The sequence below is a fragment of the Vidua macroura genome, chromosome 10 (assembly GCF_024509145.1).
Source record: "Vidua macroura isolate BioBank_ID:100142 chromosome 10, ASM2450914v1, whole genome shotgun sequence".
In the NCBI taxonomy this organism is placed as follows: domain Eukaryota; kingdom Metazoa; phylum Chordata; class Aves; order Passeriformes; family Viduidae; genus Vidua; species Vidua macroura.
The window spans coordinates 1,106,279-1,157,247 of NC_071580.1; the positions used below are offsets into that span (position 1 = coordinate 1,106,279).

Sequence of the window (50,969 nt, forward strand, 5' to 3'; positions counted from 1 at the left end):
CACAGTTAACAGCTTTATTAATTTAATATAATTATCCTCCCAGTAACGGACTAATTCCTTTTCCTCCCCCTGGAGGTACAATGTAATGTTCTCTCTTCCCCTTCTTGTACTTGAGAATCCAGTAATGTATTAAAACTAGATCAATTCCCAACTTTAATTGAGGAGGTGGCATTGTCCCTTACAGGCTCTGAGGGCAATGTGGGGCAGAGCAGCAGCCCTGCTTCAGGTTAACCCTCAGCATTAGACTAGAGAAATACAATTTCAGTGTTTTATATTGATTTTTTAATTTATCATTGCAGCTTGTAGTGGGGATTGCAAGGGAAAAACCAAACACCACCTCTAAAAAAAAAAAAAACAACAAAAAAACACCTGCAAAAGTGAACAAAAATCCAAATGCCAACACAAAAAAAAGCCCAAACTTTTCAGTGAAGGCTCAAGATTAGGTTTTTTGCAGAACACATCCCACCCCACCCACCCACCTGCTTTTGTTTCAGGCTGTCAGTGCTCAATGTTCCCTCTCCAGGAAAATTCTGACACGCTAAGCTCCAGGCCTCAGCAACTGTCAATACCAAAAAAGCCCTAAGAGAAGATGAAAAGCTGATAATAAAAGACTCAGTGAGCCGACAGTAATGGCAGAAGAAAGTGCTGCTTCCAAGCACTTTGCAGACAGCAGATTTTCTGGGGAATACACCTGCTAAAGCCCTGCCAGGAAAGTGAGTATAACATTGTCTGTTCAAGGGCTTGAGTTCAGCACTGGGGGCTCTGAGAGCAACAGAGCAAAAACATCAAAAAAAAAAACAACAGAGCAACATCAAATCCTGCTGCTCCCAGAGGAGCCAGCCTGGCTTTGTGCTGGGCTCTGGCTGTTTACAGAGGGCTGTTAAAAATCTGCTTTATGTGAGCTAAATACTCAGCTAAAACCCATCAATTATATCCCTTCTGAGAAGTGAGGCCAAGGAAAGGGAAATTGTCCAAGGCAGGCAGCAGCTTTATGGAATGTGTCCTTCCAGTGCTGAATAGTCAGGCAGAAGGGATAAAGAAAAATCCGTGTATTTTGAGAAAAACCAGTTAACTAAAGAGTATTAAACGACCAAAAGTACTTGAATTTGTCAGAAATAGAACCATTACTGTCTCCTGCTTGTCACATTCTCCATTTTACTCTATTTTCCATTTAATCTTATTGAAGCCAAGATTAGCAGAGTAATTGTTACATTAAATCTGATTAAAAACTTTCTTCTCTCTTTAGGATCCCAAGTCTGTAATGGCAGGATCTGTAACTGGAATTCCATTAATATCAGTAGAGTTTAAGTGAACAGAAGAATTTAAGTGAACAGCTGCTCCAGTGATAGCCAGAAAAGAAGGCACAGGATTGTCTGATAAACCCATTATAAAAAGCCAGCTAAAGCATTTTTCTTAAGCTGTGCAGAGAGACTGGCAGGGTTTTTTTATTTATTTACAACTTTGAAGATTAATGAAAAAAAAAAGTACATTCAAACCACTTCAAAAGTGTTTTCCTAGGAGATTTAGGTTTTGTCCTGACTCCACATTACTCAAAAATGAGGAATGCTTCTAAGGAATATGTTAGCTTGTAGAAGTCTCCTCTCTTCTGGAAGCAGAAAGAGTTGACAAACCTAGATATGAAAATCCCTGTTTATTTAAAAAATGAAGAATGAAAATACAAGTAATCAAATGGCAAAAAAAAAAAAATCTCCTTTTAATTACAGCTTTTCAAGTTACAATGATAAATGGATTGTCCCCAGGGTGGAGCTGCAGCAAGGTGATGTCTGCTCACAGCTCACACCTCACTCTCTCTCCTTGCTAAGTAAAAAAAAAAATCTGAGTAACTCCAATATCAAATACCATGTAAAGATACCAAAAGTAAATACAATTCAACCATTTTGGATTCAAACCCTCCCCACGTTTTCCTCATGCTAAAAAAAAAAAAAAAATTATTCCTATTCCACCCTTAGGCATTTCCATGGCAGTTGAAGCCTCTCACAGGAACTGCTGAGGGTTTTGTGTCTACTTGGATCCTGTGGAGAGCAGAGCAATCAGTCCTGAGGAAGCACTGATAGAAAGGATGTAGTTTCTGCAGGGAAAAGGTTAAGGAATTGTCAAGCTCCTTCTCTGGTACACAACATTTGGTAGGAGTTTTATGAAAAGGAAGGAATTTAAATGGTCTTTCTCTGGAGTTTTAAAACTGGAATACTGCACCCTGAAACACAGCTTCAGAACTCACCTTCAGAATTAAGACACCCATAAAGTTCAGCCTGTTCTCTTACAAGTTTTATAAATACAGATCTTGAATTAACTGTTGGCAAAACTAATATCCTACAGGAGCAAAACATTTTCCTTGTGAGTTACTGGAGCAAAGCATCCTGTCAGGGAAGATCTCCAGGCAGCCAACACTCCAAAACTACAATGGAAATGGCAAAACCAGGAGGATTCCTGGTTTTATAAATACAGATCTTGAATTAACTGTTGGCAAAACTAATATCCTACAGGAGCAAAACATTTTCCTTGTGAGTCACTGGAGCAAAGCATCCTGTCAGGGAAGATCTCCAGGCAGCCAACACTGACACAGGACACTGAGCTGTGTCCTCACTCCAAAACTACAATGGAAATGGCAAAGCCAGGAGGATTCCTCTATACTGTACAAGCAATATCCTTAAAACATCTCATGTTTTAAGGGACTTTAATTGGGAGACTTTTTTTTTTTTGGTAAGCTCTTATTTTTGTTTCAACATTCTAAGCTGCTGTACTACAGTGAGCTGCACATACCAACAGAGGAATGCCACAGCCCACAGGACAGCTACAGCTAGTGGTGACAGCTAATAGGAGTGGGGCTGTGGGGGTTTTAGGGTGGGGATAAAGGATACACAGTGGGGTTGAAGTTCTTCAGCACGAAAAAGGAAGCAATGATAACCAGGACCAGGAAGAGGGTGTTGTTGTAGAAGATGGAGAAAGTTGTCGCTTCGTAGTCTGCAACTTCATTTTTCTTCCACAGAATCCTAGGAGCAAGTGGAGATAAAATTTCAAATATATTTAAATCAATGGCTATCACTGAAGCCTGGAATGGGTTGGGTGGGGAGGGGCCTTAAAGCTCATCCCACTCCACCCCTGCCATGGCAGGGACACTTTCCACTGTCCCAGGCTGCTCCCAGTCCTGTCCAGCCTGGCCCTGGGCCCTGCCAGGGATCCAGGGGATATCCAGGCACCCCCACACGATGAATTGTGCAGAAGTTTCTCCACAAGACAGAGAGTTTGGCTCCCAAGCTCCCATCCTGCAGTCCCACTGGGGATCCCCTCTAACACCAAGTGCATCTGAGACCTGCCCTTGACAACTCACCCCAAAAGGGCTTGAAGCTGAACCACGAGCTACCCTGCAGCTGCTGCTAAGCAGAATACAGAAAAACAGTGCCAAGCACAGTCCCTACTGCCCCACCCAGAGCCTCAAAGACACTGAAGCACTCCTACAGCAAGGGAGAGAAGGAAGGGGACAGAGAGATCACCTTTCATCCTTCTCCTTGCGGGACATCTTCCTGTTGTCCGCCTCGGACAGCTTGCGAGTCACCTCCTTGGAAACAGCATCTTCTCTCTTCTGGGCTACTCTGTAAGTACCACCACTCATTCACACTTCAGAAACAAAAAAACCCCACAGGCCCAACCCTGGGATTACAGGAAGTTTTCTGTACAGTGAAGAATACAACTTAGCCAAGATACCCGACAGTTTTGTCAAGGTGAAGGGATAAGAAATAGTAACAGCAATTTCTAAAGGTAATATAATTCACATCCAATAAGGAATATAATTTATAATTTAAATATAATTTGTGGTGATACCCACGAAGCATGATGGTGGATTTACTATTTCCCCATACTCTTAGCTGACAAGATTTGACTATAATTACAAGAGAACAACCGAAACCAATCAGGAGATACTTCTGTGCAAAAGTAACGTTTCAGGCATTCTTATTAATAAAAAACTACAGTAGTAAATTGCGGTTTTGTTAAATTTTTAAATGATAAATTCAAAGAGGCACTGAACTTACTTGTGTTTGAGCACAAACTTGACGTTTTTATATGCAAAAGCCACGAGATAGGTACTGATGAGGGTCATGACGCTGTACAGGACTGCAGACTGAACAAGATCCATATGCCATATTCTCCAGTAAAGCCCTTAAAAAAAAAAAAAAAAAGTAAGAATGGTATTTGAAGCAGTTTCTCTCCAAGAAAAACGCCCCATACTGGAGACCCATACAGGATCTGAGCTCTATCATTCCACAGTCTCTGCCTAAGCCAAAGCCAACTCCTCCAAAAATCACTCCGGGGGTCTTTCAACGGCATTAAAAGTACCGTGGAAGGGGGAAAGGAGCTCTGCGCGTGGCTGGAAGGGGCTCTGTGAGAGCACGGCACAGCCTGCGGGGCAGCGCTGCCGCGGTGACACGTCAGTGATGCTGCCCTGCCGGCCGGGCTCCGGCACCGCGGCCGGGCTCCGGCACCGCGGCAGGGCCGGACCCACACGGCCGGTACCGGGACCCGACACAGTTGGAACCAGGATTTGATAGGTCCGAACCGGGGCCCAACACGGCTGGAACCGGGACCCGACACGGCTGAAACCAGGATCCAATAGGGCCGGAACCGGGACCCGACTCGGCTCGGAGCAAGGACCCGATGGGGCTGGAAACGGGACCCGACACGGCTGAAACCAGGATCCGACACGGCTGAAACCAGGATCCAATAGGGCCGGAAACGGGACCCGACACGGCTCGGAGCCAGGACCCGATGGGGCTGGAACCGGGAGCCGACACAGTTGGAACCAGGATCTGACAGACCCGGAACCGGGACCCGACTCGGCTCGGAACCGGGCCCCGACACTGCCCAGAGCCAGGATCCGACACGGCTGGAACCGAGACCCGACACAGTTGGAACCAGGATTTGATAGGCCCGAACCGGGGCCCGACACGGCTCGGAGCCAGGACCCGATAGGGCCGGAACCAGGACCCGACAGGGCCGGAACCGGGACCCGACACGGCTGAAACCATGATCCGATAGGGCCAGAACCGGGGCCCGACACGGCTCGGAGCCAGGACCCGATGGGGCTGGAAACGGGACCCGACACGGCTGGAAACGGGATCCAATAGGGCCGGAACCGGGACCCGACTCGGCTCGGAGCAAGGACCCGATAGGGCCGGAACCGGGACCCGACACGGCTGAAACCAGGATTCAATAGGGCCAGAACCGGGACCGGACTCGGCTCGGAGCCAGGACCCGATGGGGCTGGAAGCGGTACCCGACACGGCTGGAACCGGGACCCGACACAGTTGGAACCAGGATCTGACAGACCCGGAACCGGGACCGGACACGGCTCGGAGCCAGGACCCGATGGGGCTGGAACCGGGACCCGACAAGGCCCGGAGCCAGGATCCCACACGCTCAGAACCAGGACCCGGCACTGCCCGGAGCCAGGATCCGCCGGGGCTCGGAGCAGCAGCCCCGGGATCCGCAGCGGGACAGAGCCCGCGGCGGGCGGTGGGAGCCCTGATCCCCCTTCCCAGCTCCTGATCCCCTCAGGGGCTGCTGATCCCCCTCTTCCAGGGTATCTTGCTCCCCCCAGGGATGCTGATCCCCCTCTTCCAGGGTATCTTGCTCCCCCCAGGGATGCTGATCCCCCTCTCCCCTCAGAACCCGTCGCTCCCCTCACGGCTGCCGCCCGCCCTCGCCCGCTCACAGATAGGGATGGCGGAGACGATGAAGGCGTTGCCGAAGAAGAGCGCGGAGGACTTGGCCGAGAGGTTGCGGCTGAAGTCCTGCAGCAGCAGATCCTCCTCGGACTGCTGCCGGCCGCCGGGGCCGCCCTTGGGAGCCATGGCGGGACAAGGCAGCGTCAGCGCGGCCGAGCGGCTCCGGGTCAGGCGCCACGGGGCGGGGCGGGCCCGGCGGGCCGGGAGCGCTTCCGGAGCGCGGCCCGATCCCCTCCCTCAGCCCGGCCCCGATCCCCTGCCTCAGCCCGGCCCCGAGCCCGGCCCCAATCCTATCCCGATCCCCTCCCTCAGCCCGGCCCCGATCCCCTGCCTCAGCCCGGCCCCGAGCCCGGCCCCAATCCTATCCCGATCCCCTCCCTCAGCCCGGCCCCGATCCCCTGCCTCAGCCCGGCCCCGAGCCCGGCCCCAATCCTATCCCGATCCCCTCCCTCAGCCCGGCCCCCATCCCCTGCCTCAGCCTGGCCCCGAGCCCGGCCCCAATCCTATCCCGATCCCCTCCCTCAGCCTGGCCCCGAGCCCGGCCCGGTCCTATCCCGATCCCCTCCCTCAGCCCGGCCCCCATCCCCTGCCTCAGCCTGGCCCCGAGCCCGGCCCCAATCCTATCCCGATCCCCTCCCTCAGCCTGGCCCCGAGCCCGGCCCGGTCCTATCCCGATCCCCTCCCTCAGCCCGGCCCCGATCCCCTCCCTCAGCCTGGCCCCGAGCCCGGCCCGGTCCTATCCCGATCCCCTCCCTCAGCCCGGCCCCGAGACCGGTCCTGAGACCGGCCCCGATCCCAGTCCCGATCCCGGGGCCGATCCCAGTCCCCATCCCGATCCCAGTCCCAATCCCATCCCCATCCCGATCCCAGTCCCGATCCCAGTGCCGATCCCATCCCCATCCCGATCCCAGTCGCAATCCCATCCCCATTCCATCCCCATCCCAGTGCCGATCCCATCCCGATCCCAGTCCCATCCCCATCCCGATCCCATCCCCATCCCGATCCCAGTCCCTATCCCAGTCCCATCCCATTCCCATCCTGATCCCAGTCCCATCCCCATCCCGATCCCATCCCCATCCCGATCCCAGTCCCATCCCCATCCCATTCCCATCCTGATCCCAGTCCCATCCCCATCCCGATCCCAGTCCCTATCCCAGTCCCATCCCCATCCCATTTCCATCCCGATCCCAGTCCCAATCCCATCCCCATCCCGATCCCAGTCCCGATCCCATCCCCATCCCAGTCCCAATCCCATCCCCATCCCGATCCCATCCCGATGTAGCCCCGCTGCCCCCGTGGCTGAGGCAGGTGAGTCCCCGGCGGGCCGGGATCCCTCCGGGGTGTCTCAGTTCAGCTGGGAAGGAATGGAAATGGGCCGTGTTTTCTCTGGTGGTTTCCCCCGCTGTGAAAAATCCCACCCTGCAGCTCCCACAGCAGAGTGTTTCTGTCTTCTTGTAGGCTTTTAGAACCATTGCTGCTCTCCCAGCTCCAGCCCAGCTTGGGGGGCAGTGCAGAGTGCCCTTTTCACTGTTTCTGGCGTTCCCTCTGCAGTTTGTGGTGACAGATTCCCCGCAGAGATTTTGGGGATGAACATCAGTGTCCAGCATCAGTGAGGGGCACTTGCCAGTGGGGTACAGGCGTTGTCCCGATGGCCTGGGCTGCCTGCAGCACTCCTTGTCCCCTGGACTGCCCATTCTCTTCATATCTTTAACATGTTGGTGTCAGCTTCATTTAGCAAAGCATGTATTTCTCTAAAATTTAATTCAAGTCATTTCCCCATTTATTTCCTTCCAGTACTAGTGTTCTCTGCTTCCAAGAAAACACTTCACGTGCATGCCATGAGGAAATGCTATGTGGAAATGAGATTAAATTTAAGTGAGATTAAATATGATCAAAATAAATGCATTATGATAGAGCTTTATACAACACTTGAGTGCAGTAGGACTCTGCTTTTTCAGCTCATAATAAATTCCCAGGACCAAACAGAGCAGATTTTCAGATTCAGAGTGTGTTGATGCAGTGTGCTAACAGGGTCTGTTGATGTCATGTTATCTGCAGGCAGCTATGGGAGTTACACCTCTGCTAGCCAGACCTTCCTTCAGGCTTGGAAATGTGTCTCCTGCAGGGATTGCCAGGCTGGGTTTGAGGAGGCAGCATCCCGTCAGATGAAGCACAGGAGCTCTGAGGAGCAGCAGGAACACCCGTGAGTACCATTGTGGCCATACCTGCACACCTGCAGCTCCCCAGCTGCCACAGCAGGGACCCAGCCCTCCCCTCAGCACGGAATCATGGAATGGCTCGGGCTGGAAGGGGCTTTAAAGCTTCCACTGTCCCTGCCCAGCCTGGCCTTGGACACTGCAGGGATGAGCCTCTCCTGAAGTGCTTTCAGCAGTCCCTGGATCCACAGGTGGGAAAGGCACTTTGCCTCTTAGGTGCCATCCCCAAAAATGTGTTCTTCAGCAAGAGTGGAGATCAGGGTTGGTTTCTTTGTAAAACAGATTAAACCCACATTGTTCCTGCCCGTGGCTGTGGGGTGGAACTGGATGGGCTTTAAGGTCCCTCCCAGCCCAAACCACTCTGCGGTTCTAGTAGAAAACATCAGTAATTCATCAATGCTGCCAAGCATGCTTAGAGTTGTATAAAGTAGTTGGAAACTGTGGGGGAAATTGAGATGGTTTCAAGATTTAGATTAGTCATTATCTCTGCCCTTGCCCAGATTTCTTCCTTCCTCTCATCTGGGTAAGTTTGTTTTGTGTGGTGGTGGGATGTAATTAAGTCTTTTTGTCCTTGGTTTGGCTTACATGGGAAGGATGCTGTCATTTTGGAATGAAATCTGCCCAGTGACCATCTGTCTCCCCATTAGGATGAAACAGGACATTGATTTAGGCAGTGGAATGATGAAAGATTTTCTTGAAAAAACAAATGAGCACTTTGCTTTTTTAAAGCCCCTGCCACTGGCAAACTGTGGCTCCAGGCAGAACTCTGTGTACAGTGAGAGCTTCATACCCTGAGTGTCACAGATGCTTCCCCAAAAATAAACAGGGCCACCACTTTGTTTATTTGACAGTAAATAAAACAATTCCAAGTTTTGTTTAAGTGCCTAAATTTGCATCTTGGCTAAATCCCCATTCAGAAGCTGTTGGAAATGTGAGGCATCAAGGTCAGAGGAGCAATGGCTCTGTGACCCAAAAGCAAAAGTTCTCTAGCTAATAGGAAAATGAATGCTGTTATCTTTGTAACTTAGCAATTAGGTTTCTTACCAAATTTCTTCTGAAGCACAGCAGCAGTGATAAGTATTTTGAAAATACATGGATTGTCTTCACTGCTCTCACTTTTTCTCCAAACTTATAAAGTGGACTAAGCTGAAAATTTTAAATGAGGGCAGTGACATTTCCTGGCAGGATTTGCTTTGTTTGTTTTATTGTTGCCACTTACATGTGTATAGACTCAAAGCACCTTTGTGCCAGATTACTGCAATTTATGATGCAGGAAAGGATTAATGTGCTGAGTTTGGGGTCAGCTGATGGAGAATCGTTTAACTACAAAGGAAAACCTCCTTTGGATGAGCGTGACACTCATGAGCTGAGCAGCTTCTCCCTGTGTGTGAGAACTGGGTGAGTGAGAGGCTTTCCAGTTCTCCTGTGCGCTGTGCTTTCCCTGAAACATTCTGTGGTGTCTGAGGTTTAAAAGTGGAGCCATAATCTGGCTGTGTTATTCTCCAGACAAATCAGTCCCTCCATGTGGTTTAGAATCCCAGAATGATTCGTGTTGGAGGGGACCTTAAAGCTCATCTTGTTCCAAGCCCTGCCATGGGCAGGGACACTTCCCACTGGAATGTAGCCCCCAAAAGAGGTGCCAATCACTTCTAAAAGCTGGGAATTGCTGGATTTCTGTGGCATTTGCTGTCGGTGAAGGCAGCTCAGCGTGTAGCATATGTGACCCATTTTTGATGTCTTGAAATGGTCTCATGTGCTCCAGTTTCCTTCTTTAGCATTTTTAAGGTTCTTGTGCCTGTGGACCACATGAATGAAATCATGTCTAGGAATAGATTCAGCCTTGCTCAGCATTTATTCTGGGAACAGTTTGGAACTGGTTACTTTTGAAGAGCAGTATCAGAGGCACTGTTTGGAAAATAACCACAGCATAAAGGCAATAATCAAGCAGTCGTTTCCACGTGGGACAGTGAGCTTGTGTCTCTGGAGCAGCAGCCCCACAGCGGCTCTGCGTGGTCCCACACTGGGGATGTGTGAGGTGAGGTGCAGTGGGATGATCCCAGTGCAGTTCAGCAGGCTGGATCCCGTCAGTGGGAGGGAGCAGGCAGATGGGATTTCTGAGCCTGGCATGTGTCATCCTGGCACCCACCCACGGCTGTGCTCCATCCCTCAGCAGTGTGGGATGGAGGGCTCGGGGTGCTGCTGCCACTTCCCACCTGTGTCTCCTCCCTCCAGAATTCCCCGCTCCTGCAGCCTCCAGCTTGGCAAGCACCTGGGCCTGGACCACAGGAACAGTTCAGCCTGTGGTGTGTTGTCAGAAGAGCTGGCCATCCCTGTGCTGACTGCTCCTACAGTGCTAATACCTAAAGCAAGAAGGATGAGCTAAAACTGAAGTGCCACGTGAGGCATGTTTGGCTGAGGGAATAGAAGGGGGTGTTACTGACTGCTTCATCTCCTGGAACAGTTGGGAGATTCATGCATCCACAGAAAATTTGTGTTATCCAGCTGACCAATCATGGATGAACCTGAGCCTGGTTAGAAAAAAAATTCTACCAAGTTTTTATTTTTTTTTTTTCTTAATTTTAAAAACCTTAGGAAATGGGAAAGACAAAAAGTCATGACCAGAATGAACGCAGCAAGGCAAGTATCCTGTAGCCTTCAGGAATGCTGGATCCAGCAACACACAGATGGATGAATCCCAGGAATAAAGCATTTCTAGTGTGCTCCCACACAGAATTCTTGTGGAAAGAAATCTCCAAATCCAGATTCTCATTTGCAGAGCAGAGCATCTCCTACTCACAGCGCTTCAGGCTGTTTCCAAGAACAGCTGCTGAGCAGAGCAGGCATTTGGCTGTTTCTACATCATCCTAGGGCTGGTTTTCTTTAGGTGCTCTGCAGCCTGGGCCCACCCAGCTGCTCCTTGACCCTCAGATTTTGGTTCTTCAGTTCTTGCATCTTACAAGAAAAATGTGCTGTTGAATTTAGCATTGATTTTGTCCATTTGGTTACGTTATTATCAGTTTAAGGTGTTTACCCTCCTGTTTCCCTCCTTGCTGTTTGAGTCTGCAGAGCCTGGGAGGAATTCAAATTTACAAGGCCTCTCCCTTTTCTCTTGTAAAGATTGACCTTTTCCAGGGTTATCTACAGACATCTTCATTCACACCTTCCACGTCTCCAGGAGCAGCTCTTAGCTGGTCTTCAGATGTAAATCAGGCCAGTGCTGCTACCTTCCAGGCATCCTTTTGTTAATGTGATTGAATTTTTGGTTGAAGAATTGACTTTATTTGCATGTAGATAGTAAATTACCGTTAGTAAAACGGAGTGTTAATTACATTATTTGAATGTAGACAGTGACCTATCTGTGTGCTAGGCAGAACTAGCTGGTGATTTGAGAAAATATTTTGCTTTCAGTTGCTCAACACTGCATTGTAAAGGAACATTCCCATTTTGTTTAGTTCAAAAAGGAGTTGGCCTAAAGGAGAAGGACTAAAACACTGCCATCCACACATTGGTGTGGATCCACCTGGGAAGTGTTCCAGAATCATCATTATCCTTTAAAAGTCTCAAAAGTTCAGTGCTGTTTTATGAACAGTTTGTGTTTGTTGAGGATTGGTAAGCGTTGCTTTGGCCTTGAATAAATTTCCAGGGTTTACATGGATTTAGGAGACTTCCACGAGAGGGTGCAGCAGTTCAACAAAATCCCATCTAAACCAGATGAGCCTGTCCCCACTGTGGGCATATTTTGAGTCATTTCATGTATTAATTTGTGTATTTACATCAACTTCCAAATCGGCTGGGTGCTTCAGCAAATCGGTTCAATGTCCCAGAGTGTCCCTCCAGTCTGGTACTTTTTGGTGTCCAGTGTTACCTGGTCTCAGTCTATCCCTGATTCCCTGCAAATGCTCACTACATGCATTTTAAAAACAAAGTGTAGGGATTTTAAAAAATATTATTGTTTTAGTTTGGAAGCATCATTAATTTCCCCCTCAGCTCCAGCTGCAGAAGGAAATTCCACCTAGAAGGCTGAGTTCTGGGGAAACTGCTGACCTGAGTGTGAGTGATAGAACAGAAAGAGAAAAAAGTTCTGTGCCAAATGATTTCTTGTTCCATGAGCTGGACAGGAGCTCAGGAGTGACCCAGCTCTGGCTGGATGCTGTGCTGACGTCCTGAAAGCACAGAGCTGGTGTCTGCTCAGCAGGCCAAGGGTCAGGGTCCATTCCTCTGCCTGCAGCACTAAAATACCTCTGCAGAAATGATTAACTCCTGACAAATTTCCAGGAAAAGGGCCCACCTTGGAAGCTCATGTCCAAATTCATCTATCCTAAATCACTTCCTGAGATAAGATTATTTGATAGTGAAATAACCAGAGGTGTGGTTATACTCATGTATAATACATGGTACTTTTCCCTGATAAGTGCTGTTTTCACCAGACTTGATATCCAGTAGGAGAAACAGCATGCTGTGCTCTCAAAACTTTTAATTACTAGTACAAGATGTTAAAAGAGGGAGAATTTGAGACCAAGGAAATTATTTTGTTACTGCCAGCTGCAAATGTAACAGTTGGGTCTGAATTCAAAAGGTTTAATTGATGAATTGGAACTACTCTAGTTTTGGGACTTTCCTTTTGAGCAGTGAAAAAAAAAAGAAAAATATGAGGTTTACTAAAAAATCCCCAACACATGGTGAATATGTAACCAGCAAGAAAATTTTAATTTTAAAGGCTAGCACCACCTTCTTCCATTGACCTGCTCTAGATTATCATGTATAAACAGATAAGGTCTGGAGATTAATAGAATGAATGAACAGAATGAAATGAATGAGTAGAAATTCATTAACAAATGAATTTAACGAATAGAGAATTTCATCTTGACATGTTTAGACCGTGACCTTTCTGCCCTCCTTGTCTCGAGGACCGAGCACAGCAGGTGGAGCCCAGTAGGTGTCAGTCCAGCCAAGGCTTCCTGAGCGCAGCTCTGACTGAACCTCTGCTGCCCTCCTGCCCCTTCCTCCCCGTCAGTGAAACGTGCCTGGCATCGTTTCCCCAGATGTCACAGAGGCACAGCCAGCACATCACAGGTTCCCTTGTCCCTCCTGTTAATTTTTAATTAATGTCTGCATCGCTGACCTTTCCTTTCCCTGGCTGCTCACCTACCCTGGCTGGCAAAGGGTAGAGCTTGGGGTGGTGTTTGCAGGGGATTAGCATTTGCCATCAAGCGTTGGGATGGAAAAGCACAAGTCCAGGCACTGGGAGCTGCCCTGAGGAGAAGAATTTGGGAGCTCCACGTGATCCCACCTGGCCCAGAACCTCCCCTGCCCCGTGCCCTGGACTGAGCCCCAGTGTGGGCAGCAGAGGAGGGGAAATTCTGCCCCACTCAGGTGAGACCCCACCTGCAGAGCTGCCCCCAGATCCGGGGAACAACATCAGGAGGATGTGGAGCTGCTGGAGAGAGTCCAGAGGAGGCCGAGGCCATGCCCCGGGGGCTGGAGCCCCTCTGGAGCCAGGCTGGGAGAGCTGGGAATGTTCCCCTGGAGAAGGGAAGGCTCCAGGGAGAGCTCAAAGCCCTGCCAGGGCCTGAAGGGGCTCCAGGAGAGCTGGAGAGGGACTGGGGACAGGGATGGACACAGGACACAGGGAATGGCTCCCACTGCCAGAGGGCAGGAGGGGCTGGGATGGAATTCCCAGAGCAGCTGTGGCTGCCCCTGGATCCCTGGCAGTGCCCAAGGCCAGGCTGGACTTTGGGACTTGGAGCAGCCTGGGACAGTGGGAGGTCCCTGCCCAAGGCAGGGGTGAGAATGAGGTGAGATTGAAGGTGTTTGTCACCCAAACCATTCTATGATCCCTTTGTTAGTTGTCAGCACGGTGCTGTTTGTTGCTTTGTGTGAAACACTAGAAAGGACAATGAACTTTCCTGTACTGGGATGTGTTTTAGGAAGTGAAGAATGTTCATTGTGCAAGAGTTGAGGTGGAAAAGGAGTTCTGTCATTAGAAAAAAATGTGTTGGAGCCTGAGAGCTTTGTTGTTTTATCACAAACATTTAAGTCAGATGTTTCCCCTCTTTTCATCAGCGAATCCAAGTGTGCATACTGATTATCCTGTATTTGCAAGTCAGAGTTGTAAATTGCTGTATTCAGCTGGGGCCGTTTACCATCTGAAAGAAATAATTAAAGCTTTCTTTCTCTTGCTTAAGATTTAAACATGTATTTAAAGATGAGATCATGTTTTCATGGTGGTCAGAGTTTCTTTCTATATTTGTGTGAGGTGGCTTCAGAAATGGGTATCCGAGGGTCTGGTGTGCTCTGGTTCTTTTAATTATATATTTGTTTGGGGAAAGATGGTTATTCCAGCCTCTGTCTTTGCCTGGTTCCATCCTCCCAGCCCCAGTGCAGCAGGAGCTGTGCCCACCCCAGTGTGCAGATCAACCATATGTGCCTCTTATTTATAGCTCATGCGTGAAGGGAGCTATTCCAAAGTGGTAATTTCTCTTCTGGTGGTGGCACATAAATACAAGTGTGTGTGAGCAGCTCCTCCTCCCTGAACGAGGATGTGACACATCCCAGTCACCCTGCTCGGGAACTCTCCAGTCCAGACAGACTGGGAGGCTCTGTCTGATGCTTCAGATACTCAAGAGCTCAATTAATTTATAGATGATAATTTGTTTTCAGCTCCCGCAGATACAGATGCCACCTTTACTCAGCCTCTCTTGAGTCATTCTCTCTCCAATTGCGTTGGAGAGGGACTATTTACAAGGACATGGAGGGACAGGACAAGGGGGAATGGCTTCAAACTGACAAAGAGTAGGTTTAGATTGGATAAAATTCTCCCCTGTGAGGGTGGGGAGGCCGTGGCACAGAGAAACTGTGGCTGCCCCATCCCTGGAAGTCCAAGGCCAGGCTGGATGGGGCTTGGAGCAGCCTGGGATAGTGGAAGGTGGGACTGGATGGGCTTTAAGGTCCTTCCCAGCCCCAAAAGGTCTGTGATTCCATGGAGCTCCATTTCTGTAATTTGCTGGGAAAATGGCATATCCTACCTGCACTATAAATGCAACTGTGCAATATTTTCCATCCATGCTGTACAGTTTGTGCCACCTTAAAACCGGTTTCCTTCCAGCTGCCTTTGTTTTCTGTGTGCGTAATTTCATAAAGTCACTGAGCGCAAGGAATGAAAGACTGGCTTTACAAAGAAAACAAGAACACGAGTTGTGGAAGCCCAGAGTGTTTTGGGATGGGAGGACCTTAAAGCTCATCTTGATCCAGCCCCTGCCATGGGCAGGGACACCTCCCAAAGGTCAGGTTGCTCCAAGCCCCATCCAACCTGGCCTTGGACGTTTCCAGGGATGGGGAGTCACAGCCTCTCTGGGCAGATGATACAATAGGTGTTCCATCAACGCGAATGTTACACTCTGCAGTTATTGCCTCCTTTGTAATTTATCTTATCTGGCCGTTCTTAGCGCTGTGGGTGCCTCGGTTGTGGTTGGTGTCCGTGTGAAGTGCTGGCCGTGCCCTGCTGGGCTTTCTCCGGGGGCAGGCAGTGATTCAGCAGGGAAGCATGCCAGGCCGGCACGGACAGCCGAACCGGCCGTGCTCCCGCACACGTACAGCCAGACGGCGAGAGCACGGGCACGGCTGGGACAAAGGGAGGCTAACTGCTCTTCACCAATCCCACCTATAAAATACTCTGTAAACAAGCAATAGCTGCCTCTAGTGCGTTATCACAGCACGGCTCGGGCTGGGAAGGGACCTTAAAACTCATCTCATTCCACCACCCTGCCATGCCCAGGGACACCAGGTTGCTCCAAGCCCCATCCAACCCGGCCTTGAGCACTTTCCGGGCTGGGGCAGGCACAGCCTCTCTGGGAAACCTGTTCCACTCCACGCTCGCTTTTCCGGAGTGTGTCACCGGCAGCAGCACAGCCCCGATCGGGGCAGCGCCGTGCCAGGGGCTGCGTGTGGGTGCACCAAGTGAGTCAGGGTGACTTTGTTCCGGGACGGGCTCCCTGTTTGTCTCTTACTCATTAATTAGCGCGGCTGGAGCCGCTCGCAACCGAGAGCTCGGCGGCGCGGGGAGGCTCAGGGTGCCGTGCTTGCCTTTCCGTGAGGACGGTGTGTTCCTCCGTGCTGCGTGACTGGAGCGCCGGGGCTGACACGGCTCATTCCCGGCGTGTTCCCGGCGTGTTCCCGGCCCGTCCCCACGCACGCAGCGCCGTGCTCGGGGACATCGCTCCCTCCCTGCCCGCCCGAAACGAAACGCTCGGTGCGTGATAAATGCAACGCGAAGGGGCCCCTCGTCCTATCGCTCCTGGGAACGGCCTCGGGCGGCGCTTTCGGTTCTGGCCGCTGACACCGGTGTGGGGCGAGCCGGGGGGGGGGCACGGGGCGTGCTGCAGCCCGGCCGGCGCCGCGGGGAGACCGGCCCCGGGGCGGGGAACGGGCCCCGGGGCGGGGAACCGGCACTACCCGCCCGCGCTCCGCCCCGGCCGGCGCTGCCCTGGCGGCTGCCTCGGCAGCGCTATTTAAACGGGCGGCAGAGCGAGCAGGAGGAGCCGGGCGAGGCAGGGCGGGATGCGCGGGCAGGCGCGGCCCTCGGTGCGGACACGGCGGTGCTGACCCCGCACCGGCCGCGGTCACCGTGTCCCGGCGCCGCCCGCCCTGTTTATTACATCTCCCTCCACACACACACACACCAGAAAAGTGATTTCGCTCTGGAGTTACCGTGGATTTGGGTCAGAACGCGGGAGCAGCGCCGAGGGAGCCCGCGCCGGTAGGTCCCAGCTGCGCTGGGCTGGCTGCCCGGCAGCTCCGCCGTGCTCAGGGTCTGTCCCTGGGCTGCCGCTTCCATTGTTCGTTGTCGAAGCGTGTCTTAAGGCCAGCGGAGCGGCTCTCTTTGCAGAGGAGGTGCGGCTCGCGTGCGATGGCGAGCGCTCGGGGAGCGAACCCCCCCGGCGAGACAGCGGCGGCTGCGGGAGCATCGCGGCGGGACCGCTCCTGCCTGCTGCGGCACGGCAGCGCCGGCAAAGCCCGAGCCTCGTCCTTCCTGCTGCTTTATTTTTAGAGCCGTTGGGGGATCCGGCTCTGCTCACTGAGGCGCTTCTGTAAAAATAGCAGCCAAACTTAAACGCTGGTCGAGTGAGGAATATGAATGTTGAAATGGCAGCAAAGGTGCGGCTGGAGGAGATCAGAAGTCACTTGTTCAGCACCTTGGCGCTGGAGGGGTCCTTGAGCCCTGGCGGATCCTCTCCGCTCCTCGCCAGGGCAGTGAGACCTGGGCTGCAACAACGGCAACATCTCATTCTCTTCGGAGTCGAGGATTTTTAAACCTCTGGAGTTACCTGAAGGTGCCTTTGGTGGTTTGGAGGAATTGCCTGGTGTCTGTGGAAGAATAACAGATACACCGACGACTTTGGGTTAATTGCCAAACAGATATACCAGTTGCTTTAAATTTAATCTAAAAATGGGAAAACTGGAGAGGCACAACTTTTTTTTTTTTTTTTTTTTTTTTTTTTTTTTTTTTTTTTTTTTTTTTTTTCCTGGCAATTCTGATGTGCTGTTTCCCAGGGAAATGGAAAAGCCTTATAAATGAATATTCCAAAATACGGAAGGCTCAATGAGAAATTTTCCAGAGCAAGTAATCAGTAGTAAGAAATGATTGCCAAATTTTCTCTGGTTTTTTGGGACTTTGTTTTGAAGTGAGGAGTAACTCTGCTCGGAATGCATTTATCCAGGAAGTAATCCTTAATGTGCTCCACTCTGAGCAATGAGCCTGCATGTGAGATTGAAGAGGGTTTAATTAAATGTAATCAAATATTACAGGATTCCTGATTAAAAGGCATAGCACTTGCTTTTCGTGACGTACGAGACACACTGCTTATTTGTGCTTTAAAATAACACAATTCTGCAGCTTGCGAGTAATGCCTTTCTCGCTTCCTGAGTAACCATCACCCTTCCGCTTGCTTCCCTGCCCAGTTTTAATTCCTGGTGCCCAGCGTGGCGAGAGGAGCGCGGTGTGTCACCGCCGGGTGCCACGGGGCGAGGGTGGGGACAGGGCGGGGACGAGCCCCGGCAGGATGGCACGGTGGCAAGTTGGCCGTGGGTCTCCGCAGCCAGCGGCTCCCCGGCGCTGCTGCCGGGCCGTGGGAGGTGACGCGAGGGAGGACACATGCCACTGCAATGGGAATGTGTAGGTTTGCTCCTCCGGTGGGAGAGGAAATGCTGCAGGAATGTCTGAAATGCGGGGGGGGGGGGTGGGGGGGTGGACGTGTCTCATGCTCCTCAGGTCTGTGTGTGAGGGAGGCGCAGAAATCAGCGCTGTCATGTTCTCTTTTGTGGGATAGAAGGAACCCAAGTGCTCTTGTTTGTTGAACATCCTGACAGGGAGGAGGCGGCGGACCATCCCCCTTTCCTGCCCACCCTCGGGGGACTGCGTGTGCGTGCCGGAGTGTCTCAGAGCCTGCATGTGCGGGGAGAGGAGGAGTGTGGGTTTGGGATTAATTAGCCCGAGTTTAGCTGTTTTCATGCTTTACGTGCCTAAGGGCTACCCGCAGTCACAGCGAGGGGAGGAGTTTGCTGTTGCTGGCTCGAAATCCTCTCCAGGGGTGATCTTGTTCGTGTCAACCGTGAGCAATTAGAGAGATTAACTGTCTCGTTTTCCTTGCTGCCCTAGGTTGATTCCTGGGAGGCTCTGGGACATTTGAAAGTGATTTGGAGAGAGCAAAGTCTGTGTCCGATGGACACCGAGCCCCAGCCGGCGTGCGTGGTGCCCCAGGCTCCCTGCCCAGCAATGAAGTGCTCTCCTTCGGAGGACTTTTCTCCCCAGGTGAGGCTGGCTGAAAAGATCCCCCCAGTGAAGCCTTGCTTCAAGAAGAAGCAGCAAGTGCAGAAGAGGCTGGACACACAAACTCTGCGGGCTTTGCGGCCCATCTTTACCAGCCTGCTGGGAGCTGGGGCCTTGGATAGGGTCTTTGTGCCCCGAGGCCAGCGTGCTGGCCATGGTGATTTATGTGAACCTGCTGTGAAAAAGACTCTGGACCTCGGTACCTCTTGCCCCCAGACAGAAAACAACGTGACTGTGCTGATGCCAACAGCTCCAGACGTGCAGGGTCAACTGCCAGGAGCTCGTCCTTCCCCCGGGCATCCTGAGCAGGACGTGCAGCCAGGAGAGCAAAGTTTCTCCCCAGAAACTCCTGGAACTGCTGCTGATAATGGTAATGAATCATTCCAGGATCATCCTTTGCACCCAAGTGCTGGTGATGGTGCAGCTTGTCCTTTGTTCCCTGACAAGGTTCTGGAAAGCTACACATCTGGCTTACTCCAGGAGAACGGCTGTCCAATGCAATACAACTTGACCCCAAGCAATAAATTCAGTGCTGGGATATTCCAGGATAAAAGTGAAGAAGCTTCCCTTGACCTGGTGTTTGAGCTCTTGAACCAGCTGCAGTATCACACCCACCAGGAGGACGGGATTGAAATCTGTGTGGATTTCCTCCAGGGCACTTGTGTTTATGGCAGTGACTGTCCCAGGCATCACACAGTGTTACCCTACCACTGGCAGGTGAGGAGGACAGCAACCCAGAGGTGGCAAAGTGTGGCCAACGATTCCCAGGAGCACCTGGAAAGGCTTTACTGCAACCCTGACAATGACAAGATCAAAGTCAAGTATCGGTAGGTAACTGAATTTACTCCTTGCTGGGAAGGGTGCAGAAATAGAACGGGATGTACCTTTTTTTTCCCCTGATACTTGTATCCAAGTGTGTTATAAACCTTAGGATGGTGTTTCCTGATTTATATCCAACAAGTTTAACTCGACAAAAAAAAAAAAAATTTGTACACCTGTAGAACTGTTATTTAGCATCTGGAATGTGTTCTTTGAAGCTGGAGGACTTGGAGTGTGTGAAATAAGGAAACTTCAGCTCTGTAGGAATTCAGAGGCTGTTGTGGAATGCTGTGCTTGTTCTTGGCGTTCCTAATTAGTCTTTCCTCTGTGTTGGACAAAGTGGCAGCATGGAAGGCTTGGCAGCGCTGGGGGCAGGGATGACAGAGCAGTTGCTGTGTGTCACCGTGAGCACAGCCTGGCTGTGCACTCCCGGCACAGTCTGCATCGCTCCATCCCAAACAGCTGGACCAAAGGGCAGCTCTGCAGAGTCCGGGGAAGTGTCAGTGTTAGTAAATGGGGATGTTCCAGCTAATTCCCTGGGAGCAACCTGAGCCACACGGTCAGAAATGCTGATCACTCTTAAAGCAGTTACTGAAGTTATTGTTTTCTCTGTACAGAGCTGTGTTTATTGACTCATTTTCTAAAATTAGCCGACAGCTGTTAGGTTGATGTGGTTGTGTGACCTGTGTGGGCTCCTGCACCCTGGGAGCTAAAACTTCTTCAGCTTCTCCCCTGCAGGTTCCAGTCTGAGGAGCAGTGGGGAAGAGTGATGCTTGCAGGGTCCAGTTCGTGCAGGGTGCAGACTGGTGTGGTGTGTTTGTTGGTGTTTTTTGTTTTTTTTTTTTTTTGGAGGAAGTGTGTGGTGCACGTTGTGGCGGGGCAGATAAGAAAGGAGAAGTTTGCCAGGCTGGCACAACTCCAGTTCAAAGTGACATTTCTGGAGTGAAAACTTCACACTGCCTTTGCCACCCGAATCCTTGGGGGTTCTGCTCACTGCCTCTTCTTCCTTTCAGTTCCTGAAGGAAGTATATCCCTGCTTTTTCAAGATTTTATTTTCATTTACTAAGCTGAGATTTCTCATTTGGCACCAGAGACCAAATCTAGTGCTTAAAGTCAGTGTTAGTCTTTACTAACTTCACTTAATTGGATGTTGGATTAGACACTGAATTCAACCTTTGTCATAGACTCAAACTGGTTTGGGTTGGAAGGGACCTTAAATCTCACCCAGTGCCACCCCTGCCGTGGCAGGGACACCTCCCACTGTCCCAGGCTGCTCCAAGCCCTGTCCAACCTGACCTTGGGCACTTCCAGGGATCCAGGGGTAGCCCCAGCTGCTCTGGGCACCTGTGCCAGGGCCTTGTTAGTGATGGCAAAATCAGAATATGGATGGCCCACACTGAAAATGGAGTAGGATCTGTAGCAGGGAACAACTGTATTTTATAGAATTGTCTTGAAGAAATATGCCAGTCTAATAAAAATTGAAAATTCTTCTAAGTGCATAGCAGATAAAATTTGCTGTATTTTACAACAGAGGAACTTCTATTTCCCGAGTGTTAGAAATGATTTCTGAAAACCAAACAGCACAGCCAGAGACAAGCCCATTAAATGATTTAACTTTGAGCTCTGTGCAAATGAGCAAATGGTTTCCTTTCAGAAGTTGTGTCACCGAATCCATCGGTGCACACGAGCTCCGTGTCCTAAAGGATGGACTTGGGGACGATTAAAGGTAAAGGACTCGGTGCTTGGTCTTGGCTTAGTCACGCCCAGGCTGGGGAGCTGCTGTGCAGTGACATCTCCCTTGCACCGGGTGTGCAGGTGCCAGCCTGGTGGGGCTGGTGGCACATGGAGTGCTGCCAGCTGGGGACGGGGTGGCACACAGGACGTGCCCTGAGCGTGAGGGAAGGGACAGCAGCAGCGTGGGCTGGGGTGGGACACTGCCCTCAGAGCCTGGGGATACAGACCTGGCCTTGCTGGCCTGAGTGGCTTCTGCCAAGCTGCAGATTTACACTGGCTGCTGGGGAGAAATTCCTCCCTGGAGGGTGGGCAGGCCCTGGCACAGGTGCCCAGGGAAGATGTGGCTGCCCCTGGATCCCTGGCAGTGCCCAAGGCCAGGCTGGACAGGGCTTGGAGCACCTGGGACAGTTGGAGGTGTCCCTGCCATGGCAGGGCTGGAATCAGCTGATCTTTAAGATCCAACCTTGGAAAAGCTTCACGGCTGGATAAGTGTCAGTGAGACCTTTGAAGTGAAGCTCCATTTAAGAGCAGAGCTTCTGATTCCAAACTTTGAGTCTGATCCTTGGAACTTTGACTTGCCAAGGTTTTAAGCCAGGTTTTGAGGCGGGACGTCAATGTTTTGGTGTGCACCATCACCAGCTGCTTCTTTTGCAACTTCACCTTGTCTGAGGAGAACCTGCCAAGGTGTGGGGTGCCCCAGCTCCCGGGGTGGTCACTCAGGCTGGTGCCAGTGTCCCCGTGCTGTGTCCCCTGGCAGCCGGGAGCTGTGAACGTGCCCCGCCAGCGCCGCGTCCCCTGGTTACAGCATTATTTGTTAAAGCCATTAATCTCCCGTGGTCAGACGAGCTTTGCAGGCCTGTCTGCTCCCTGGCAGCCCCAGGAAACGCCAGCTCAGCACTCTGCCTGGCTGCTGTTTGTCCTGCTCCGTGTCCCACACGCTCTGGGGGTGAGTGGGGATTGGGATTGGAATGATCCTGGCACCGGCGCTACCCCCAGGCAGCTGGGCCCTTCCAGAAAGTGTTGGCCATCAGCTCAATTAGGGAATGAGCTCTAAATTAGGGTGTTCTTCAAGGAGCTACTTATATAAACCTTCCTTCCTCCTAATTATTGGGATGAGTAATGATGGAGATAAGTTATTGAGATGAGTAATGTGAAATACACATTAAGTTGTTGCCTCTCACCTAAGGGAATGTGATCTCAGAGGAGTGGTAAACCTTGTTTAGTTACTTTGTAATGCAATTCCTTCAGCTACTTCTTGCAGTTTGGACTCAAACTAGTATCATAAATTACTTTTTTTTTTTTTTTTTTTGTATTCTTGAGTCTGCCAAGTATGTAGAGCCACATACCAAGCTATCTAAACAAATGGGGGAACATCAACTTAAACAGGTTAAAGTACTTAGAAGCACTCAGTTTTCTTCATAGATGTGAGGAGAGGCCCTGGAGAAGTTCCAGCTTTCAGCAAAGAGAGAGCAGTGCCAAGTGCTGCTTTCCAGCAGGAGATGCCCACGTTGGGATATTTTAAGATGCTCTTTGCTAAGGGGAAATACTTGGCTGAGGAGCTGAGCAGGTTTCCCCACACACACACACACACACACACCTGTCCTGTCATGCACACATTGCTTTTCAAAACAAGCAGCAGCATTAGAGATTACAGGAGGATTTGTTTAAAACAACTCTGCAGTTCCTGACCCATCAGTTCCCCCTGCTTTGGCTGAAAATTCCACTCCTCCTCTTGGCAAAAAGGGCTCCCAGGTCACCTGACACAGCAGCTTCTTGCCTTTGATTTGATTTCTTTCTCTTTTCTTTCTCTTTTCCCGTAATTTCTGTAAGTTTTATGGAATGGCTCCTTGTAGCTAGGAGAGAGGCCAGGATGGAATGGCTGCAGTGAGGGAAAAGCAGGTGGCTCTGCAGTGGGACGTGTCCTGCTGGGAGCTCTTCTCCCCGTGCTCACTCCTGGCCCTTGGGTGAGGTCAGTCCATGACAGCACAGGAGGAAACTCAAGCTGTCCTGGGGAGGTTCAGCTCGGATATCAGCAGGAATTTCTCCATGGAAAGGGTGGTCAGGCACAGGAAGGGGCTGCCCAGGGAGGTTTGGAGTGCCCATCCCTGGAGGTGTCCAAGGAATGTGGCACTGGCTGCTCTGGGCTGGGGATGAGGTTGGACTCGGTGTCCTTGGAGGGCTTTTCCAACCTCAGTGATTCTGTGACTCTGGAAATACAGAGTGTTCCACTGGAGTTATCAGGGGGCATGTGAAGGGACTGTGAAGGAGAGGCATGGACACAACAAAATGTGCAGGAAACTGGTTTTCCTTCATTCCTCTGTGTGTGTGTGGGATGGCTGCTTCTCTGCTGCTGACAGAATGTGCTTGACGTGTTAAAATCATACAGAGCACGGTGCAGGCATTTCAGGATGGAATCATGGAATCACAGAGTGCTTTTGGCTTGGAAAAGGCCTTAAAGCCCAGCCAGTGCCACCCCTGCCCTGGCAGGGACACCTTGCACTGTCCCAGGCTGCTCCCAGCCCTGTCCAGGGACACTTCCAGGGCTGGGGCAGAGCCACAGCCTCTCGGGGCAGCAGTTGTCTGGGGAGTTCTGCAGGTCCCTGGCCCATCAAACAGTTAAATTTCAGAAGTTTTCTGTGTGATCCACACAGTGCCACAGTGTGTGAGATAAGGCATGTGTTAGTGATAACAGGGAGATGGGAAACCAGCTGAGAGTCCCTGTGCCTGCGTTTGGGGGAGGTTCTTGGCTATACCCTCTGAGTGGCTGGGAGCTGCTTTTCATTCCTTTCCAGCAGGAATGCAAGGCAGAGCCTCGAAACTCCTGTGAAGTGATTTTGGAAGTGTTTGCCTTGTGCTGTGTGGGTTCCTTCTTGCTGCACTTTGCAGCAGCATTTCCATGTGAAATGGAACTAATTGGCTCCTGGCTGTACCAAGCCAGGGGGGCCCTGAGCTGTGAGGAGCCAGCAGTCACTGCCATCCCTGCTCTTGTCTCCTGTCAACAAACAGATTGCACTCTGGGGAGCAGCTGTCACCTGGCTGCAGGCTGAGGTCAGGCTGCTCCTGGCAGCAAAGCAGCTCCTCCTGAAACAAAGATCAGGGGTTGCTCTCAGGAGCTGCTCCCAGCTAGGGCAGCGGGCACAGTGCTGTGCCAGGACCCGGGGGACACCAAGGGCTGTGACAGTGCTTGTCACAGCAGGAGCAGTGATCGTGAAGTTCCTTCCTGGGCTGCTGAAATCAGGAGGGATTTCAGCTGAGCAATAATGGGGAATCTGATTCCTGTAGTCACGTGTACACAGGAGTGGATTTTTTTGGGGAAGTTGGCTTTGGAAGGTGTGACAGGGAACATTCATTTTTAGGAAAAGCCTGGAATGACAGGACAAGGGGAATGAATTTCAGAAGGCAGAGATGGGTGGGATGTTGGAAAGGAATGCCTCCCTGAGGGTGGGCAGGCCCTGGCACAGGGTGCCCAGAGCAGCTGTGGCTGCCCCTGGATCCCTGGCAGTGCCCAAGGCCAGGTTGGAGCAGCCTGGGACAGTGGAAGATGTCCCTGCCTGTGGCACTGGGTGAGCTTTAGGGTCCCTGCCTGTACCAGCTCTGCAGCCACTCAGAGCTGTGCTTGTGCTCCTCTAAAACATAAATAGTTTGGGTTGGAAAGGACCTTAAAGGTCATCGAGTCCCAGCCCTGCCAGGAGCATCTTTTACTGATTTACCAATGAAACAAACAAAGCAACCCCTCCCAAACACATCCACATCCAGCAGCTGAGAGCCCCTGGAGCCCAGCAAGCACAGGGACACTCTGTTAGTGCTGCCCTGCAAACAGGAGGTGCAGCTGGGGCTGGAATTAGGGAACAGGGTGCCTGTGCAATCCCTGGGAGAGGGGGATGTGCTCGACACCCTCATTGCTGTGGAGTTTGAGAACTTAGCCGTGCCCACACCCCAGGCCCCCCCGAGCCAGGACCTCGTGTTCAGGAGTGGCCAGGAGTGGGTTCTTGGGAAGAACAAACAACTTCTGGTACAGTCTCTTCTCCTCCAGCAGCTCTGCCTCAAGGACTTCCTGATCCAGAGCTGGGGGGTTACTTTTATTGATGTTATTATTGTTGTTTTCATTTTCCCTGCCAGGCGTTCATCTAAGCTGCATATGTGTACACACACATGCATATATGTGGGCCAGCTTGTCAGCAGTTGTTTCAGGTTTCCTGGCTGTGGAAATTCCAGAAGATTGCTTTTGCAAGCACCCCAGTCACCAACTGTAAAGGCAGGGAAAAACAGACTTTCCAACCTGTAAAAAATAAACACAGGAAAAGCAGCAAAGTCACTACTTCTGGGTTCTTCTGTCCCCTGAAGACGGGGCCTTTAAGCAGAGAGGGAAATGTGTTTGCAGCATTTCCCAGTCTGAGGTGTCACCTCCCACGTGGCCCACGGTCACCGCAGAGAGCAGCAGCATGACTTGGTGAGAGGGCAAACGCAGTAAAACCTGAAACTCACGTGCTGCCCTGGCCCTGATGCCCCTCTCTGGGGTTTGAATTGAGCAGGCACTGATAAGATCAGGCTCAGATGGGTTGTTTGTGCTCTTGCCCTGCTGCACGGGTTCCTGTGTGCCTGGCACAACCTGGCAGCCCAGTCCTGGTTACTGGGGTGCTCCCACTGCTGAGTTGGGAAGAGCTGCTGATGAGCATCCCTTGGGAGTGTTCCCTGGCCTTTTCCTCCCTGTGCCTTTCCATGGGAGCACACTTGGCTCTGCTGTCTGAGCTCTGCTCTTGCTATTTCAGTACCTGTGCTTCCAAATTAAACTCTTGGTTGGGTGCCCAGCCCTGGCACAGGCTGCCTGGTGGAGTCCCCATCCCTGGAGGGGTTTGACAGCCCTGGGCATGTGGCACTTGGGGACGTGGGTCAGCGGTGGCCTTGGCAGTGCTGGGGGAATGGTTGGACTCGATGGTCTGGGGGAGCTTCTCCAATTTAACCAAATCTGTGGTTTCCGTGATCTTTTGAAGCCAGCATCCTTTAAGTGACGTTTGGTTTCACAGAGGAGTTTAAACACTCAGCCCCCCACCCAAAGCTGGGCTCGTCTGTGTGAGAATCCTTCCCTGCAGCTTCCATCAAGTGCACAAACGAGACAGGATCGTGCTGCCTGGGTGTCACCAGGAAGTGTCAGTGCCTGCCTTGCCTCTGCAGTGCCTGAGCTCAGCGTGGCTCCCCCAGCCCTGAGCACAAAAGCCTCTCGTGCCTCTCTTTGAAGCCCCTGAGGTCCCGGGGGCCGGCAGGTTGTTGCTGGTGCAGGGAGGAACTGGTTGAGTCAGAGAGAGAAGATCAGCAGTTTCAGCAGGGCAGGGAGTGGGGTGTGAGCCCTGCTGTGTCTCACAGCTGTTCTGCTGGGAGCAGCTTTCATTTCCTGCTGGGCCCTGCTGCTCGCAGGTTTCTGTTTTTTCTGAACCTGTTTGCGGTAACTGCTGACACGTCCCCGAACTCGGAGAGGAGCTGCAAACCACACGTATTTCAGAGCACTTACAGACTGATTCTGTACTCATCTCTTTGTACGTGCCATCTAGAGAGTGTTTGTCCTGCTGAAGGGAAGGAGCCCGGGGGATTCATGGATTGGGCTGCAGTTCTGCAGAAGGATGCAAGGAAGAGCCTAAATTTCTGTATTTTGGCCGCACCGATCTGAAAAAATCTCTCGGTGTTAAAACTTGCCAGTCAATGAACCTGCTCAGTCCAGTGTCCCGCAAAGTTTTCACCTTCTGTTGTTTCTTACATTTAGGGGAACAGAGAAAATGAAACTTATCAGTGGGGTCACGTTCTGCTGTTGAGAGCTTGTGGAGTTTTATTTTGAATTGTGCTGTTCTACAGCACCAAATTTGGGTTGTGTGCCCTGTTCTTCTGAGAGTTCAACGCGCTCACTCTCTCGGTGCAAACAGTTCCACTGAACTGCTTTATTTTATAAATAAAGACCTTTATTTGGTGAGTTGGTGAGGAGAAATTCTTCAGAAATCTGTTCTCACCTCTCGAGTCTCTGTGGGACCTTTAACAAGGGCACTTAGTGCCAGGACAAGGGGAATGGCTCCCACTGCCAGAGGGCAGGGCTGGATGGGATATTGGGAAGGAATTCTTCCCTGGGAGGGAGGTGAGGCCCTGGCACAGGTGCCCAGAGCAGCTGTGGCTGCCCCTGGATCCCTGGCAGTGCCCAAGGCCAAGCTGGACAGGGCTTGGAGCACCCTGGGACAGTGGGAAGTGTCCCAGGGGTGGCACTGGATGAGATTTAGGCTCCCTCCCAACCCAAATTCCGGTGTTCTACACCTCAGACAGCTGCTGGGTTTGAGGTTTTGTCCCTTTGTGCTGAATACCGTGTGTTTAATGGCAAACAAAAGGTGAGAATTGTCTGTTTCTCCCACTTTGCCCAGGGGCCAGGAGTGCTGGGTGGACCTGAACCTTATGAAGCTGTATGAAAGTGCAGAGTTCGACCAAATGCGGCGCCTGTCCACAGCCTCCTGCCCCGGCTCCAGCTCCAACTGCTACACGGTGTGGAAATACTTCTGCAGGGACCACTTTGGCTGGAGAGAGTACTCTGAGGTACAGCCCCTTCCCCGTGCTCCGTGCAGCACACACCAAACACCTCTGCACACACTCAGGGAGGGGAGGAGAGTCACTGTCCACCTGAGACAGCAGTGAAGGGACAGCTCTGCTGGCCTGGGTTGTGCTTCTGGGATCCTGTGACTTGAATTGCCCTGAAAGCATCAAGGACATGAGGGCTGGCCAGACTCTCCCACTGGGGAGCAAACCAGCTTGTGGAAGCCCTTCTGGAGCCTGATTTGCTTTTGTGACAGTGGGACAGTCTCTGCAGCCTTCAGAACAGCACCTCCACTGTTGTTTTTAGGCAGTTTTTAATTGATTTCCCTGTTCCCAGAGCTCTGCTGAGGCAGGACATGCCCTGCCCGAGCTGTGGGTGCAGCCCTTGGGCTGATGTCTGGAGTGAAACCTCATCAGTGCTGGCAGTCCCAGAAATAATTCCTGAGTGTAAGACCTGGAGAGAGGTGGGCAGAAATACCACAAATAACGTGGTGAGGGTGTTTGAGCTGGGAGGAGAACTGGGTTTGTGCAGTGTAGAGCAGGAATATGAATTTTGCAGTGTGTGGTTTCTCACATGTGCATTTCCCTTCTCCATTTTCCCATGATTTTTCCCCTCTTTTCTCCCCCGTTTCTCCTGTTTTTCCCCCTGTTTCCCCCCCCTCCTTTTCTCTCCTGTTTTCCCTGATTTTCCCCCATTTTTTTCCCATTTTCCCCCATTTCCCTCCCATTTTTGCCCCTGTTTTCTCCCCCATTTCTCCCCTGTTTTTCCCCGTTTTTCCCCATTATTCTCCCTGTTTTTCCCCCTGCTTTCCCCCCTGTTTTTCCCCTGTGTTTTCCACCCATTTCCTTCACGTTTTCCCCCATTTTTCCCCCATTTTCCCCCATTTCCCCCTGTTTTCCCCCCTGTTCTCTCCCTGCTTTCCCCCCATTTCCCTCACATTTTCCCGTTTTTCCCCCGTTTTCCCCCCTGTTTTTCCCCCATTTCCCCCATTTTCCCCCTATTTCCCCCCATATTCCCCCTTTCCCCCCTATTTTCCCCCATATCCCCCCTGTTTTCCCTCTTTTTCCCCCCATTTCCCCCGTTTCCCCCCCTGTTTTTCCCCCATTTCCCCTATTTTCCCCCATATCCCCCCTGTTTTTCCACCAATTTCCCCCTGTTTTCCCCCCATTTCTCCCCCATTTCCCCCCTCTTTTTCCCCCATATCCCCCCTGTTTTCCCCCCTGTTTCCCCCCCTGCTTTTCCCCCATATCCCCCTTGTTTTCCCCCCTGCTTTCCCCCCATTTCCCCCCTGCTTTTCCCCTGTTTTTCCCCCATATCCCCCTTGTTTTCCCCCCTGCTTTCCCCCTTTTTGCCCCTTTTTGCCCTGTCCAGCCCGTGGTGAGGCTGATTGAGGAGGCGAGCTGCCGCGGGCTGCGCGAGGTGCGCTTCATCACCTGGCACAACCAGTACATCCTCAACATCAAGGACGGCTTCCAGCAGAACTCCTGCTTCCGCAGGGAGATCAAGAGGAGGCCCCTGCTGCGCTCCTGCCTGCTGCTCATGCCCTTCCTGCAGTAGGTATCCCCAAAACCGGCCCATTCCCACTGCCCTGCCTGCAGTAGGTATCCCCAAAAATTCCCCCAGGTATCCCACTGCCCTGCTGCACAAAGTATCCCCAAAAATGGCCCATTCCCACTGCCCTGCCTGCACTTGGTATCCCCAGAAATGGCCCATTCCCACTGCCCTTCCTGCACGAGGTATCCCCAAAAATTCCCCCAGGTATCCCACTGCCCTTCCTGCACGAGGTATCCCCAAAAATGGCCCATTCCCATTGCCCTGCCTGCACAAGGTATCCCCAAAAACGGCCCATTCCCACTGCCCTGCCTGCAGTAGGTATCCCCAGAAATGGCCCATTCCCACTGCTCTTCCTGCACGAGGTATCCCCAAAAATTCCCCCAGGTATTCCACTGCCCTTCCTGCACGAGGTATCCCCAAAAACGGCCCATTCCCACTGCCCTGTCTGCACAATATATCCCCAAAAATTCCCCCAGGTATCCCACTGCCCTTCCTGCACAATATATCCCCAAAAATTCCCCCAGGTATCCCACTGCTCTTCCTGCACGAGGTATCCCCAAAAATTCCCCCAGGTATCCCACTGCCCTGCCTGCACTTGGTATCCCCAAAAATGGCCCATTCCCACTGCCCTTCCTGCACTTGGTATCCCCAAAAATTCCCCCAGGTATCCCACTGCCCTTCCTGCACGAGGTATCCCCAAAAATGGCCCATTCCCACTGCCCTGCCTGCACGAGGTATCCCCAAAAATTCCCCCAGGTATCCCACTGCCCTTCCTGCACAATATATCCCCAAAAATTCCCCCAGGTATCCCACTGCTCTTCCTGCACGAGGTATCCCCAAAAATTCCCCCAGGTATCCCACTGCCCTGCCTGCACTTGGTATCCCCAAAAATGGCCCATTCCCATTGCCCTGCCTGCACTTGGTATCCCCAGAAATGGCCCATTCCCACTGCCCTTCCTGCACGAGGTATCCCCAAAAATGGCCCATTCCCACTGCCCTGCCTGCACAAGGTATCCCCAAAAATGGCCCATTCCCACTGCTCTCCACGTGGGGCTGGATGGGGGAGTTGTGTTCCTGGGCTGTGACAGGGAGCAGGCACTGTTGGGTGGGAAATGAGAAGGAGAACCCAAAATTTAGGTCGTGCTGGCAGCTCCTGTCCACCTTCCAAAGGAATGTTTGTCTGAGGAGCTCCTTGTTTACATTTGCAATGTACCTTGTGGATGCTGGAACGTCAGCTCTGCCAAATTCCTGTCCATTTTCCAGCATCCTGGGCTGTGGGAGGTGCCCCTGCCTTGGCAGGGGGTGGCACTGGATGGGGTTGGAGTCCTGCCAGCCCAAACCATCCCGTGCTGGTTCAATGGGAGCACTGGGTGTTTTTAGGTAGGGTTTTACAGGAAGGGAACCTCAGGTTATTAGAGAGAAGCTGGAGGGTGCCAGTGAAACACCAAGAGTGGACTTGCTGGTTTGAGCAGTCCTGGTTCTCATCCCAATGAAAAATTAGGATTTCAGGGCTCCTCCTCGTGTTTTGCTGCCTGGCACTGTTTTACCACAGTGATCTGCTAAAATGATGCAATTCCCAATTAATTCCCAGCTAATTTTGTTGGACCTTGAGGGCTCTACACTCGTGAGGGATTGACCAGAACTGTCTGTGCCAGCTACCAAACCTACAGACTAAACTCTGGGATTCTGTTCTGCACCAAACTGCATCCTGATCCTATTTATCCAAAGACCTTGTAAAGCTCACTTAAAAACATGGATTCTTGGCAAGAACAAGAGCGTTTTAAATATTTATGGGATCTGTCCTTCAGGAGTCAGTGTTGTCTCCACTTCCCACATGATGCTACCTGAGATTTGTTCTTTCTTTCCCTCACCTCCCACCTGCTTAAGTCTCTTCTAGAACTGGAAAAGAATCCTTGAATAAGAATGAACTTTTTAATGGCTTCCCCCGTAGAATAAATAGCGTAAATATTTTACACCAGTCAGAAGAACTGAACAAAGTACACCAAAGGATCACAGGATTTTTATTGGATTTGATTCTTCCTCATTAATCCAGTACTTACTGGCAATCTCTGCTTGCTCTTCCAGTCCAGTGTGAGTGACGAGGCCCTACAGGAATATTTTTTTACCCATTTGCCCAACAAAGAGAAAAAACAAATTAAAAACAAATGCCCACTTTGGTATTTGACTGCTATTTTAATAGCAATTTGTAGAACAAATTTCTGGGTTTCTGCTCAACTGTTAATAACCAGTGAGAAGAACTTGGAGTGAAGTCAAATGCATGCAAATGAAGGGAATCCTGGCCTTGGCCTCGAGCAGGAGGGAACAGCCAGTGAACACTCAGAGAGTGTTTCTGCCCTGAAAAGTGGGAGGGCTTTCCATGAGTTGATTTTAAAACAGACCTTTTTCCACTAAACGTCCCCCTCCCAACGCTTTTCCTTGGGTTTGAGTTGGTTTCTGGCCATCTGTGGGGTTTGGAGAGCAGCTCCACCCTGGCTCTGGCAGCAGCCAGTGGCTCTCTCCTGCTGCCTGCCCCGGGGCACTGAAGGGTTGGCAGCTTTTCCTAGAGGAATACTTTGGGAAAATCCTCCTTGGTGGACTTTGGAGCTCGCCCCACGTGTTCCTGCAGCTGCAGGAGCTCTGCTGCTGTGAGCCAGGGCCCTGCAGGTGCCACAGTGCCAATGTTCCCCTTGGCACACGAGGGAGAATCCAGGATTTACTCAGCTGAGTAAGGGCTGCTCACTCTGGTGGGATTGGGGGAACATAAACCACAAAGGCCAATTCTCTGAGTTCAGCAGCTTCCAGAGTGTGAGGATTCCAGAGCTGCAGGGGGCAGGAGCAGGGTCCTGCTGGTCTCCTTCGCTGGGTTTTTTTCCTGGCATCCATGGGGCTCCTTGGCCACAGCTCCCTCCCTCAGCCCTGCCTGTTCTCCAGGCAGCATTCCCAGAGGAGGGGCAGGAAAATAACCAGCTGCAAAAGCAAATCCACCTCTGGCTGTGTCAATGGCAGTAAGAATCTTCCTGGGTTGGGAAGGGGCTTTAAATCCCATCCAGTGCCACCCCCTGCCACAGGCAGACACTTCCCACTGCCCCAGGGTGCTCCAAGCCCTGTCCAACGTGGCCTTGGACACCTCCATGGCAATCAGAGGCTTTTCAGCCCCACTGGGGATGAACTGGGGGTGACTGGAGGCTGCTGAGGGTGTCTGAGCACAACCTTTGTCCATCCCCAGGACCCTGGGTGGCAGCTCTGCCGTGCCCTCCCCGTGCTCCGACCCCGCCGCCGCGCACGACTTGTCCCCAGCTGCTGTCACCTCTCCCAGCTTCTACCCCGAGACCTGGATTGGAATGGATCCAGCTCAGGACTTCATCCAAGTGCCTGTTCTGAAGGAAGACAAGAGCTACAGAACCATTTACAACCTGTTCCACAAGACTGTGCCAGAGACCAAATACAAGATTTTGAAAATCCTGCGCGTGCAGAACCAGTTCCTTTGGGAGAAGTATAAAAGGTAAGAGAGTTGCAGTTCTTTAATAATGGATATCCCTAGAGGAGGAGTTTTATAAGAGAGATTTGTATCTCCTCTCACAGCTGAGCTCTTCCAGAGGGTGATACCGTGATGAGAACAGCCTTTCCCCGGCTGACCTGCAGCCAACGCTCACCTTCACTTCCCATTTTCCGTTGCAGGAAAAAGGAATACATGTCCAAGAAGATGTGTGGGCTGGACAGGATCATGAACGAGCGGCACCTGTTCCACGGCACGTCCCAGGACGTGGTGGACGGGATCTGCAAGCACAACTTCGACCCGCGCGTGTGCGGCAAGCACGCCACCATGTTTGGCCAGGGCAGCTACTTCGCCAGGAAGGCCAGCTACTCCCACAACTTCTCCAAGCGCTCCCCCAAGGGCGTGCACTTCATGTTCCTGGCCAAGGTGCTCACGGGCAGGTACACGGTGGGCAACCACACCATGAGGAGGCCGCCGCCCGTGGAGCCCGGCAGCATCACCAGCGACCTCTACGACTCCTGCGTGGACAATTACTTCGAGCCCCAGATCTTTGTCATCTTCAACGATGACCAGAGCTACCCCTACTTCATCATCCAGTATGAAGAGGTCAGCAGCACCGTCTCCATCTGACAGCCTGTGCTGCTCCCTGCCGCAGACTCTTCACCTGGCAGCAGTTTGTGGTGGGGGGGATAAAATCTGGACACTTCCTCACTGGTGGAATGACTTGGAAGGAAGGTCACTGAAGTGACCAAATGTGCACTTGCTGGTCGATTCCCTCTGTGGAAATTGTACATATTTTTCCATTGTTTATAGTTGGAAATCTGTGCCTTTTGTTATAAAACACTGTTTATTTATGTTAGTAAATATTCATGTTTCAGAATGTGTCTGTGGATGTCTTTTCAGTGGCATTCTGTGCCTGTCACGCCCTGATCTCTCAACATTTCAGCATGGCCATTTCTAGGGACTCAGAACCACATTTCACCCCAAGGATATTGAATTAAGACATTTCCCCCAAACACTACTTTTTATGATCACATTTCAGAGAGACTGAGTGCGGGATCACAAAACTACCCCCTGCTCATACTTTGCATTATTGAACAGGGCAACACAAACAGATAATTTTCTAAAATCAAGGAAAAGCAGGAAGAGATCAGCATGCTCTGTGGGGAGGGTTTAAAGCCTGGGATGGCTTCCCAGCAGGAGCAGGGACACGCAGTCTGTCACTCGTTGGTGTCCCTGCCTGTGCAGGGGGTGGTGCAGGATGGGCTCTAAGCTCCCTCCCCTCCCAAACCACGGACTCTGTAACTGTTCACCTCCAGGCCTGTGGTTTGGATGTACCTGCGGTGCCCTGTCCTCACTGGGACCTTCAGCAGGAATTGTGTGTCCCTCTGAAGGCTCCTGCAGCAGCACAGGTGTGCCTGGAGCCCTCGCTGCCCTCCGGGGAGCTCCTGTGGGGCTCAGGTGGCTCCCTGGGGACCCTCAGGCTCTGTGTCCTGGGGCTCTCCCCAAACTCAGCTGTGCCTTGTGACCACCCGCTCCACTCAGCTTCCTGGGGCCTCAGGGAAACCTGTTTTGTCACGGGAGAGAATTCCCTGCTCCCAGCAGCACCCCCCGGCTGGTTCCTCTCCTCTGGATCCCTCCTGCTTGCCCGAATCAGCCCAGCTGCAGGTGAGCACGGCGTGGGGAGGCACCACCGGCTGACCCCAGTCTGGCAGAGCTGGGAGAGCTTCCACTGGAGGTGCAGACACGGGCAGGGCAGGGTGGGAGCGGCGTGGAGCCGCTCTGACCCCGACCAAGCTGACATCCCACGGCTCGCACCCGCGGCACGGCTTCAGAAAGGTACCGGGCTCCGGGAGGGCTGGGGCTGCCCCCGGACAGGTGAAGCCTCCAGCGCCTGCAGGTGCCCAGGGGCTGCTCCGGGGGGGCAGCGTGGGGGGCTGTGCTGGCTCTGGAATGCTTGGGTTGACTTCAGAGCCAAAGCCTTGCAATGAGGGTCGCTGCTCTTGTGGGGTTGTGTTGAGGCTCTGCCCCGGCCGGGCCTGGCAGGAACAGGAGGAGTGGGAGGTGGGACAGCAGCTCCCTCCGAGCGGGGCCTCTGCCTCGCTCCCCACAGCCAGGAATCGGCTCTGGTTTTTTTTCCCTTGGGTGTTGTAATGGGGTTTTGCTTTTCTGGGTCCTTCTCCCCCGCAGCCCCGTGCCTGGGGACACTCCCTGGGAGGGGTCTGCCCGAACCTTCCCCTTCCCACCTTCCCTGGAGCTGTGGGCTGAGGAGGGAGGCGCGGCTGACAATGCCCTGAAAATATTTGTGGTGTTTCCTTGCCAACGTGCTGAGTGTCTGAGCCACCCTGCAGGGGCTGAGCCCACGGCGGCTCCGCCTCGGTGACACGGCCTGGTGTCCCCTTCTGGGCCACCCGAGCCTGGTGGCTCGTCCTGGGGGTGGTCCCGGGACTGGGCACGGCAGGGCCGCAGCTGTGTCCCCGTGTCCCTGTGTCCCTTGTCCCTATCCCTGTGTCCCTGTCCCCATGTCCCTTGTCCCTGTCCCCTGTCTCCATGTCCCTGTGTCCCTTGTCCCCGTGTCCCTGTCCCTGTGTCCCTGTCCCTGTGTCCCCTGTCCCCATGTCCCTGTGTCCCTTGTCCCCGTGTCCCTGTCCCTGTGTCCCTGTCCCTGTGTCCCCTGTCCCCATGTCCCTGTGTCCCTTATCCCCATGTCCTTGTCCCTGTGTCCCTGTGTCCCTTATCCCCATGTCCTTGTCCCTGTGTCCCCTGTCCCCATGTCCCTGTGTCCCTTATCCCCATGTCCTTGTCCCTGTGTCCCTGTGTCCCTTATCCCCATGTCCCTGTCCCTGTGTCCCTGTCCCCTGTCTCCGTGTCCCTGTGTCCCTTGTCCCCATGTCCTTGTCCCTGTGTCACTGTCACTGCAGTGCCCGGCCAGCTGAGCACTGGTGACCCCCATCACCAAGGGGGATTTGTGGGATCGTTCCCAGCTCCCTGGGCCGGGGCACTGGAATATCGCGGGGCAGAGCGTGCCCCTAATTCCGTGAATTGTTAATTGCCTCCCAGCGTGCCCCTAATTGGGTGAATTGTTAATTGCCTCCCGCGTGCCCCCGAGCGCCGGCCGTGGCACCGTTTGCTCGAGGGACCCCTGAGCAGAGCCCTGAGAAATCGCCTGTTCCCAAACCCTGCTCCTGACAGGGACGCTGGGACAGAAAGGGGGACCCCAGCTCTGCCAGGGGATGTTCCCGGGCCTGGCTCTGCTTGTGCCCGTTCGGGTGACACGAGGGCGGTGACACCCCGGGCACAAACAGTGCCCGGCTCCAGCCTCGCGTGCCTCCTGCCCTGTCCCTGTGCCCACAGCCGGGGCAGCCCCTGGCACCGGCCAGCCCTGCTGGCATCCGTCCCCCTCGCGCCTCTTGCGCTGCTTTCACCGCCGGAAGGATGGAGCGATGGAGCCGGGTGACAAAGGCGGCTCTGCGATAAGGATCTCGCTGTGTCGCTGCCGGGCTGGCACACCTTTGGGCAAGGCCGGGCTCGGGAAAAGCCCATCGGGGACCTGGTGGCCCTGTGGGGGTGGCACCAGTGGTGGCCCGGCTGAGAGGGACCTGCTGGGCTGGCTGGGCCACGAGTGGCACTTCTGTTCCCGTGGGAGCCCGGGGGGATGTGGGGGTACCACAGGGGCTGTGGGGTGTGGGGGTACCCCAGGAGCTCGGGGGGCTGTGGGGGTACCCCAGGGGCTGTGGGGTGTGGGGGTACCCCAGGAGCCCGGGGGCTGTGGGAGTGCCACAGGGGGTGTGGGGGTACCCCGGGGGCTGTGGGGTGTGGGGGTACCCCAGGAGCTCGGGGGGATATGGGGTGTGGGGGTACCCCGGGGGCTGTGAGGTGTGGGGGTACCCCAGGGGGCTGTGGGGTGTGGGGGTACCCCGGGGGCTGTGAGGTGTGGGGGTACCCCAGGAGCCCGGGGGGATATGGGGTGTGGGGGTACCCCAGGGGCTGTGAGGTATGGGGGTACCCCGGGGGCTGTGAGGTGTGGGAGTACCCCAGGAGTCCGGGGGGATATGGGGTGTGGGGGTACCCCGGAGGCTGTGGGGTGTGGGGGTACCCCAGAAGCCCGGGGGGCTCCGGTGACTGCTTGGGGAGCCTGTGCTTGGGCACTGCCAGGTCAGGGCAGCCGGGGCAGTGCCGTGGGTGACAGTGAAGGGTGAGGTCACCCCTGCCGCGGTCACTGCCGTGCCTGGGCTTTGTCAGGAAACAGCCTGTTCTGGACAGCGGGATAAAGGTGCCCCAGAGGCTGGGAGGAAGGAACAGCCCGAGCAGGAGCTGATTTGGGAGCAGGGCAGAAGGGCAGGAGCTGTTCCTGGAGGAGACTCTCAAGTGTCAGCAGCCCGAAGGTGGGAACAGCCAGCCCTCCCCCCTTCCCGCAGGGCACAGCCGAGGTAGCCACCCTGGCCAGGGGCACCCGGCTGTGCTCTGCCCCTGCCTGGGGTTTGCTCTGGTGATTCTGGGGCTGTGCAGTTGGGGGATTTCATCAGAGAATGACCTGGAGTGGGAAATGTTCCTGTGCCCTCCTTCCAGCGCTGAGGGCAGCCAGGCAAAGCTCTGCGGGGCTGCTTGGGGAAGTGGCTCCAGGGACGGTGCAGGCAGTGGGTGGTGGTGGTGGGAAGGTTCCCTGGGAGGTGTCCTGTGAGTGGGAAGGAGCCTTGGGAGGTTTCTAAACCAACGTCCTGCTCAGAGCAGGGTCAGCTCTGAGGTCACACCAGCTCCTTCAGGGCTGCCCTGGGAAGCTGCAGGGCTGGACCTGCCCAGCTCCTGCAGCACCTCCAAGCACAGCAATGTCCCTGTGAGGGGCAAAAACCCCCTAAATGCAGGATTGTGGTGGCCCAGGATGACACACCCCAGCTCCTGGGCTCCAGCTGGGTATGTGAGCTCCAGGCTGGGGCAGGGGCTGGAGATGAGTGGGACCATAAATGGATGCAGTGAGAGGTTTCTTGGGAGCAGGGTGCCAGGGCTGGGTGGCTCTCCCAGGATGTCCATAGGATTTCTGTGGCTCTCCCATAGCTCACCAGAGTTTTGCCTGGGGAAAAAAAATCCCTTTGCTTTCAGCTCTGCTGGGAGAAGCAGTGTGAAACAAGGCCGGGGTGCCCTCGGTGTCACAGCAGGGTGGGCACAGAGTGGCCCAGGGCTCCTTCTGCTGGAGGGGAATTTGGTCCCTCATGAGGGGCTGAGTCACAGGTGGCACAGAGCACATCACACCAGAGCCTCGTGATCCCAGCACCAAACCCCTGCCCAGCCTTATTTGTAGTTTTTAATGTGGAAATCTGAGGTTCTCGCACAGGAGTGGGAACTGTGGGATGGACACAGGGAGCATCTCTGGCTGCCCTGGGGTTTCTCCATCCCCACCGTGTCATCCCCATCCAACCATTGCAACACATCCTCTGCATTAATATTTATTTTTCTCTTATGGCTACAAAGTCTGTTTTTATGAGAATAATTTCCCACAGACCCAACAACAAATGTCAGGTTGACCTAAGGGTTGTTGTTGCCTCAATTTTCTTCGGGCTCCCTCTCGTCCAACCAGCCGGGTACAAGTTGTCTCATGCGTAATTAGCCCGTGATAAATCATCTCCTGCCTTCTCCCCGTGCACGAGGAGCACATTCCCATGTGCTGATCCACGCTGGGGTTTGTTTGTCTGTGCACTCTGTGCACTCCCTGTACCTCTGCAGCTCAGCAGGGCCGGCCTCGCCCAGCTCTGCGCAGCTGCAGGGGGACAGGATCCCCGCCACAGCCACGGACTGCAGCTGCTCTGGGCTGGGCCCCTGGCAGGACACGGGTTCAGCTTGGTGGGGACGATCCAGAGAAGCTGTGGCTGCCCCTGGGTCCCTGCAAGTGTCCAGGGCCAGGCTGGATGGGGCTTGGAGCAGCCTGGCACGCTGGAAGGTGTCCCCGATGGCAGCGGTGGGGTGGGATGGGATTTAAGGTCCCTCCCAACCCAAACCAGTCCGTGGTTCTGGGACTCATGATGTCCGTGTCCAAGGGTGGATCTGCTGCCCAGCTCATGGCCCAGCCCGGAGCCTGAGCCTCTCTGTCAGTCCATCCCCGAAGGTGGGGCAGCTCCTGGCTGTCCCCACCTCTGCTCTCCAGCACAGCAGGCTGCCCCAAGCCCTGTCCAGCCTGGCCTGTTGGTGCTGCTGCCCCCAGGCCGGGTGCTCATTGAGAGCCATCCCAAACACCCTCAGCCGGGTCACAGGAAGGACAGGACAGGGAAGTGCTGCAGTAAATACCACGATGGAATCCAATTGCTGTTTGTTTCCCATGAACTCGGTGTTTGCACAGGCAGACCAAAGGGCTCTGCCTTTCACTCGGATGCAGCGCCGGGGCCAAGGCACCAGCTGATGCCTCTTCCAGATAATCTCAGCTGGGATCTGCTGAGCTCAGAAGTCTCCTGCTGACGGAGATGTTCCAGGTGCTTTCTGTCTCATTCCTGCCCATTTTCCAGAGCATTAGGCATGGGAAGCACATTACAGAACTGTCTGATAAAACCACACACGTGTTTCTAGTGCCCACATTTGTACCACGCTCTGGAGGCCATTGTAGTGCACAAAGAGCAATAATTATTGCAAGCAGCAAAGCAGGGAAAGGAGGAATATTGGTTTGCATTCAGGGCACCTCGTGTGTCCTGGCCTGGAGTTGCAGGGGTCAGTCCAGAGGAGGCCACAGAGATGCTCTGGGGGCTGGAGCCAGGCTGGCAGAGCTGGGGGTGCTCACCTGGAGAGGAGAAGCTCCAGGGAGAGCTCAGAGCCCTGCCAGGGCCTGAAGGGGCTCCAGGAGAGCTGCAGAGGGACTGGGGACAAGGGATGGACACAGGACACAGGGAATGGCTCCCACTGCCGGAGGGCAGGGATGGGTGGGAGATTGGGAATTGGGAATTGTTCCCTGTGAGGACGGGGAGGGGCTGGGATGGAATTCCCAGCTGTGGCTGAGTCGGTGTCGTGCCAGGCTGGTGACGAGCTGTGGGACATGGCAGTGGTGGCTTTGGGGCACCTGCTGAGGGCACCGCAGGGAGACATCTCTGTCCGGGCAGGATGGGGGAACGAGGAACCAGCAGCAGCAGCTTTAGCTGGGAACAGAAGCACCAAAATGCTCCCGAGCGCTCGTGTTTGGGTGTGAGGAACACAGGTGGGAGCTTTCTCGTGGGCTGGCGCTAAAATCCCCTCCTGAGGGGAGCGGGGAGCTGCTGCAGCCCGGCAGGGTTTGCTGAGCCCCGGCACTGGCAGGGTCCTGCTGCTGAGCCTGCCTTAACCCCTGCGGCCCCGGCTCGCGTCCGAGCCACCTCGGGGAGGAAGGAGCCCGAGAGCTCCGCGAGCATCCCCTGGGCCCTCCCGGCTGGGCCCGCTCCGGCTCCTGGGGGCTGTTGCGGCACCAGGACGTGGCGTGTGAGCCGTTCCGATGGTTCCTGCTGATCCTCGGGGTTTCTCCGTGTCCGCGCTGCTGCTCCGGGAGCCGCGCTGGGCCGCATCACGCGGAGCTGCCGCACTCCATCCCCGCACTCCATCCCCGCACTCCATCCCCGCACTCCATCCCTCCCGGCAGCGCTGGCTGATCCTCCCCGGCTGTTCCCCGCGTCCTGCCCCTCTCCTGCAGCTCTCCCGAGGGGCTGCAGCACAGCCGAGCAGCTCCAGTGGCTCATTTGTCACTGATAAGGCTGCGATAACTCCGCCGAGAGCAGCACTGAATGTACAAACGCTGCGAGGGTTTGTTCTCTGCCGACCTCTGCCCGGGGCTGGGGCTGGCCGCAGGGACAAAGCTCGGCACAGGCGGTCACTCCACAGCCCCGGGGAGCAAAGCTCAGCCTGAGCTCCTCCGAGTGTCCCAGGCAGGGGCAGGGAACGCGGTGAGGCACCGAGGGGATGTGGGAACACCGTGGTGCCTCCGAAACCCTCATCAACGCCAGGATGGCAGCAGGGAAAAGGCAGGATTCATCTCCCTGACGCTCAGGGGTGCAGCACCAAACACCCCACTCGTGCCTGGAGCACCCACCGTCCCGGGAAGGGTCCGAGATGTGGCCCTTGGAGATACGGTTTAGTGGGAATGGGGGTACTCGGCCGAAGGCTGGACTTGGCAGCTTCTCCAAGGCTGGCTTGGAAGTGCAACGTGAGCATCAGCTGCTCCCGTGCTCCGTGCTCCTGGGTCGGTGTTGCAAACATCTGGCAGGCCCTTGTTTGTTTGTTTTTCCACCTCACACACATTTTCGTCATTTCTGCCGGGGGTGCTCCGGGGAGGCCGCAGGAAGCCAGTCTAGCCAGGGCAAATCTGGGCTTGCTTTGGGAGGGAAGTCGGGAAGAATGAATATTTGCCCTGTGGCATCAATTTCCTGTCTAGCATTCTCCAAAACGCAGCTGGAGAGGGCCCAGGAGCACAGATGTGTGTGTTGTGTGTGCCTGGCACCCTCCTAGCCGGGCTGGGAAGGAGACTTTGCTCTTCCCCTCCCCTTGCCAGAGCCCTTCCTCCCTCCAGAATTCCCGGAATCAGCACTTTGCTGGGGAGCTCCTCTCCTCGGGAAACACCAGGTCGTTCTTCAGTTTAATGGCCCATCTGAGCCCATGCGGGAAAACGCGGATGCTGCCTCGGGCCACGGAGTGATGCAAGGGATGGGTTAGGAGGGAGAGAGGTCGGGCCACTGCTGGCCACTGCCGGTGATCCCTGAGCCCCTGGGCTGGGCAGGCACCGCCACACTGCCTGAGCTTTAATTGACGGTGAATTTTAATGATCTCCTTCAGGGGGCTGGCGAGTGGTAGCTCAGTGCCGTGTCCACTGCTGGCATCCCGGTGGGATGGGAGGGCACAGGAATTGCTGCTGGTTGCCGTGAAGTAACAATAATAAAAACAAAAAAAAACAAAACAAAACAAAAAAAAAACACCCAAAAAAAAAAAAAAAAACCAACCAAAACAAAACAAACAAAAAAAAAAACCAAAAAACCCAAACAAACAAAAAAAAAACAACCAAAAAAAAAACCCACCCCACCCTAAACCTGATTTGTTTTAAATGTGCCTTGTCTATGACTGAAATTTTGTTGTGGGCTTCATGCAAAAGGCTTTGGATGCCTCAGGTTTGGCGTGTGTGGGGTTTTACTGGATCACAGAACATCCTGAGCTGCAAGGGACTCACAAGGATGATCGAGTCCAACTCCTGGCCCTGCACAGCACAATCCCAACATCCCAACATGTTCCATCTGATCACAGCCTATGATCCCCACCAGGACAAACATCAGCTGACAAAAGCTGGCTTCATGTGGCCCCAAACAAAACCCCTGATCCGCATTTTCACCTTCCTTCCCATGAAATGTCTTTGAGAAAGCCTTTCTTTGTCACTTCACAGGCTGCTGGCCGTTGTTGGTTGTGGTTATGGAAATGCTTTATTTGAATAGTTATGGGAAGGAGTTCCAGCGGGGGGCTGGTTTGGCTGCAGCCCCACCTGCGGGGATGGCACTGGCCCCGAGAGGCTCAGGGTCCAGCTGAGGGCAGCGCTCTGGGGGTGAGCGGGGCAGGCTTAGTGGGGAGCACAGCAGATTGCCCAGATTAGCCCTGCCGGGGGGCACGGGCTGGGCAGGATGTGCCACATGGCTGTGGAGCTCCCTGATGGCTCCTGAGAGCGCAGCGGCCGCGGTGGCCGGGACACCTCGGGAGCACCAACCCCCTGCAGCCCCTCGGCAGCAGCTGGGGTTTGTTCTGATCTCCTCATCCTCGAGGGCTGATCGGAGTCAGGAACCCTATAATTACCCCTGCTTTGGGTTGGGAGGGACCTCAAAGCCCCTCCTGTTCCCCCCTGCCCTCAGCAGGGACACCTTCCCCAGACCAGGTTTTTCAGAATCTAAACCTTACTTACAAATCAAATACATGCTGAAATTCAAGTGCTCCCCTGATACCGTTGTGGGTTTGGATTTTATTCTTCTTTTCCTATTAAGTCATGTGCTGTGACAGCATAAATAATGTGACTGAGTGTCTTTGGCAGTCTGGTCATCTGCAATGTGTCTCGAGGCTTTTGAAGGGGGGGTAAAGCCAGAAGAGCTGTAGCTGTTGGACTGAGCGAGGCTGTGGAAAGGGGATCATTGCCTGGCTGCACAAATAAGTTGATTTTTTCCATCTTCCAGGGTCTGTTTTCCTTTTGCTGTGTCTCTTGTAAGGCCAATTAACATTAATGGGAGTTGTAGAAACAGACCCTTACAGGAGGACCTCGTTAGCTCTTTCCTCCTGTGGTTTTCATGCTGAGTTGCTAAGTTTTATGGATTAGCAAGAATGCTAAAAAATATGGCAAAGCAATGCTGGCTATTGCCATACTGAAGTGCTTTCTGAGTGAATTTAATGAGTCAGGTTTGGGAATGGATTGGCAGGTCCATAAGTAACCAGACCTCTGGAAAATCCATACCAAGGCAGCCTGATCAGCCAGCTGTACAAATATCCCACTGGCCTCTTCCTCTCGGACAGCCTAATTCCTGGGAAACTCTGTTTCCAGGGGAAAACCACGAGAAACTCTCACAAACTTTGCTTTCCCAACCTGCCAGAGAGGCGTCTGGGAGGGAGTCACGTCCTGGGGACCTCCTTGGCTCAGCAGTGCTGCAAGGATTGCTGATTTCCTGGGATAACTGCGAGTCCCAACCGTCCTCCATCCAACTGAGCTGGGATTTTTGTGGGTGTTGTGTATTTAATTCAGCTGTGAGAAACCTACAGCCCCTGACATCACTTCCCTGGCCTGGGGATGTTTGATTTTTCCCACGTTATGGTGGGATAATGAGATGTGTTTTCCTGTGTGGTCTCCCAGGGGGCCCTCAGGCAGGAAAGATTCTTCCCTCTTTCTTCTTCTCCCTGTGAGTTTGAGGGAATGCAACAGCACGAGGGACCTGGGTTGTATCAGAATGTGAATTTGCAGGTCAAAGAGTGAAATATCTGAATTTCAAGTCTATCCGTGTGGATTAATTATCAGGATCACGAGATAAGTGAACGTGGTGGAGCAGGAATGACAGAACTGTGATGGAGAACACGGAGGTTGGGAAACGCCCTCCTTTTTAGAGAGGCAAGTTTTGGAAATCTTACATAAATGTAGGATTTAAACAGAGAAATGTCCCTGTGCAGTAGCTATTTTGATATTCCCAGCTCACCTTCCAAGCCCTGTTGTTTGGAAATGAGCTCTCGGGGTTGAATTTAACATCCTTGCTTTCAAAAAACCAAGCACACACAAGGACAAGGCTTCCTTTCTCGTTTTTACTGCTGTTTCCAGTCCAGCTCTGTAATGCTATTTTTAGAACCCTGTGTTTTAATGCTGTGGCATGAACTACTGGGATTTCCCCTGGCTGATATAAAAGAGAGGATCTGCACTTTGGTATTAGCAGTCAGCCAGGAAATCCGTGCCTGGTGCCAGAAATGGGCCTTCCTTCATAAATCTGTATTTATTTTCATTTCCTTGTGCAGCAGTGACGTGCCAGATCAGCTGTGCTGGTGTCCTGACACGTTCTGGAGTGCCATGGAACAGGGGAGGCTGGACTGGAAAGCAGAGACAGGATTTGCCTCTGATTCACTGAGGACATGCACAGCTGGGAAGTGCTGGTTTTCAGGGAATCGGGGATGGGACTGTGCTCTGATCCCCATAAAGAACTGGCAAAAGGCACTTCCACACATAAGTGACCAGTCCTGTCTGACAGCCCTTACCACCCTGACAGAATTATCTGTTATTGATCATCGATTTATTACAAAGCAGGAAAGCTGTGATCAAGTGGGATGAAATCAATGGAACAATCCCTGGAAGTGTCCAAGGGCAGGTTGGATGGGGTTTGGAGCACCCTGGGACAGAGGAAGCTGTCCCTGCCCACTGCAGGGTGGAAAGAAATGAACTTTAACGTCTCTCCCAACCCAAACCATTCCATGGTTCTATAAGCCAGAGATCTGGATGCTCTTTCAGCTTGGCCTGTGTGAGCAAACCTCTCTTTCAGTGGAAAATGAGGATTATTCTGCCAGTTGATCATTTCACCATCCCTGGAGGTGTCCAAGGAAGGCCTGGCAAGGCACACGGTGCTCCAGGCTGGGGAAAAGATGGGGGTTGGTCACAGATTTGGTCTTGGAGGGCTTTTCCAGCCTCAGTGGTCCTGTGATTCTAAGATTCAATCCACTTTCTGTGCAGTCTGTGAAGGAAAAAGGCTCTGTATAAATAACCTATAATTACCCTTCTTTTTGGGTCCAAGTTAATTCCCAAAACTCCTGTGTCCTGTTGCTGCTCTGGCTGCTCCCTTCCCCTCCACTGGGAAGGCTTTACAGGGTAAGGGTTATGTGAAGCACTTTCTAAAGTTCTATTTTTGAGAGTTCTGAAAGGTGACACCTGTGTGGAAGTCATTGCCATCCTTAAAATAACTGGGGTGGCAGCTCCGGGCACTGTGACATTGGTGGTGAGCAGGGACACACAGGGCACAGGGGGAGTGGGACTGCCTCTTATCAGGGTTTTAGAGCACCAGGTACCATGGAGCTTAATCCTGACAGGGCCTCAAGGTGTGACAGCTCGATAAATATTGAATGTGCCCTTAATCTCGGGGCGGGGAGTGCTGTACCCCCAGCAGGAAGTGCTGATCCTCCCTTTGTGAGCGCAAGATACTACAGCGAGTATCTCCCACCCTATCAGGCCAGATATGGGAAGTGTACTCAGAGGGATATTGTGCAAAGAGCAAACAGCAGCAAGGAGAGCTTTTGTTCCGCAGGCACCGAGCCCAGCTCAGCGGGTGACACACTGCAGAGCTCCCAAAATTGCAGCCTCAGAGTCAGATCTGACTTGGTCTGGAAAGGGAGCTTCCCTCCCCAGAAAGGGGGGCTCGGTGTGGTGCCCTCCTGCAGAGGAATGGGGAGAAGGGAGAGTGCGGGGACAGTGGGACACGTTGTGAGCTGATGGCAGCGCTGGGCACCCCAAATGCTGCTGGGGGGACGTGGCTCTCACCCCGCACACCTGGCGGAACAACCCGCGGCCCTTCCTCTCACCCCTGGGAGAAAGGCCAGCAGGTGAAGGTCAGGGAGCTTAGCTGTGTGTGTGCAGCTCGGGGTCCTGCAGGGGAGACAGCCGTGGCTCGTGAGAGGAGGCTGCAGTGTGGGATGCCAGCTCGGTTGCCGTGCGTTGGTTCCCGTGGCGCAGCCGTGACTGATGCCCTGTGACAGCCCGTGCGTGGCGCCTGCTGCTCCGCCGGTGCAGCTGGGGACTCTGTCGCTTCTCACCGTCACCACACGACAGCAAAACTCTTTGGGAATGAGATTTTCCTGCCATGAAATGGAGGCTCACGAAAGCACTCACCGCAACCACTGGGAATGAATTCACTTTTACTCTGTTCACAGTGCCATGCAGTGCACTGTCCCTGTGTGGTGTGACGGGGGTCTGGGATCCTGAGTGACACCTTTGACTTTAAGCCATCAGCTGCTGCACTTTAGGATGGACCCACAGAGTGCAGCGGCAGCCTGAGTCCCTGCAGGAACCCCAGGTCCAGCCTGAGCTCCCAGCAAGGCTTGGTCTTGCATCCCTGATGAGATCCCAGAATCCCTGAGGCTGGAAAAGCCCTCCCACACCATCAAGTCCAACCTGTGACCGATCCCCACCTTGTCCCCAGCCCAGAGCACCGAGTGCCACCTCCAGCCCTTCCTTGGACACCTCCAGGAATGGGCACTCCAAACCTCCCTGGGCAGCCCCTGCCAAAGTTTAACCCTTTCCATGGAGAAATTCCTCCTGGTGTCCACCCTGAGCCTGCCCTGGCCCAGCCTGAGGCCGTTCCCTCTCCTCCTGTCCCTGTTCCCTGGGAGCAGAGCCCGATCCCTCCGGCTGTCCCCTCCTGTCAGGAGCTGTGCAGAGCCACAAGGTCCCTCCAATCCCCCTTTTCTCCAGGCTGAGCCCCTTCCCAGCTCCCTCAGCCCCCTCACAGGACTGACTCTGGATGCAGGTGGTTGTTGCCATTCCCTGGGGAGCAATTCCCTGTGACATATCTGGGCCACCTTTGGCGTGCCCTCCCTGGTACCCTGGTGGCTGCATCTCCTCCCAGCCCTGCTGCACCGCAGCGTCCTGCGGCAGGGCTGGGGACCTCTTCAAAAACCCTCTTGCCAGAGGGCTATTGCCATGGCGTGTCACCAGGGCTCCCAAATGGTGGCTGCAGGCCACCAGAGATGGGGACAAAGCTGCTGGTGCCATGTTGTGTAAACAGGAAGAAAATCTGCCTGTTCCCTCGGTGACTCCATGGTGACCAGGAAACACTGGCCCATTTCACAAGCCTCCCCTGCCTCTCACGGGTCACACACATGGTTTGCTTTCCCCAGAGCCATGGACACCTCTTTGTGTGCCTCTGACAACAGAGTCACAGCTGCTTGGGCTGCAAGGGACCTTAAAGCTCAGGGACCCCTGGCAGGGAGTCCCCACTCTTGCTCCTGAACACGTCAACAGCTCTGGGCCTTCTGCTGGCAGCTGTGCCAAGGTCTTCAATAGCTTTTATTTGGGATAAATCACAAAGAAACCTAAAAGTTTAAAAGTAATTTTATCTAAAATCTCCTTTCTTAAACAATTTAGGATACTTTGAAATAGCAAACAGCTTATGGAAACCATCACGTGCTGACAGATTCACAGGAATGGGGGCAAAGTTTGTGACGCTGAGCGGTGCTAGAGGAGCTCCAAGCCAACCACCCTGCGGGGTCTGCAGCTCTGAACCCTGTAGGGTTCTGTTGCAGAGCCCTCAGAAACCAGGCAGCACGGCGAGCTGGTGGCTGCTACAGCTCCTGCACCTCCCTGGGCTCCACAAGCTGCCAGCTCAGCTGGCGTCGAGCCATGGGTCACCTCAGGTGGCCTCAGGGCACGATGACTGAGCTCTTGGTCAGGGCAGTACAGAGGGCCATCCTCTGGCCATCACCTCCCCCAGTATCTACATTTAGAGAGCAGAAATAACCATTTGTGCACTTCAGTAAACAATACCTCTATTTGGATGTTAGCTGCAGTCTTGCCCTTGCTCCTTTTGAGGTCAGTGGGTTTGGCAGATGAGGAAAGGGGTTCTAAAGCAAAGCAAGGAAAACCTCATTCCACCTTATTTTCATCCCAGTTCCGCACATATAAGGGTAGGGCTGCTTTTTAACAAGTCTGTTGTAGCAACAGCCTGCAACCAACACACACGTGCTGTTATCTCTTTGTGGGAGATAAATTTACATTGTCCATTGTCGGGCCAGGCCATGGAAATGCAACATTTGCATTTTCCTGTCAGGATGTGGCAGCACGCTGCAGGGCAATCCCAAAGCAGGAGTTGGGCACTAAGGTGAGGCAGAGGAAGGAGCAGCCTGACCTCCTGCCAGGCACTGCATGCTGCTGTTTAAAAGGGTTTCAGAGGGGATGGAGAGGAGCCCAAGCAAAGCTCCAGAAGCGTGTCACCAGTAAAAATATCATAACACAGCCTCAAGGCTTGCAAAGACTCTCCTCACTGGTCCTTACTCGTATGGGTATTCCCATTCCCTTCGTTGTAGGCTGGGAGACCCAAGGATTGTTTTTGCATGCTGGATCTCAGGAGGATGCACACACACTGATCTTGCCCCTGGATTCAAGTGAGCCCCACCATCCTCCTTGGGATGCTCCATCCTCTAAACATCCCGGCTTCCTTCACTTGTGTTTTCTCTTTCTCTTTTCCTGTTTTACAGTGACTCCACAGTTCCCTCATCACTGCCTGTTGTTTCTTCCAGTAGCTCACCAAGGCTGTAACATCTGTCTTGTTTCATCCATCCTTGTCCCCTTCCAGTGGGGAGGGCTTTATGTGCAGTTTCTGTTTTGGCAGGATTTTCAGGTTTGTTTTTTTTTTTTTTTTTTCTCTTTTTTAAAGCCAGCAGTAGAAACGTTTCGCTCCTTCCAGCTCCTGTGTTTAAATTAGGAAAGAGCAGATCGCTGGTGGCTGGGGGGAACAGGGAAGATTGATGGGCTTTCTGCAATCCCATGGGAGTTCCCTGGCAGGCTCCTGGGAAGCTGCTGAGTCCTGCAGGGATGAACCTCACCCTCATGGTAACACCTCTGTTTTGCCTGAGGAGCCATCAGGAGCGCCACCATCACTGTCATCCAGGAGCATTAGGAGATCTCACAGATATGCCCTTGAATGCCTTAAAAATAGAGAACAAAACCTCCTACCCCTCTGCACCATGTCCCAGGGGGTTGGGCTTTTGCTTGGACCTTTTGACAGGAGAAGAGGAAACTGCCTCAAGCTGTGCCAGAGGAGGTTCAGGTTTTCAGCATTCCAAGGGGCTGCCCAGGGAGGTGTCCCAGGAATGACTGGATGTGGCACTCAGGGCTCTGGGCTGGTGACAGTCAGAGGGTGGATTTAATGATGATCCTGGCGATCTTTTCCAACTCTAATGATTCTTTGATTCCCTCCCCAGATGCCATCCTGCTGACTGGTGTGTGCCCTCTGCCCCTCCGTGCCCGTTCCTGACTGCCGGAGCTGCCTCTGTGTTCTGCATTTCCTCCTCACTCCAGCCTTGTATCCCTGATGCTTTTCCTGGCACCCTTCCCAGCTCCTCTTGCTGCCAAGTCAGACTCAGTACAAGCGTCTTGTATTCCCTTTCAAATCCTTTCCTATCGTGGCAAATAAACCCACTGTCCTCCACACACACACTCCTGATATTATCCTTGACAGCTCTTCACTTCTGGCACTCAGCTGCTGCTTAATCATATGGTTTCTTTCTCTGAGTCACCTCGTGTGCTCTTGCAGCCAAGAGCTTGACTTTGATTTGGCAATGTCACGGCAGGAGCACATCCCTCGGGATCCCATCGCTGCCCCGCATGTCCCGCTGCCTCCAGCAGCTCCTCGGTGCTCTGCGGTGGGCTGGCATCGGTGCCTCTGGAGAGTGGGACCATTCCCTCCCCTCTGCCCTCCCGCACACACCACCAGCACCCCGCTCCACCCTGCTTTTCCTGATTTTATCATTTCCCTGCTGCTTTGCAGAGTTTCTGTTCTTAGCACAGAGCGACCTGCCTGACCTTGACTCCCAGGTAGCCCTGGCGCTCAGATCCCTTCTCCAAACATCCTCCCACTGAGGCCCCTCTCCCCCACGCTCTCGTCCTTCTGACATTTGCAAAGAGGGGGGCAAGCACAGCAAACCAAACAAACCCAGCAAATACCGCTGGAAAAGGGGAACCAACGCGATGTGCAGGGAGCACCGGGAGTAAGCTCGCTGCCTTCCGAGCCCTGTCCTTCCCCTGACCCCTCCTGCAGCACGTCTGCTCCGTGCTGCGGGCCCGGCACGGGACCCCCGCTCCTCCCCAGCTCCCCTGTGTACCTACAGAGCGATAACCGAGCTCTGCTCCTCCCTAGGAAAACAACCGGAGCTTCCCAGAGGAGCTGTTTGCAGACAGCGCTGCAAAACCGCTTCCCCGCGCCGCTCTTTGTACTGAGCAAATGTAAGGGCAGCCTAAAGCCAGAGGGCTGGGATAAAAGTTGGATTTCTCATTGTCCAGAGAACGCTGCAGGTGTGGACACACCTATTCACCCTCCCAGCCCCTGGGCCGGTCCTGCTTTGTGTGAAGAGGGTGTTGGTGTTTATTGCCTTTTTCCCCAGCTGCACACTGGCACGGACTTTGCTCCTCTGGGCTGGGATTTCTAAGCAGCGGGAGGCTTTCCACGTGTGTTTGAGAAGGTACAAAGCCTGCCGGAAAACAATGGAAATAGCTGCCTTATGACTGCGGCGTGTCACGCACTCGGTTCTTGCCCGCTCGTTTGTCCTTGGAGCTGCTTGCGCTGCCTGGAACCTGATCCCGAGCGGTGCCGGGCGCCGGGGCTGGCACGAACACCGGCACCGTGCCGTGGGCACAGACACGGCCGCGGTCCGGCCTGGCCGGAGCTCGAGGCCTCGGGCACGGGCTGACCGACCCCCTCAGCCCGGAGGCACCGCGGATGTGTGGAGCGGGCGGTGGGTTCCGTGAGGAGTGGGGGGTTCCTGGGGGCTTCCTGCCGGGAGGAAAGAGCTGCCTCAGAGCGGAGTGCTTCTCCTGTGCTCTGCT

The 50,969-nt window shown here is 53.6% G+C and overlaps 2 protein-coding genes across 8 annotated transcripts; one reads left to right on the plus strand and one right to left on the minus strand.

The window, feature by feature from the left end:
- Positions 1-1,636: 1,636 nt before the first annotated feature.
- SSR3 (signal sequence receptor subunit 3) lies at positions 1,637-5,970 on the minus strand. Its single transcript, XM_053986924.1, has 5 exons — positions 5,729-5,970; positions 4,050-4,176; positions 3,513-3,611; positions 2,880-3,011; positions 1,637-2,089 (listed from the first exon to the last, which is right to left on the minus strand). Exons 1-5 carry the CDS (start codon positions 5,865-5,867, stop codon positions 2,023-2,025), a joined length of 564 nt encoding a protein of 187 aa, XP_053842899.1. The 5' UTR covers positions 5,868-5,970; the 3' UTR covers positions 1,637-2,022.
- An 841-nt stretch (positions 5,971-6,811) lies between these two features.
- Positions 6,812-33,827, plus strand: TIPARP (TCDD inducible poly(ADP-ribose) polymerase). Of its 7 annotated transcripts, none has more exons than XM_053986915.1 (8): positions 6,812-6,862; positions 6,985-7,049; positions 7,800-7,944; positions 18,612-19,609; positions 27,731-27,899; positions 29,269-29,450; positions 32,678-32,953; positions 33,130-33,827. In XM_053986915.1, the coding sequence occupies exons 4-8, from the start codon at positions 18,675-18,677 to the stop codon at positions 33,575-33,577; spliced, it is 2,010 nt and encodes a 669-aa protein (XP_053842890.1). In that variant the 5' UTR covers positions 6,812-6,862; positions 6,985-7,049; positions 7,800-7,944; positions 18,612-18,674; the 3' UTR covers positions 33,578-33,827. The 7 variants fall into 7 exon arrangements, with proteins under 7 accessions (XP_053842890.1, XP_053842889.1, XP_053842891.1 ...); XM_053986914.1 differs by having other exon boundaries at positions 6,816-6,931; XM_053986916.1 differs by having other exon boundaries at positions 6,816-7,049; positions 7,867-7,944.
- The last annotated feature ends 17,142 nt before the right edge of the window (positions 33,828-50,969 follow it).

What these genes read in the sequence shown, in the direction of transcription:
- SSR3 (XM_053986924.1), bottom strand. Translation starts at nt 5,867, where the DNA reads ATGGCTCCCAAGGGCGGCCCCGGCGGCCGGCAGCAGTCCGAGGAGGAT. An exon ending in CGTCTCCGCCATCCCTATCT is followed by an intron (nt 4,177 to 5,728) that starts GTGAGCGGGCGA and finishes TTTTTTTTTAAG; the next exon opens with GGCTTTACTGGAGAATATGG. An exon ending in CGCAAGGAGAAGGATGAAAG is followed by an intron (nt 3,012 to 3,512) that starts GTGATCTCTCTG and finishes ACTTGCTCCTAG; the next exon opens with GATTCTGTGGAAGAAAAATG.
- TIPARP (XM_053986915.1), top strand. Translation starts at nt 18,675, where the DNA reads ATGGACACCGAGCCCCAGCCGGCGTGCGTGGTGCCCCAGGCTCCCTGC. An exon ending in GCTGGAGAGAGTACTCTGAG is followed by an intron (nt 27,900 to 29,268) that starts GTACAGCCCCTT and finishes TGCCCTGTCCAG; the next exon opens with CCCGTGGTGAGGCTGATTGA. An exon ending in CTGCTCATGCCCTTCCTGCA is followed by an intron (nt 29,451 to 32,677) that starts GTAGGTATCCCC and finishes GTCCATCCCCAG; the next exon opens with GACCCTGGGTGGCAGCTCTG.